This window comes from Vanessa cardui, chromosome 20 (genome assembly GCF_905220365.1).
Source record: "Vanessa cardui chromosome 20, ilVanCard2.1, whole genome shotgun sequence".
NCBI lineage: Eukaryota > Metazoa > Arthropoda > Insecta > Lepidoptera > Nymphalidae > Vanessa > Vanessa cardui.
In genome coordinates this window covers 8,730,987-8,803,075 of record NC_061142.1, presented here as the reverse complement: position 1 = coordinate 8,803,075, position 72,089 = coordinate 8,730,987, and the positions used below count along the sequence as shown (strand labels likewise).

General features: G+C 33.7%; 1 protein-coding gene across 2 annotated transcripts; it reads left to right on the top strand.

Annotated features, from left to right (window-relative positions):
• Positions 1-15,484: 15,484 nt before the first annotated feature.
• LOC124538476 (homeobox protein prospero-like) lies at positions 15,485-70,775 on the top strand. Of its 2 annotated transcripts, XM_047115553.1 has the most exons (6): positions 15,485-15,550; positions 47,975-49,761; positions 49,933-50,510; positions 51,208-51,362; positions 65,665-65,809; positions 65,931-70,775. In XM_047115553.1, exons 2-6 carry the CDS (start codon positions 48,051-48,053, stop codon positions 66,108-66,110), a joined length of 2,769 nt encoding a protein of 922 aa, XP_046971509.1. In that variant the 5' UTR covers positions 15,485-15,550; positions 47,975-48,050; the 3' UTR covers positions 66,111-70,775. The 2 variants fall into 2 exon arrangements, with proteins under 2 accessions (XP_046971509.1, XP_046971508.1); XM_047115552.1 differs by having other exon boundaries at positions 47,975-50,510.
• Positions 70,776-72,089: the final 1,314 nt, after the last annotated feature.

Genomic DNA, 72,089 nt, shown 5'->3' with positions numbered 1-72,089 from the left:
TTACCACTTTCATCAATACCTACCACCTCAAATCTCCCGTGATCTTATCAGATCCGCCCGTCTTACATAATCTCATCTTAAGTTTATATAATATATAATCTGTTGCCAACAAAAAATAAATACGCTGCCAAAGTCATTCCGAATACACATTTCAATACAGCAGAAATTATCTAGTCATAGATAATAGAACCGCCTACAGTCCACATCCGCAAAGGGTAGTCATTACGAGAGCAAAAAAATAAACAGAAGCTAAAATATCCATGACGTCACATCTATATCAAGATCGCCGTAAAAAAGGCAAAGCGGAGCACAAAAAGGCATATAATAATAGAAACAAAAACGCCGCGAAAGTTTCACATAGCGGCACATTTTACGCATTATCTAGCATGTACAAGCGAGTGAACAATCGTAGACTATCGCATCGGGAAGACACGCTTTTAATATCCGAGGAAGGCTGGAGACAATCCTCTTAATCACGGAACAGACAATGGAAACCGGGCCACGCACATACGGGAATGATTAGCCGCTTTGTTGGCGAGTGTACCGCACTTTTGTTACCAACTGTACCCGCCCGGAACTTGCTCATACGGATTGTGACGCTGCGGCCCGTAATTGCTCGGCTTTATTAAAAAACGTTATGTATTAAGATCATAAGTTTATTGTTGTATAAATTGTTATGAGCTTTTATATGCCGTTGTACAAAAATGCTTCGATATAATATGTTGTGTGAGGTTATTGTTTCTGACTGTTAGCGATGATGAATATTGCGTTTCGGGTACGATTAATAACTAACTAATCGAGAGAGATCTTATTCTGGGATCTGAGATCTTATTCTGATCACAAATCCTTAGTTTTGTAACGAATTTTATGTACTTGTATTTTTACATATTTCAATTGTAAATAGTTTCTCAGAAATGAGGCGAGTAGGATCGTATTTCTGAATTGTGTTTTTCATCTCAACAAGAGAAACAAAGACGTGTGTCAGTGTAACGCGGGCAGATCCTTTATAAATTAAAAAGAAAAAAAAAAGAAAAACTTTAAAAATCTTCGCACATCGCACACGTCAAAACACACACGACGACCGGAGGATCGTCTAATTAAAAATAAATCGCGTAAAAGACAAAGAGTCGTCAGACGCGAGATTTCGTTTTATTGCGGGGAAAAAAATCATTTCGTTACCATAGGAAAGGAGGAGGCGGGTAAAAAACACAATAAAGAAACAATGTAAACAAGTTAGGGTGTACTTGAGTAGCTCATTACGAGCAGATGCGGCGGCATTAGCCGGCTCGCTCGTTTGTGAGCCACGGATCGCTTGCCGCCGCCCGAGCCCGCGACAAGAGACGCTGCTGCAGTCTTTGTTTAACCTATTTCGGTTTAGATTACGCTTTCATGTGATGATGCTGCCTTAATTAATTAAAAATAATGACTATTCCACTTTTTTTAAATGTTTCGCGTATTTTTCGAGGCGGAAATAGTATCGAATGGTAGCGGCGTTCCAACAAAGACGCGTCAACGGGCCTTTCTTGTGTCAATTGCGATGAATTACATTGTAGACTCTGGCGCCGATTTTCAACATCATTTTACTTATATATTAATAAAAATTAATTTGTGACGTAATTTTTAAATATTTATATTTCTTATGCTTATAATATATGTATACTAATATTCTAAATGTTCTTATATTTAAATGCACTAATCTCAGAATTTAGCTCCGAAAGAAAAATTTCTTAGTGCTGCAATAGCCCGTTGATTGAGAAAGATAAGAGGCTACACCTCACTGGGGAACGTTAAACGCTAATATTTTGGGCTATAATTATAACACTTGTTGTGACGTCACTCACCTACATTTCGGTATATTTTGAACAGCATCAAACCCTACATCATGAATTATAATTGGCCGATAAAAAACCTAATTAATGTTATTCGAATTGTATCGTCACCCGTTTTGCGTGACCAAACCAAAGCGTATAAAATTTTTATTTGCACAGTTTAAGCAAACAGCATTACACGGAGGGGTAGGCAATCATTTGCTAAAGTTGTTTTGTTACTGCTGTATTAGCGACGAATACTCGAATTTAGACCAATCGATGCACTTTCGAGTCTTGTTTCGGGATTGTTCATTCCATCCCATTTTTCTTTTGTTTTCAATTTGATACGTTACCTGAACGAGCGGTTTTGTTCTGTCTGAGTGCTATTACAATTGTATTTATTGTGTACGTATTGCTCTCCAAATGCATAATTAAAAATCCTTTTTGAAAGAATTAGTGCCGTATATCTAATTGATATTCTTGATGTTCCTGTTCTTCATATATATAACAGTGTGCGTGTAATTACAGCGGATCAAATCAATTTCTATCCGTAACTAAAATAAATTAATAATTTATATGTTATATTATATAAATGTTTTCATGGAATCGATTATTAGATATAAGCTTATTTATTTGACGGAAATTTTAAAATTCTTTTTTTAATTTTTTAAATTGGCAATTCAAATTGGAAAAAGGAAACCGACTATAGCTATTTGAAATAGGAAATACATGTTCTAAAATTAAAAAAAAAAAATTTAACATTAATATCTTACACAAAAACCGCTACAAGTGTAAGTTATAAGCGCAAGCGGTAGCGGACACATGATTGCGGACATGATCGCCTTCCGGTCTTCCAAGTCACGCATCGTGCATTACCGGTGATGTAGTAATTTGTTTTATTCACCCTTTTTACTTGTAATTAATTAAAAAAAGACCAACGCTTAAAATAGAAATAAAGTAATTTAATAATAACATATAATGAAATGACACCTAAAATATTCCCCTTTAGAATCGTAAATAAGCCGAAGTATAGAGAATAACATATATTGATATAAAGAAAAGAAATGAATCGTTTGAAATCTTTGACGAAATATTCTCAGTCCACTTAAGAAGTTGGCAGCATTACACTCTCGTCTCTTGGAAAGCGCGAAAAGGACGATACTGTCTCCGATTGTGTAGGCACGCCGTTGTATCGACTAATATAAATATAAATCACAGTGTAACATTATTCTGTTCTCTATTCCTGTTGTACTAATTAATGAATAGTTCATAAGCATACTTTAAATGTCAGTGGAAGTAAGCAGATATCGCACGGTCCGTGAGCTTGATGACGTGGTAAGTTCCGGTTCCTTCCAGTCACGCATCGAGAAATTCGGTACCGTCGCCATAAAAAGTTAAAACAACTGTTGATTCGTCGAATATAAAAACACCGATGTAATTGCATATTACGCGTTTAAATAAGCTTAAACTACGAGCAATCGTGATCGCGAATAAAGTGTTAAATAGATTTTAAAACGCATTATTTATTATAGTTTTCATTGTTAATAGTAGTACAAAAAACATTGTTTCAACTGTAGATACTACCTTTCGAATAGTAGTAAATAACTTTAAAGGAGCTGTTTACCGACCGCGATAATTATTAAATAAAAGAAAGGCCCCTCCCTTAATTGTAAGTCACGGCTATTATTAATAAAAGGTATATTTCTAAATAAAACTGATTCATCATACGTTATTCTATCGCTGTTGCTAACAGGTGTTATAAATTTATTGGTCATAACCACCCCCACGTAACATACCACTTTACATAACATCCATAACTTCCTTGTCATTATCGAGTTCATTTACATTACAAATTTGCTTTAAATCAAATTAAATCGACAAATAAATGAAAGTCTTTTTAATGTACATCTTAAACATGAGATAAAATTCTTACATTATAAGTATTTACAAATATTTTCTATATAAAACAAAATATTATTATTGAAAATATTGTTTTATACTAAATCGTAAATCTACGCGTTGTAAAAATGGCGCATTTTTTATTGTAATTATTACCTGATTTAAAAATAAGAGAAACTTTCAAAGAAGTCTGGTCGTCCAGAATCCGCGTACGGTGAAAAATATGTGTTAAGGGTGTAACACAAAATGTACAACCCTTAATATAAACCATCGCATATAGACAAGAAACAAAGAATTTATCTGATGTATTTATTCTGCATTTCTTATTTTATTGAAGTAAAATTACTGAATCTGAAAATTGATCGGAAAACAGCAAGGACATACATAACTAAAGAAAAAATCGCGGTTGAAACCCGCCTATAAGGTTTAGATTTCAAATAATTTGACCCATCACAATAATCAAATGATATAATGAATAAAATATCCAACAAAAGCCGACTGGTTATGCAAAGTGCGACACAAAACACCATAGCACTTGATCAACTTGTAATCTGTAAAGGAAATAGCAAGTGAGTCACGTGCTCCTTGTATCATATCTGCGCCTTTCCGCTGTGATAGCGTAATTATATGTTTTCCGTTCATCTTTTGTTGAGCTCGTGTAGCCACCGCTTCCTGTCTTGTGTGAGATAGTGTATGGTTCAAGTTGTATATTTTACATTGAATTTATTTTATCATTAACATTACTATTATAAAACAAAGTCACTCACCGCTGTCTGTCCATTTGTACGATTAGATCTTTAAAATTACGCAACGGATTTTAATGCAGTTTTTTTTTATAGATATAGTGATTTGAGAGGAATGTCTCTGTATATAATACACGGAAAATATAGTAATGAAACACTGATAATTTTAGGAGTTTCTAATGTGATGTCGTAAATAAACAAATTCTGTAGAATATTTAGTATCAGTATTGCACCCGTACAAAGCCGAGCCGGTCGCTAGTATTGAATATAAGTATATATTTGCCAGGTCTTGAAAATATTTAAAAAGTTAGATATCTAATGTTTTTTTAATAAAATGCATTCAAAATTTACCATGATCTGTTCGTGTAATTTTTGATACAGAACAATATATTATTAATAATTGTATATTAAGTTAACAATTATTTATAAACGAATATTATCCTTATGTAGGTATGTATGGGTCTATAACCATACGTTACAAAATCTAATACTTTATCACAACTAAGGTATATTCTTATACAATATTTAACTTCTCTTTTTTACTTACTTTAATTATTTTAAAATAGCAAATAATTCAAGTCGGTACCTACTGTGTAGCGACTATTCCGCTGTCAGCGTGTTACTTAAGCCAATGTCCATGAAAATTATGCTGTTTAATTCGAAAGGGCGGTGTGATTTATCATTATATTAGTTGATATGGCTCATTACAAGGCTATTTAACACTTTTCAATTTATTATAAACATTTTTTTAATAAACTACTAAACGATCCTAATTTATTCATAAAATGATTTGTAATTTAATTGAATAGAAAAGATTTTAAATACTTAAGCCATTTTTTATAAGATAATGATATACACATGGATTGAAAATGATATAGCTTTTTATTTGAATGCTCTAGAATACCAGGCTTTTTAAAAAATAATAGCCCAATTCTTGATCATCCTATCGGCTATTGAATATCACGATATAGCCTACACCAGTAAACCAGTAGCAGATAATATTAATATACAAGTATAAGTTAACAGATTATCTATTAAAATTATTTATTAAAGATATGTTAAGTCAATATGTAATTTGTTTAATGATAAACGATTATGAATATAAAATGATGTGTATTGTTTGTATTTCACGCGAAATGTACAATTAATAAGCCTTCATCAAACGTTTATGGGTATCACCAAATGCCACACTTCTAACCCTAAGACTAGGCCAACAGATGGCTATGGGAACAACATAATACCAGTTTACCTAGACCTCTCCAGAAGCCTTATTATCAAAACAAGAAAGTTCAAATCCGAAAGATTAATTGTATAGTGGATTGAATCTGTACTAATATCAAATTGCAAATGAAATTAGGTTATAAAATAAAGGTATAAAGCTTAGATTTCTATAGCAAATTTAAGAGGAAGGGTCGCGTGTGGTTTAATAGTTATCGATTATAGCATGCAGATTCTGACACACTGACATAAATTAGGACTGTTCTTGATATAGTTATAAATCATTTAAAAAAACCTCTTTGGTATTACCTGTAGCCACAAAAAGATTCGCGTAAATCTTTACAATTTACTATATAATACAATTTGATTTAAAAAAAAAAATTGTACATATAATTTGTAATATTAAGAAAATGTTAGTGTAAGTCTTGATTATTATTATTATTGAAAAATCATAAATCAATATGTTCTCATATAATACTTAATAATAATACCAAAAGTATGTACCTTCATAAAATAAAACACAATTTTAAGAAGTTAATTTCATATTAATTTGTCAGGCAACTTTTTAAATCTTTAAGAATAGCCAAAAAAAACCCAATCCTCGCATCCAAGGCAGGTATGCTCTCAATAAAAATTATACCACATGACATATGTAATACAAAAAAATATATATCAAGATGACCTACTTCAAAATTTGCACCTTTCCTTGAAGAAAGAGTTCTTTTGTGAGAGGATCACCTTGCACCGCATATGGCATCCTTGAATTGAATTGCCGCGATCCGTACCGACCGTTTTAATTTTTTGCATCCCTTGATTATATTTATATAACATAATAAATGACAAGGAGGATGATTTTATACCTTTAGATAGAACGGAGAAATATTTAAAAAAAAAAACTATACAAAAGTAATATTTGCACTTATAAGTAATTGTTTATGATTAATGTAAGTTTCGTATATGATGAACTATTATTTTCATCGAGCTTTATATATTCAACTAGCGACCTGCACCGGCTGCATGATTGTAATACTAGGACATCACATTAGTAACTTCATAATCCATGTATTGCATACAAAAAGGGTCGTCGTATTGCACCTTTAGTATCGTAAATGTCGCGTGCCCAAACACCAAGTGTTTACATATTGATAAGTTTTTATATAGCTTGTACTCATTGCGAGCATTGCCCTCATATTAGAATGATTATAGATTATAAAAGCTAATATATAGGACTAGCATTTAGATTGATATTTTCAAGACTATAAGTGTGTAATTGACATTCAAACAATGACAGCAAATAAAGTCTTTGATTAGTGTACTTAAGCTTTTTATAATAACTACAAGACAAAAATTTCATATTCCATATTCCTCTTACATAATTTACGAATAGTCAGAACAGAGTAAGAATATAGATATATAAAAATATGGTTAACTTTTAACGATGTCCGTTCATATGTTATTTTTTAAAAATGATTAATAAATCTTACTAACATTACAAACGCGTTTTGATGGTATCTTTGTTACTTAATTTCTTCAGAACGTCTGAACTGAATTGAACGCAATTTATTAAAGAAATAGATTATATTCTGAAATAGCACATCGGTTAAAATCCCTGTTAAACATACCTATCCTCCCGGCAAAAGCGAGATCGCAAACTAGTATTAAATAAGATTAAATTCTTTACTGTTGCAATAAACTATAAGATCATAAGCGCCATTACGCTATAAAGTATAATCATTAAGACAATTATGGCCCTTAAAACCGACAGATGTCGAATCAATATCTCAATGTATTTGCATTAACATACAAATACCTCATTCAGCTTAACATTACGATTCAGAGGACATAATAGGACGGGTGAAGATTCACCATATATTATTTCTGCAAACGATTTAAATTTTAACGCATCTGTTCTGCGCGTGCGCATCGACGAAAGATGTTTCGCGAATGATGAATGGTCCGCTTCAAAATATATATTATCCGTCCGCATATATATTATCAGTCCGCTTCAAATTATATATTTCGGTATCTATAGAATAATTTTAATGAAAGATTCGTCATGATAAACATTTAAGAAATGGTTTCGATAATTCTTATTATTTGTTATTTATTAAACATCTATCAATTAATGAAATCGGTGAAATTATCAATTTTTGCTTAGGTCTTGTGTTGTAGTGGATTTATCGATCGTAGCACTCCCCTGCGGTAGCCATCTTATGTGCAGCTGCGCCGGCGCAGGGTCAAAGGTGGCGAGGGGCGCAAGTAAGCTGCGTAAGTGTAGTGGGCGCTGAGTGCGCTGTCTATAGGATTAGACGCCATATTGGATCGATATACGATTTTTACTTTGCAAAGTTTGAAATGAGTTCCGGTTATTTAACGTTTAAAAATATCTTCTAATACATAATGATTAAAAAATCTATTTACAATTATTTTTGATGTAAATGAAACATTAAACAGTAATACGGAAATCGCTTTTTACCAAGTGACCGACAAGCCGACACCTGGCTAAGTATTGTCTTAGGCGCCATTCCCGAAAGCTAAAGACATTTGATACGCCCACAAAACACATTTATAGCCGGATCAAACAACATGTGCACTTTGATATTATCTTGAAACACGTGCCTTACGAACTTATTCAATCAATAATATACTTTAGGTCCAACTTCATACAGCTCAAATTGCAAAAACTCTCCAGAAAATCCTTTAAGAAGGTGATCTACCTTACGAATTGTGTATAGCTTTGTAAAAATAACCTTAAGTAAGTTGAAATTAGATCGAATATTGCTCGTAAGAAATCTAACATAGTAAGGTGCGTAAAATCAGCTGTTCTTATCGTATGAATAGAAATAAACCTTAGAACGATTTGCTACCATTACAACTTCGAACAAGTGGCTTAAGAACATACAATAGTAGTAAGAGTTACGATAAAAGCCACATTGGTCACAGGAATTTGATTCTTAATATTTTGAAATAAAGTATATTTTGGTGAAATTCAGAATGTAGTATGCTTTTCTTAAGACCTTTAAACAATTAACACCGGTACTGTACATGTCTTACAAATAATAAACCTTGTATATTTGACAGTACAGTGTAGGCTGGTATCAAAATGAATATTAAAAAAAGTCATAAGCGTAACAATATTAATAATTATGGAGTTGTAAGAACCACTAAAGTAACCTTCAATAATCCAATAACAATAGAGGAAAGTAAATACAAAACGCGTAAGAGCATTACATTACGCTCGCCCTGTAGGGTCGCACTTAGGGGCATGTGCGCACGCGCCAGTCGACAATCACAGTAATAATATCTAAAAAATAATAATAAATCCGGCTGAAGAATAAAGAAAATCACCCCCTGGCTCCCTTTGCCTTTATCTTGCAAACAGACTTCAAAATGTTAAAGATAATAGGGGTGGTCCCCTGCGTACGCGCACACCTTTCGCGGGGGTTGCATCTATGTGGGGAGAAGTGACGCCGCGTCCGATATGGCGGTTTATTTCAAATTTCGAATACGCATCTTGGAAACCTTGTTGACGTTTTACTTTCATTCCTTAATCTACTTGAATTCCATTTAGAACGATTACTTGTATTATAAATTCTAATCAAATAAGTAATCTTCTCAAATTGCTTATAATTTTAAGTTAAATCAATTAAAATATGCTAAGATTAACAATGATCGAAGACATAAACTGAAATAAAGGGTAAAATAAATCGAAAGCCAATTACTGAGATATGAAACATGGCAAGCAAAGGATTCAAAAAGCCAGGAATGGGCTTTGTCGTGCACCTTTGATTACCTGCCTCATGGCTGGACAGGACAGAGACCGACCAAAGACAATATGCGGATAAAAATGAATAAAGGAATAGTTTTGTTTTCATTTCGCTTTTATAAACGCGAATGGGAATTTTCTTTTATATAAATGTTTAACAACAAGCAGACGTAACGTTGGACGTGGAAAGATTACGTTTTGTTCTTGACATTATCTATACGTATAATGGAACGCTTACCGGTTACGGAAACGCGTATATGGAAATTCGAAGATTAATCCGTCTGTATGTTAATTGTTTATCTTATACGTTTTAATGAAATCCCGCCGCGTAAGGGAAGACCCTATAATGCATAGGGAATGCAGATTTTTCGTAATGAACACGAAACGTAGAGTACGCAATTCAGTTATTATTAACGAAATACAATATATAGTACAGTTCTTGAGCGACTCGTAAAAGTTTTAATGATCTCAGTGCTTTACTGTGCCTTACCGTATTCAAATTTACAGAACTAAAAACAATGCATCAAATACTTGAAAAGTTGGAAGTCTGGAGCGTTCATCTCGCAACTATTAATTAGTAGTCCCCCGATCGCTCCGTAATCAAGCATAAAATTAAAGCTTGGCACACGCCAAGCGCCAAACAAAGGTAAGGGTGTGTCCACACCGTAGGTACCTTATGGCACGGCAATTTGTTCAAGACATCTGGCTTCACACCTGCCCGCACCCCTCTTACACGCACTCCATACCGATAGTTACTTTTCATAAATTCCAGACGTACAGCTATCATTAAACGCGCTCTTAATTGTACCGTGCATAGAGTTCGAAATACAACTGAGACGTCTGTGAAAACGCGAGCAAGTTACCGGTGTATTATGGTTTTGGCACAAGGTCCAATGCCCCTGTCATTCATCGTAACGTGTTCGCTCATTAAAATTCGGAAATGACGAACAGTTTTTCAAGTCCAATTGTTCTAGGCGCGGTCAAGCGAGACTTTATGACGGTAAATGATTCGTATGTTTGCTCATTAGAAGTCGCTAGTTCCGACCACCACTAAAACTTTTAATTTGCTTCCCGTCCGTAAATGTAACTGACATCGTTCAATTAGCCTCATGTCGCATCTATCAAGCTATGTTTGTCCACTAGACGCTCGCACGTCAATCTCAATAGGAGTGTTTCACAACACAATCACGGCGTAAACGCGCAACGTACGTTCATTCACACACAGCCACACGTAAGACGCCGTGACGACGCTGCGTCAAGGCTGTGTGCGTGTCCCATTCAAGACGCAGGGAGACGCTTTCCTTACGTCACATCCTGTGACGTCACCCGTCTTAAGTGGGCGTGTGAACTGCGCTTTACACGCGGGGCTTTTTTATATTTTGACAGGTCGCGGTCTGCAAACAACCGACGACGAGATAAGTAAAGGGTTGTCTGAGGATACGATAACATGTAATTTTGTATTCGTATTCAAAGGAAGTGTCTGTGTTATGTTATAAAGAACCATAATAAATATTTATCGTTGGTATTTAGGTTTAAAAGGGCTTATTACAGCGATTCAATTTAAAAGTCGAAAAATTTAAATGATATACAATATTTTTAAAGGGTTAATTCGTTGCGTCTAATATTTAAAGTCACTTTTTTTTAAACACGAATGACATGAGGTCATATTTATACATGTAAATAACATTTATTTAAAATAAGAAGTTCTTTTTGGATTGACCTGTGGTCAATTTACATTGTAATGATGATGATAAATGCACTCACATTTATAATATTAGCTAGGATATATCCTTTATTCAAATAAGCTACAAGCATTTCGGAATGTAAATTCAACCGAGAATCAGCAAGTAAATATAAAATACTTGGTTAAATCAAATACACTCAGTAATACTTAGTAACTAATTAGTAAAAAAATTCAAACATAAGATTTTGTATTGTAACAAATGCCTCCAACTCGCTAATAATAGGCGAGAGGCGTACCGAGATTTACAATGAAAGAAACATCCGCTAGTTCTGCGAAAAAAAGATTTAACTTACACGCCCGGGGCGAGGGACGATGATGCGGGACCATGGCGTTAATTTAGGCCAAGTAGATCAATCTATTGTGCAAGCCAAGAATGGTTCCGTCTTAGCAGCCCGCATGCAAATAAATATTAATACAAACCATTGTCAGGCTACGATTTCAAGTGAGCGTTACTAATTAAGATCTAGGGTTTTTGTGAATATCCATATATATTTGAGACTTTGTAGATAGACTCATTAGTTCACGGGGAATCACCGATAAGTTTTCCTGGGCTGATTTTTTTTTTGTTAGATCGGGTCCAAGGCGTTGAAAGTAAATCTCGTGAAACCTTCATGTGTTGAAAATGAAATGATATCGTTGAGTTATTTATTCGAACAGATTAAAAATTATACGTATTTGCTCTTGACCTTAACAAATTCCTACGTATTTGCTTTCGACTTTACCGACGGAATATTATTTTAAGTGTCTTTAAAATTAATTAAATAATTATATTTATAAACTAAAAATATTTAAGCTCAAAATTCCCGCGTCAGGACCCACAAAATATTGCAAAAATCAAAAGAAATCCCTAGTAATATGCACTAGGATTTTAAAGCTGATTTAAGTACCACCTTTGCCTAATAAAAATCGATCTGTCTTAGACAAATAAAAAAACTATCCAGAGACGATAAATTAAATAGTATATCGCGATCGGCTGATCTTTAAAAGCAATTCTTGTAATCCGATTCGCTTAAAGTCAAACCGATATAGTTCAATTAACACATCTGCGCGAAATATAAAAGATTTTTTTTTTGCAGACTTGCGCAAGCAAATCCTGTACGTTACAAGTGAAGCACGTTTTTTGTTGTCACACAGTCCTCACTTCTTAGACTTTCTTTTACATAAATTCCTTTGATATTTTAGATACCGGCAACACTAGTTTTTTTTTTATAATGTAATACGTTCGTAATAAAAATGTAAGAGGCCAGCACATGTTCTGTATTTAAATGTTTTTAAATTGTAGTTACATTAAATACTTAAAACCATTTCTTATTATTAAATCAGGGTTGCCAGCAATCCTGTTTTCAATACATGACTTGCCGGTTTTCATTGTCTAGATAAGTTTTAAATATGAATATTCAAGACTAAACTTTAATGAAAATACTCATGTTTTTATTTATTGTAACACTCCTTACTCATTAGTCTCTTTTGCTCATAAACAGTCAATTCAGTTACTCTATCGGTGCACTGGAAAACTCTAAACCTAAGTTGTTAAGTCACTCGTAATTGTAATTGCACTGGATCACTCTCTATTTAAAAAAACGGGACTATTGCTTATGCTGTTTAGTCGTTTAGCTGGTGAATAGGTGGTCCCATCCGAACTGTAATGATATTAAAAGAAGGAATATTTACCTACCGTTTCTATTAATTACAGATTGCTATTCCGTAAGAATTCACTTCAATTCATATTAATCAGTGGTGAAAATTTGTCAATAGACTAACAGTGATATGACTGTCTAATAATACTTATTCTATTAAATTTCGCAAATCACATTCTCACAATTCACGTTCGTATTCTACGTTTAGTTTTGAGTTTATTCTTACATAATTCAAAGTCAAAATAAACTTTATTCAAGTAGGCTTTTACAAGCATTTTTGAATCGTCATTTAACAATTAAGTGAAGCTACCACCGGTTCGGAAAGTAGATTCTACCGAGAAGAACCGGCAAGAAAATCAGTAGTTACTCTTTTTCAACATTTAATAAAATACAGTCATGTTAGTTAATACAATTATTAAAATTAATATTAATATATCCAATAATACTTATTCTATTAAATTTCGCAAATCACGTTCGTATTCGACGTTAAAGTTGTGTTTTGAAGTTTTGAGTTTATCCTTACATAATACAACTTGAATACCTTGATTATTATATTAACTAAACTCCTATGTAACGCATTATAGTGATAAAGCGAAGGACTTAAAACGAAGAAATGAAATAAATCACGAAGAAACAGATGCGCGTCGAATTGTCTACTTAAAACATATGTAGTTGTTTCCTAATAAATCGGTACACAAACCATCCACTTCCGGCGTTTGAGTACCACTAGGCTCAAATGAATACAGTATCAATGCACGCCCATAGCACCTGGTATCGGCGATCTTCATATTGAAAGCAATTATTAATATGTTTACAAAAAACTATTTGTTAATTTTATGTGACCATTAACACACAAGACTTGAGGATATGTTTAAAAAAAACTACAGGTCGGCTGGCACAGTCAAACTTAAGAACTATTATTGATATTTTTTCTAAATCATAGAAGAAACGAAATATCCTGAATATTACAGTATTAAAATTATTCATAGTTATTGTCGTTATTATACTAATATAATATATTATTATATTTATTTATACTAATACAAAATACCTACTAATATTTATTATACATCAATAATTATGTCACACCTATTTGCAAGCAGTCGTTCGTCTGATTTACTAAGCATTAAGCACTTAACGCTTAGTAGATATAGATTAAAATTATAAATGTGAAAGTAGCTCTGTCTGCCTGTCTGTCCATCTTTCACGACCGAACCGCTGAACCGAATTTGATCAAATTTTGGTATAAAGCAAACTTGAAATCCAAGGAAGGCTACTTTTTTGCCTGACACATGATAACCAACATCCTGAAACGCGATCGAATCTGCGGGAAAATATTAGTAGTGTTATAGAAAACGTTAGTGTACGTTAACTCTTTTATTTATTTATTTTATAATGTCAAAATATAATAGGAATAACTTAAATTAAAATCTAAATTCTGCACTGACACATAATGTTGCAGATTAAAAAAAAATATGAATCGAATAATATAAGGAGATCCCGTTCTATCTTTACCAATCAGTAGCCCATACGGGTTGAAAAAGATTGGCTATATAAAAACATCGGCTGCGCACGCGCTCCCGCCGGGTGGTCCCGCACGTGGAGGCCCGTATAGATCCTATCGATATCTAGTGACGTCTTATCGATAAGTGAGGAAGACTTTGCACTCTCGAAGTTTTGTCTATTTCTAAAAAAAATCCATTGTTTGTTTATAGATAAAGATACATAAACAGTGTTTTATTTACAAACAGCGATCACATTTCTAAATACCAATTAGGAGATATTGGGTCTGATTTTTATGCGTTAGTTTGATGGTTTTGTATATCAATTGGTTTCGTATATTTCGAATGTCTATGTGTGCGTGTATTATACGTGGTAAATACATATGTACGTTGGTTAATTTTACAGCAAATGTTGATATCAACTGCAAACCAATTTCATTCGACACGTAATAGTATATGAACACCTGATTAAGTTTTTATTGAATTGGATTCAGCGATTTATGATGAACACTACACAAAAGAGTCATTTAAATACTACAAATACCCCAGTACGGAGTAACCGTAAATAAAATCACGGAATATGTCTTTTTAACACTTTTTGACAGCTCTGTCAAATTACTACTACTACTTTTTATGTCCTCTAAATCCTTCTATACTTCTTCTATTTTTAAAAGAAATCAGCATTTGTTTCCCCAAAAAAGGTCTTATCAAGATTTATTAATTAATGATGCATAAAAGCCAGATCTCGATATCGTTATTTGATATGCAAGACGAACGGTTACAACGAATATACATGCTCATACGTTCATACACAAAGACGCTACAGATCTTCAAACGTTTAGATATGTCAAAAATTTCTATTTTTAATTTATATATAAATAGAACCCAAAATCGTCGATCGAAACTGACATGACCAGGGCCTATGTTTAACGGCTTTTTGTTTAATATTGTTGACAAAGACTATTTATTCTGGACTTCAGACTTAGGTTTCTATGTTGTCTTGGGTCTGAGTATTTGTGGTACCGTCGTTACTTCTGATTTCCATAACACAAGTGCTGTAGCTACTTACATTGGGATCAGAGTAATATATGACGTGATGTTGTCTCATATTATTATTCATAAACTTGCTATTTATATCGACCTCATATTAATGTTTGATATTCTTTGTTTCAGATCCATCCGAAGGCCACGGGCACATTTCACGTTGGATAGGTGTTTAAAATCATATTAATGGTAAGAATAACTATAAGTTTAAATGCTTAACATGTTTTCGTAGCAACTTTCCAAAATCAAAAACAGTTTTGTACAAAAAATACACACGTCGAATTGAATCGAAACGTTTTAAACAAGCGTTAACGTACAAGAATATTTATTAAACAAGCAATATTTACTTAATAAAATCTATTTCACCACTTGACTAGTTTCGAACAGCGACGCGTCTGTTTCTATCTACACCGGTTGTATCCAGTATATACCAGTATAGAGCGCTATGAACTAGTATGCGTCGGTTCAGCGCCGGAATAAAACCGGCCGAATTTCGTACACACGTATTTTGTCTGCAGGCTGACAGGGGTGGACATCGCATGAATTTTCAAATAATCAGACGTACGCTGCATCTATGTAATAAAAGAGGGCCGGTACTCTGACAATTCAATTTTATAACGATATTTGCGCACGGAAAAAAAAGGATCATCGCATTTTTCGCGATATACTTACGAGTACACTTTTTTCATTTGCAACTTTTTGAAAATGTTTTCAATAGAGGAGTGTTTTTTAAACTACAATATAATCTTTATTTTATTTCACTAGTATGCTCTCTGAATACATTAATATTTTGTTTCATAAAATTATAAGCTATTTTTATTTAAATCTAAATTAATTATTGCATCAAAAATATTAACAATATATTAAAATATTATTCATACTACATAAAATATTCAATAATTTATCCCACCATTGTCAATATTATAATAGTAAAATATCTAAGGTTGTTGTCATAAAATTAAAAAAAAAATTACGTAAGCACAATAGAATAGCAAATTTTTGACTGCTCCAATCGATAATTTTCAAACACGTTGTTCGAAATACGAACGTAAAGCTATAAAGCGGAACATTAATCAAGAACAACGCAGTTTTGAATATCGAACGCCAAAAGCGATGTTATCTCGTATCAATGCATAGCCGTTACGTGAATTCAAACCGATGTTTCACAAAAGGAAATGTGTATTTTCTTCGTCTACAAATGAAATTTATCAATTTTACGTTCGTGTTCGATTTTTGTAAAAAAAAATAATCGGATAAATTAATAATAAATGAACAAACATGTTAGGAAAAAGTAAATGAAATAAATAAAAAGCGATCGGATTTTTTTTTTTCGCTCTCTATTAGTGAAATTAAAATTTGCCCTGACGAAACTAAATGCAGGAAAACTCGCACACTCTACGTCCAACTTTTTCCCGATAAGAGTGACGTGTCCGTTATGAGTTGGACAATCTACGTGTAGGTCGAAAATGCTTTCCACTGTCTTTGTCTGTACGTACGTCGAGTAAACCGTATTGAAGTATGATTGAAAATGAACTTTAATTTTTATTTCATATAACTATATATTTAAAAAAAGAACTAGTATAAAAAATTCGCTTTTGTAAAAACCGGTTTTAACCGGATATATTTCGAATATAACGAACGATATTAGTTCGTATTAATGACTTTAAATTCTATTAGAAAGCGTATCTTATAACAGATACAAACGTACATAGAAAACTGACTCCCTTTGATTTCCTGTAGAGGTTGAATGGCTTCCAATGCTTTTCCATTTGAATGTATTTATCTGCATAAATCATTGGTATTACTGGAGTCGATGAAACTGCAGTCTATAATAGATAAATTAAGTCGTATAAGCCGTATTGTTAATTTTAGTATAATTTAAAACCTAAAGCAGTGTAAATTAAACTCACAAAAAAATTATTTACCAAAATCTCATTCTGAACTTGCCTGATTGCACTAATCAATATAAGTATATAAGCACTCATTCAGACGCTATAATTCCTTTAATAAAAATACAGAGAGGCAGCTCGAAGGGGGGAAGGGGGACGGCGCAATGGGCTTCGGAAAATTCACCCGGTGAATGGGAAAACGCGGCAATAGACAAACAGCCGCTGACCCCGCGGCCCCCGTCCCACCTAACGTGCATTTTGAAATAATGCCCCCAATGCGGGAGGCATTTTTAACCGATGCTTAAGAGAGATATTATTGACCCTTTTGTGTGCGTGCGTTGATGTTTTCGTATTCAAGTTTTATCTGGCGTGAACCTCTTTTGACTTTTTTTTGATTAAATGTTATCATAGAGCGATATTCATGTATTATTTCAAAAAAAGAACGAATATCTTTATAACATATCTATAAAAAAAAGTTGGTAACTTTTATCAGTTCTATTTTCGACATAACCGGCCAGTGACATGGGCATCAATTAGCAGTGTCACATCCACACGCGTCCGAAGCAGTACTGCGCAATTTGTATAATTTACACAAATACAGTCCGTATTAATTAAATTCAGGGACCACAATAGCGTGCACAGATTTGACAGACTTATCCAATCTTAGCGTTAGCGGGTACGCACGAGGTTGTAAATCTAGTCGACGCGAAATGGCTGACCAACTCCATCCCCCCACAGATCTATGCTATGGCTGCAAAAGTGTGCGCCATAAATTTTATACAAGCTCCGATGTACGGTAAAACTGGCGCGCGTTTGTGTGTGTGCGAAAATTCGTGTTGCCGTAAGAGGAGTGGACATCGCCCGTTTTGCTTTTGTATTTCTGCCCTAGGAAATGGTATTATGCCGGCGGGCTAATCTAAATAAATCGGTAACATTGACGTGAGGTTAGCGAGCCGATAATTAAAGAGTGCTGACCGCATCATGCACTAATGAATTTACTGGTTTGTCAATCTAAGAGTAGCAATTAGGTAGGCTTTGATATCGCCAGTAATTCTCGTTAGATTCAAATGTGCGATTGATTGCTGAATCTGTTTACATATTTAGTTCGAGTTATGGCTCCTAATTACATTGATGTAACTGTATGAAGACAGGATTACTTCCTAGGACCAGAAATTAAATTTTCAATGTTTTAAGATTCAGGTATTTTTTATGTAAGAATGTTTGAATATCATGTTCTTAGCCGAAACTGTCATTACATGTCGTCTCGACCCGAATAATTCCGAAAGCGACCGACTCGAACAAATTCCATTTCGTCGTTTTTCTTAGTTACGAAGTAAAAGGCTTCCTTTCATGTAAGTTTCCATTCGGTCGGTTCAGGACGCTGAAAGAAGTGTGAACCCGGCCGTGATCGGCGCCAGTCAGGTGTGCCTAACTCGGAGACCGATGGACTTGACTACTTAGTCTGCTCCTGTCACTAATAATACGCTCTTTTTATTTCACCAACCCGTAGGCTCTACGGCGCTCCCGGCCAATCAACGTGTACCTATACTAACATTTGTTCCACCCAAAAATATACACATACATACCTATAGACAGGTATTTTGTATGCGAGCAAAAAAAGGAAAATATTCTGTATTTTTGGTCGAACAAGGACTATTAAAAAACAGGATTCGGGGGCTAGATGTCGCGCGACGTGAAACACGACGCACACAGACGCGCCTTATTAAGGACGTATTGGTTACGCACTTATATTTTACCCGTAAATGTAGCTAAAGCGGAGAGTTGTGCACAAAAACGCATCTTCCCCCTTTCCCACCCCAGCGGCCGGCGGGCGAACGAATACATTCGACTAGCCCATTTGCAATATCGCATTGTGTGAGTGTCTGTCTATACGAATCGGCGCGCGTGTGGGTGAGCTCCACACAGCCGTGAGTTTGCTTAGCCTGTGCGTAGTTTTACGTACCTACGTGTACTATGTACGCGGTATTGGTTTTCTGTACTGGGCTTTAACAAATTTCAAATTCACAAAATCGTGATTGGTCAGTATTTTGTTTGAACAAGCGGACGCACCGGGAACGGCGCGACCCAAAATTTGCTAGATAATTCGTTTAGTCGTAAAATGATGAGTTTTATCTGATTTTGTTTACGCGACGGCGTGATTGCGACGCATTGGCGTGTTTATTTGTCTCGCTTTGAGGTAAACAATTTGTAATTACTAATTCACTCAATAATGAGCGGAACGATTACTAAAATTCTTCCTATCACTCGTCCAAATTATCGGTTCAAATGAAGCAATTTGGGAGGACACACGCGCCACTAACTATCAATAACCGGAAGACAGACGTTCTAATGGCCACCTAAGAGCCCAAATATCAATTTCTAGAAAGTCGTTCGTGCGTACGACGTCACTCGGAACCCGGAAGTGCGCTACAAAAACTCAAAACCAATCAACTCAAGAAATTGAAACTTGTCCGCTCACTGTTACTTCACGATGACGGGGTCTAATTCCGAATTCCGAATTGGACTTCCTCAAGACATTGTTTAATTAGAAAAGGCATTGAAAACTGATCGACTGTACACCTTTCAGTTCACTTGTAACCTTAACATATTAAGCGGAAGAACTATTTTTCTTTTTCTTGAACAGATGAAATTGACAATAGGTTTTATGTGAGAAAATAGCAAAGTCATTTCACACATGGCCACGTAGTGAGCATATGGTGTTAAGTTAGTGATGATTGTAAATTTAATTAATCGAATTTTATTGTTCGAAATTCAAACCTTAAAGTTCTATTGAGATGTTTAATTTTGTTATAGGGTTAAGCTTGTGAACGGGTTAACCTTACTTTAGCTATGGTGAACAAACCCGAATCTTAATAAAAACACTCTTTAATCTTCTATAAAATTTAATAGGTAAATAGTAGTTACCAACGTAAGTTAGACTAGGAAACAAATTTACAAAAAAACTACGCATGTTAAAAAAGTTATCAGGCATATTTTAGGCAAAGATCTCATCATATTGAGGCGGAGGTTTCTCGCCAAATAAGCCAGATACACATGGCATATTAATCTTAAAAAAGCAAACCACATCGTAAATCTAAGACAGCTTAACAAAAACCGTTATTAAAAGAAAAAAAAAGCATATTCATATTTAATTAATAAGAACAGTGGTCACGCGACAGATGCGTAGCGACCGGTACGCCACGCGACAGCTTGTTAAACCGTTGATTTCATTCCGCTAAAACTAAAGGCAGATCGGTGTTTATAACGAATTATAGAGAACCCGACTCAATCAAGAAGTACCTTTAATTAGTAACATCCTATACAAATTCAAATAAAAGATTCTCTATTCAATATACAAGCATTATACTTACTTAAGATTATCGGATTATAATCAATCACTGTTATGATTTTTTTTCATACCCGTTTATACTTAGAGAAATATTAACCATTTCTTACATTACCAATGCGCTACCAACCTTGGGAACTAAGATGTAATGTCCCTTGTGCCTGTAGTTACTCTGGCTCACACACCCTTTAAACCGGAACACAACAATACTGAGTACTGTTGTTTAGCGGTAAAAAGACCTAAGATTTCTTGGCGAAATAACTCCCTGTTTTTTTTACCAGGGTGGTCAGGGTGTTGTAATTTGTATGATTAATCGTAAATTGTAAGGACCTTTTTGGACATTTTCGGAAGATTATATTCGCCGTATTAGTAACACCCTTTTTTATATAACAGGTCAATTTTGAGTTGGAACACTTTAGGAGAACATATGATACTTTATCAAGGTTTTTCCAGTTTACAATCTGTGCAGATTTATTATAATCTATATACGACATAAATTTACGTTGACATATGCAAATTTAATAAAATTTTGCTTTGAAATAACGAATATATTTGACTATTATTTTTATTCGGAATCCGACGCTCTAAGATACAAGAGTTATTTAGATAAAGAAAATATTGATTGACATTAATACTCTCATACAAATTTATATTCATATTCATAATTTAACTACTATACAGTAGGTATATCTACGCGTTGCAATATACGCGTGTCCATACGCTCGCAATCCGCTTAACCGATGTTATCTCTCTATTAAAATTGTACTAAACCCTTGGTAGAAATTACTCGTATCATTGAATAGCCGTTACAAACATGCTTCCCTAATCATTACACAGAATAAAACAAAGTCGCTTACCGCTGTCTGTACCTATGTATAAATCTTTAAAATTACGCTACGGATTTTGGTGCAGTTTGTTTTAGGATATCATGATTCGATAGTATATATACAATATATGATACATGGACAATATAGTAAAGAAACAATAACAAATCTAGAGTATATTTACTATCAGCATAGCACCCGTGCGAAGCCGGATCAGGTCGCTAGTCACAAATATAACAAATGACATTACTAGCTAGTTTATTACTAGATATCATTTGCCTACAACATACACGGCTTTTTACATATTACATTAAAATTCTGCCAGACATGTCCAAGAGGTACATACTCCTATACAATGATTCTTAAGCCATTACTTTAACAGTGTAAATTTAATTGTTCCGTGAATCTTGTATTATATATGACAGTCCTTATGTACACACACAAATTGAAATATATTTCAATGTTAAAATATCCAATAACTAATATAATTATATACTTTTTAGTAATTTAGTAAGTACACAAGATATTATATTTACAATTAAAGGTATACGTCGAAACGCGTTATTTATGTTGTGTCGTGTATTTCTGTTCAGCGGTAGAATGTATGATGATTTGTATCTACCCAGATGGGCTTGCACAAAACACTTTCACCCAATTAGTATTGAGTACTGAGTTTCATACTGATTGATTAATTAAATGATGATCCAAAGTACTTGTAAGAGAAGGAAAATAATGTCTAAGGCATTCCTTACATCGGGATACGATCACATCTGACAACGTCTCCCGCGCGTAACTTACCCCACACGTGTGCAAATTACTCATTATTGTTACAAGGATTCTTACAATAAAATAACAATTGTCGTAGATGAGGCGGTCTCATGGGAATATTGGCCTAGTGAAACAATGGCATTGAGACAAAGCATGACCTGTTTGCTCTCAAGACTCGCCCGTGAGGCTTAAACAATGGTTCTTACCAAGCCACAAAGGGTACAATGCGGAAGAAATCGCGCAAGACAAAACGGAACCTATCCAGATATAATATTCATGCTCAAACGCTTTGCTAGGGTTAATTGATACTTGGGCTATTTTACATTTCTTTTCATTGTTTTATTTTTCTTTTTTTTTTCGAATTGACGCATGTGTTTTATTTCTGAAAGGAGGTGGGATAGGTATTATAATTGTAGTTAATAAGGAACTGCCCGAAACAAATTTATTAGTTTATTCTGACCCTGGCCGTTTCATATTTATTACTTAATAAGACTCGTAATCCTTCTCGATTAAAAATATATATTATATTAATTTGTACTTACACAGAATAACTAATATTTCTATTTGATCCATATATTTGGCATTTGAAAATTATATTCATCTTTTAAATTTGTTTTAACGTCCCATTTATTTATATTACCAAAATTATTCGTAGCAAAATCTTCTATATATACAGGATCATTAATGTGAATGTATACGAGAATAAAAACAACACTCTTGACATAGTTAAAAAGTTTCCTTCCGAAAACGCTTTTCCCTTAACCCATCAATAGCTTAACATCCTGGCCATAGTTCTCACAATCAAAAAAAGATTTGTCACTTAAGCAGCCAAGTCCGGAAGGAGCAGTTCCCAGGCGGTGGGCCGGCAAACGATTATAATCCTTGGTGTCACTTACAACCGCTGGATGACCCTCGAGGGTGAAGCGATCGGATACGCGACGCTTTTTATATAAAAACAAATTTACTTTTTTATATATTCATGTATAGCAATACAGTTTTTTTCTCATATGACAAATAGCATAGAACAAGTACGAACTTTCTTGCATTGAAATAAAAACTTTTCAAACACGCTAACTTATACTTTCTTTAATTAAAAATGAACATACGTAATTGACACATATGGTCTGAATTTTTTTTATTATATTATTTTAAGTGATAGCATATTATTATAAAACAAGTTGCTACCTCACGTATCCGAACGCTCTTGCGCAGACGCACCGATGCCGGGCAAGCAGGAAGGAAGTGTAAGGCGAGCGCGTGAGAAGGACGCATGCGCCGTGAGAACTGACTAGCCCACTTGAGGTGTGCTTTACTTAACAAGTAAATCGATACTTTTACTTGGACAATAGTTACTCGCGGTTAGACAAACCACAATTACTTCGATACCTATTGTTTATAAAATCTTGCCTTGTGAGAAAGTTTTGTTTGCGAAGATTATTGTTCTATGTAACTTTACAATCAAACGTACAGTGCAATAGAATAGTAATATGGGTATTTTTTGTAAACATAATCATACCCAATCTATTTAGACGAAAATTAAACGTCAAGGTGACAGTTAATATCACGTTGGCACAACTTAAAATATGAATCATTCTTTAATTCCATTTCCGCAATGTTGGCAGTACGTCAATTTCACGCGACCAATAAAAAACGTTGTTCATTGAAATTTTACAAGATATCATCTCATTTGCCGGCGATAAATCAATGTGATATGAGTCAGACAGCGACAGTCGGGTTCAATAAAAAAAAAGATCACTGCCAATCGTTCCGTGCTAAAGATCAGGGTGCGTCGACCTACAAGTTTGGTACAAGCGAAGGGCGATATGTTTGTCTTAAAAACCCATTTTGTATAGTATTCTTTTAAATATTATTGAGTAAACAAACACATCTGAATTACAGATATTTTCTGTATAAAGAGGTGTTATATTTTTCATTATGAAAAACAAATAACTAAACCAGTAATTCATTAAGTTTTGATACTGGAATACTATGATTAAAAAATGACAATGATTTCTTCACTGCAACACGTGAGCTGTTTTTTCTTAGCAAGAAATAGAAAAAAAAAATATATAGAAAGAATAGGATCTTACCTCTTTTGATTCCTTACCGCGACCTCTCAAAACTCAAGCCGGCTTCACACAGCGCGACCATCAGAGTCACCGGAAGGAATCAGGGGCTCGGGACAATCTCGACGTCCGGTGCCGGAGCCGGCTTCCGGTAAGGCGTGACGTTCCGCTTCGACCTGCGCACGCGCCATTGTTAATTAGGAGATATGTGCTTTATGGGTTACACCTGTGGTTTTATAAAATTTGAATCATAAAAGATCACAGTGAAAGCAAATTCCCTATTTTTTTCCATACACTTACCAACACTGCCTCGCATTATTTTATTTCTTCTCAATAATCCAGCCATCTATGATTCTAATGGTAACTTTTAAAACGATATGCACTGTTAAGGTTTGATTTACAAATGAGGCAATTGCAGTCAACATCTCCTTTATAAACATCAGGTGGATATTTCTGCGCTTGCGCGATCACCCCCGCTAAGTTTCGTTTAAGAAGACGCGGGAGTTAATACCAAAAATAATACCTGTAGTACAATAACAAATACACTGCTTTCTCATACATCGTAAATATATATATTAGCTATAATAATATTATTAATATAAGACTCTAAAAAAACAATTGAAAAAGTTTATTCTTGATATAATAAGTTTACGTCGTAATAGTACTGTTAAATTAGAAACGCAAGAGAATACTAAAGTAATGAATTAATGAAAGAATTTTTCGCTTAGGTTGTACTTTAATATTCATTTGTAACAAATCCTTGTTCATTTTCACAAACAGAACATAATGTAATATACAAATATAAATACACTAAGTAATTTAGTTTCTTCACTTTAACACTCGGAGTTACAACTTGATTATACATTCAACGTATTGTTCTTTTAAATACCTCCTACACTCGGTCTTATATTATTACAAATGGTTTCCGTTACGCGAGAAAAGAAAAAGAATTCCAGAAAACTGGAAAAATAGAGTATAATAAGTACAAAATAGGTATATTATATAAGGATATATATAGCAATCCGAACTCTAAATAATGGATTTTTTTTAATCAAATTCTTTTTAAAGTAATTCACAGATACCATTTACAAAGTGTGTATGTGTGCGTTCAATAAAAGAAAAAAATAAATGGAGTAAAAATTTAAATACAGATAAAAAAAATACCAATTTATTTGCCTACTATTTTTTTTTTAATTAAATAAAAGTATGACTAAGGTATGGGATATGGTGATTACTTCGATAGAATCTCAGATTTAGTTTCGGTCACATCATTAATTATTCTAACATTAATGAATCAAATCATTAAGTTCTAAGCATAGTGGATGCAAATTTTCACTTATGCGACGCCTAGTCAGGGCTCATAATTGCTTTCCTTACATAATTATAATTGGCGCGAAAAGTGTGCGCATTAATTATTCATTAATCAACTCACCCCTCATTTGGCGTGGCTTGAGATACGCCGGTTAAACAAATAAGTACGCCACTATTTTTGTCTTAGCTTATTTTTATTGATTTTTCATTATTAAAAAAAAAAATCATCTTTAATTAGAATAAAATTAACTACACTCAATCAATCTTAAAAGTAACTATAATTAGAGGATAAGTCTTGACAATTACGAATCAATACATTTGAATATTTCTTTCGGTCGATCATAGAAATATTTTTCAACGTTTCTTTACGAGTCCTATTCTAATTAAAAAAACAAAAACTTTATAAAAATATCGATCGATACATCATAAATGAATTATTATTAATCGGTTCAAAGGCATATATTAAATTTAAAAGTAGTTTAAGTCATGTTTACATTTTCATCGTCACGTGTGTTGCCAGTGTAAGATTCGTCACATTGAGTGGAGGAAGGTGTGAAAATAATTTAATTATAACTCAACAGCCTAACCATGAATAAAGATAGGTTTTACTAAGCTATGTTAACATTCAAGCTTGAGGACGGAAACACTTGACCACCCCAGCTCTTGGGAGCTGGCCCCATAAAAAATGTTTTGTTTCAGACGCTCAAAAAGAAAAGAAATTCACACCGAAGCATTTACGCTTTTAAGGAAAGTCTTGTGTTAATATTTTTCCATTCAAAACGCCGTATGTTTACGAGAGCTTTCTAAGAAAATAAATGAAAGAGTAAATTATGTTGTTCAAACAACGAGCACGAGCGTATTCCTTTGCGATGCGATCGAATTACTTTTTTAATTATTTTTTTTTTTAAGATTCAAATGGAACTTTTCAATTATTGATACTTGCAATAATTAATTGAAATGATAGCTACGAATAGTGACGTATACTTATTATATAAAGGACACGTTAGACGTTCTGTTAGTATCTGTTATAAGACTAGAATGAGAAAACATGTTTTATATTGTAGTCTGTAGACCTGACTTGATACAGAACTGTCCTTGTGTGTGTCATCTTAGCCGTTAGTCTGGTGTCAATAAACGTTACATTTACTCACTCACCATACATTTGAATTGTGATAGAGTTTTGTTACTTATACAGAATTAACATCTTAGTTTCTCTCTGACTGTATCGAGTGACGTCACTTATCATCAGTTGATCAAGATTAAATAAGAACGTTTTCGAATATTTGTATTAAATTTTCTATCATATTAAACATTTTCTTTGTACGTTTCGAAGCGTAAAAACACATAGCCCATAAGTGGCAGGCAGCGTGACTATAGCGAAGAAAGTTGCCTTCAACTAGTGCAGTCTCACAAAGGAGTCAGCGAGGTGCGTGAAAGGGCAGACAATGTCATGTATCAAGTTCATGCGGAGGTTAACCAACCGTTCTCGTACACTCGCCGCCGGAACAGGAGACGTTTTATGTTATCCTGTGTTAAATATTCGTGTGGGACTTTTGTAAGATGAATCTTTAGAGTTGTTATCTTATAAAAAAAAAATATTTTTTCGATTTGAAAATGGAATTACGAAACGTAACGTATGGACGATTTTTTTAAGTTCTCGTAATTAAGAAGGCATTCATTTTAATAATATACTCTAACTAAGCTATAATTGTATTGTATGATCAAGTAACGAGAATGAATGAATGATTAGAACAGAGATAAAATGAGAATTGAATGATAAGACCAAATAAAAGACAAAGAAGAACAATCTATAATGAAACTGACCGTTTAACTATTTTCATTCTATAACAGATTTTTTTTTAGAATTCATGTTCTATTTTTAAACGTAGGTGCCGAGATAATTAAAATATATTTTTAGGACTTAATATTATTTCCTTCGCCGACTGTACTAAAACGATTACTTTACACTGAGGTAAGATTCAGAAAACATTCATTCAGACCGGGGCTACTAGTGCAATACGATATTCGCTGGGAATAATTAGAGCGCCTCAGGAGTTGCTTGGACTGCTTGAGACAATGCGTGTTCTGTTACCTTTATAAAAATATACCGCGTTTTTTGGGGATTTACGCGACGCAACTAAACACGTTTGTCTAGTACACGTTACGCAAGTGTTGTTTGAATGTTTCTAGCGTAATATTTCTGTTTCCTAATTTGAGTCCAGTTTTGTAAAGTCTCACTGATAAAATACATTTTGTATTTTTTTAAGATATAATTTGTACATCTTGAAATGAGTGCGCTTCACGATTTGACGCAATAAAAATAGTTGTAATGGAGATTGTAAAAATATATATGTAAATCATATTAATACTAGTATTATTTAATTTCCTATTCAATTGAAAAGCACAAAGAGGTTTCATAGAAAAACACAAAACTAAACTTTTCCAAACCCAATCTCTAATTTACGAACGAAAATCCAAAGATATATTCAATAAAACAATGTTATTTTAAGCGGTCGATAGTCACGTGCTAATATGAATCTTATTGATACAAAAGAAAAAAGCTTTTATAACATTAGCACGAAGAATGATTTAAGGATGATGTTTTAATCTCTTAAGACCTATAACATCTAAGGTATCAAACATACAACATATGAATAGTGAACTAATTACGGGCCGGCGATAAAGTCGAAGTATTAAGACCTAGAATTAAACGGCGCGTAACGGAGGGAACTTAACCACAGACAGATCGGTATATCGGTATTCGCTGTCCCTTTCACCCATTATTTTTTCTTCCACTAAAGTCTAGGCAGACTTGAGGGGGTCTGTCTTACCCCTTTTGGGGGGTACTTGAGGCCCTTATCTGTTGTAAGTTTGTACAGCGTAGTGGATCGTAGGGGATCCCTTTGGTGCATCTTGAGTCGCATGTCACTGTCGAAATGAAAGGTGCACCCGGACGTTTTGGAGTTTTACTTGTTTTTTGGACAGTTGTAGTTTTAACCGAATGATATTAATTCATTTTTCGTTTTAATTATCTACATAACTGAGGGGATTATAAAAAAATACAAATTAATTCAGATCAAGTAATATCGACTTCTATTTGTGTTGTTCCAATTAATCATTTAACAATATTCAGCTTAGGGTAATAAAAAAACATAGATTACATATTACAAAAAAATTTACTTTTCAAGCTAAAAGTACTATAATTAAACTCTTGTAATCATTGCGAAATAAAACTTTTTTGTATCAAAAACATTACAAAGAAAGAAACACGAACCTCAGATTCAAACTTAAAATAGTACCCCGCCCAAAGAAGCTGCACTTCAAAAAACTAGCGTCGAGATTTCCCATTAAGAATATGCACATGGGCCGTATCGCCCAATTTTCCACGCATCCGTTCGCACATTGACTGCAACCCGCTACTTATGCGTGTATGCGAGTTGAGGTTATTTTTTTTACTCTCCCCCTGGCCTGTCTGGTCTTCCCATTTCCACCGCCTTCAAAGCCGCCACAATGCCGTGATTAACGTGCCGTTGGACGTAATGGCTTTCTTCGATTTTTTTTTCCAGACGTTTCTATGATTACCTTAAATGTTTGTCTTTGAAACGAGTCAGTTACTGATTATCTTTGAATTAAGAACTTTTGTCTTGAACAACGGCTTAGACGAGAAATATTAAAACGAAAATATTCGTATTTTGATGATTTCCATCAAGTTCTTTATATTATATATTTTTTATTTAAAATGTCACACTGACATTAATTATTAAACCTTTCTTTTGATAGTGTGGGACAGATTCGTAAGTTCAATATCGTAATTTTTACTTACGTATGTAAATGAAAGTTATTTTTATGATTACTCAAATTGACGCAATCTTTCATTTGATTTGGAAACAAGTCTTATATTGTCTTCATTATCCAATAAAATCCAATATTAATTTCAAAATTTTAGACGACGAAAAATATGACTGATTACAAAATTCAATTTAAACCCAAATATATTCATACTTTTTACATAGTTAAAACAAAATCAATGAAAGTCCATATTCTATATTCAAAAACAACAAATGATAAAAATCGAATCCTCCAATCAACATCGATTTAACAATCAAGTTAAACTTATCCCTACATCTGATCAAACAAAAATTGCACTTAATAATTGAACATAACGCACAGAACAGTTGAAACTATGACGTTCACTTTGAATCATCGATTCTCGGTAATGCTGGCTGGAGTCCTATTAAAACGAAAAATAAAAAAAAAATGTGGGCCCACTACTGAACCCTGTAGCATTCCCGCCTTGTAGTTAAGATTGACAGACGGAAGGGTTGAGGAGGTGGGGACGATAGGGAGAGTGAATTGAAAAAGAGTGGAAAAATTATACGTGGCAACCAACGCATCTTAACTTCCGAGGCTGCCTTCCGTGCCTCGTTCGAAAGGGAGAGTAAACTTGAAAGATGTTATCGGCTGCTGACGACGTTAATCCTTAAATTGTGATTTTAGCTGATACGGATGTTTTTATTGCTTTATTATTTCATTGCCTACAGTAAAGGTAAGCATATTTGGAGTATCGTGTGTTAGTGATATAATGGAACGAAGATTTCGATCTATATGAGACACAAGTTCACAACCCTGAATTAATAATAATAAATATTCCAAAATTAAATTTTGACAACTTTTATAAAGAAACTGACACCCCGCCCGTTACTAAATATTTTACAGCATTTGTTTATTTACGACATCCCATTAGAAACATCTAAAATTAAATCTAAAAAAACCTTTCTCTCGAATCACTATATGTAATAAAAACTCCGAATCAAATCAGATACGTAATTTTAAAGATCTAAGCATGTTTAGAGCAGACAGCGGTAAGCACTTTGTTTTATACTATGTAATGTTTTAAATAAATCGTTAGTTAAATTCCATGAACAGTAAAGTAGTGTTGTCAACATCAAAGCACTCATCGAATGCCCAGCACTATCGCTACGTCTTATAGCACAGTGCTTACTAACTCGACTATGTCACAATTGTTTGTTACTATAACTTCTTTCATTCCATTCTACGTTATTAATTATTGTTTCTGAATGATATGGAGACGCTGATCGGTTGTTTTTTTTTTTTATTTCTAATTTACTAATTAATTAATCGATACTCATTTATCGATTTTGAACTTATATCGATATTTACTTTAAGCAAAGTGTTACTTATGTTAAAACATTTATTGTTTATTGAATTCATGTTTTATGATAACACGCGAATATGTTTACGGAGTATCGTTTGAAGTTACAACCAATAATGAATGTAACTTGACACAACTTTGAGTCTCATAGCGATATATTGATGCAATTAAAAAAAATAACAAGGTTTACGTCAACTCCTTGCATTTTTCTAAGTATGAATTATGCCGCTCGGTGTATTCGTTAAGGGGCGGATCCATTCATTCTTTTTGTCCGCTCGGAGCAGTTAAGGAGGTCCAGAGGAAGGGTGCCCTCCCACCCCCCTGAACTTGCGACTCGAGAATATTTTTTTTCTCGAGGACGTTGAAAATCGACACACTTGGCGGTAGTTTGTTCCGCTCGGCGATGATAGTTCGAGTGACTTGGATTGCGAACGTTGAATATTTTTTTTTTGTGTAATTATTTTTTTCTTCCCTTCATTTTAATTTTCTTTGTTCGTAATTTAAATGGAATCTTCTAAGTATTTTAATGGAATACGTTGAAGACGACTTAAACTAAAGTACGGGTTTTATTTATATTTTTTTTATAAAATCTTTTTTTTTTTAATTTCATTTTCATATAAAACTCTAAACCATGTCAAGTGTAATTATATATAATTCTTTCGTTTATAATCGTTACAGTTGAATTGTAATTTTTTTGATTCAACGAATTTGTTCTAAAAATCAATTTCTGGAAAAACATACACAGGGAAACTTTAATGATGCATATCCCGTGCTTATTTCAAGTTTAATCCAAAATAATACAATAGCTTTTAAATCATTACGTGTATAACAATTAACGCAATTGAAAATAAATGTAAAGCAAAAATATGAAATTATAAAAAATTGAAATATCGATAAAACTACACAAACTATTAGGGCGCATCACTAATAGGCAAGGAGGTTGTAAGACGGTAATGAACTGAACTCTTTTGAGTCCGCCTCGCGCCTCGCCCACTCGACTTCTTAACGCTGTCTTGAGATGCGCATTTTTATTAGATCGCATAATTATACAGCAAAAATAACGTTATGATTACAAGCCAGTGAGTGTGAAAAGACCTGAAGCAGTGTCGTGCTATGAATTCTTTTAATTTATGCAAGTTCATTTATTTCAAATCTATCCATTCATATGGACTAGGGTTAAGTATAATGGGTACATACCGGTATCTATGACGACAAAATATTTCAGTACATATTTCTCCTCTATTTTGCATATTTTTTGACCAATCTATGTACTGCAAAAAATGATCGTTACATGCAAAATCATATCACTAGGTGTTGCTTACATTTTCAACAATAATTATAGTTGCATTTCGATCAATGATCTAACTGTATTTATTAAAACAGACAACATTTTTAATTCGTAAAATAGTAATTACTTATTTTATAAACTTTATGCTCAAAGTTAGTCAGAGTAAGAAAACCTAAACTCTTAGTACGTTTTGAATCTAAACATCAAATCATTGCGACATATTCAATCGGTAATACAGCTTATCGCTCATACGAAAATAGATCTTAAAGTGACAAACCTTTTCTTACCCTGACTGTACATATCTAGTAAAACAAATTAATATCCTAAGCTTCATAAATAAATCCGAAATATAACAAAAGTTGATGCAATAGTGAAACTCAAAACACAATTACACCCTAAATCACCTTTATAAGGATGTTATCTTGCAACTTTGCAAGTACTGGCCGATCGGAGATAATTGCTGTCGAACTTCTGACTGTACTTGCTTAACGGGTAACTTTGTCTTAATTACCCTCACTAAGCAATTACGTTGCTATAATACTTGTACCGAAATACCAACATGCAAAACACAGACATAACAATATCACTAACTAAGTTGTCTTCAGTTACAAATTAAGGTATCCAATTAAACTTGTCTATGAAGCCTTCGATGTACAATCAAAAATAAGGTTTAAAAGATCTAGAAGATTTTACAAAAAAAAAAATTCAAGATGTTATTTCTTTTTCTTACCCCAGAGTCAAAAATTTACACGGAAGTTCAATTCAAACGACAATTTTTAATGAGCTAGTACGACCTGATTCGTCACTTAGGATTGGCGCCAAGCGAATGTTTAAATTTTTTCTAATTATTATTATAATCTTTATTTAAAACATACGTTATCTTTTAGTACGGTCTATCAAAACGAAGTCTAAGCCGAGGCTTATCTCTTCCAAACTTATCCAATACACTTAAAAGACCCCTAAAACGATTCAGACAAGTTTGTTGTCTTGCAAGTTTTCCAGCTTATGGCGCTAGACAAATTCTGTTTAGGAATTTCCTCATTGTATTAACCGTGATTGCACGTTTTAAATTGTCAATTAGTGAAAGATAAAAATGTAATGAATATCCCATACAAGCCTTTTGCTTTATGATATATTTTGTTTTCATCCGGTTCAAACCAGTTCGTATTCTGTTTGCTTTAAATCGATGTTCATTGGAGCTTATGAAAATATGCAATATGTCATAAAAAAATCCAACAAATTAACAACAATTTTTATCAAACATGAATACACGTGTATGCAAACTTAATTTAGGTCATTTATCAAATCATCATGTTTCTCTAAGTGTGTTGTCATTATCTAATAACGCTTTGATTGTAGTTATTATTAGTAAAACGGAATCAATTTCATTGCTTTATCTTTTAATACGGTCTCTAAAATAAATCGCTTAAAAGTATCGAAAAGTAATCAATAAACGTCTAGTAATAAGATATATGAGATCGGTCAGTTTGCTTCTTAATTACATAAGTTTTTTATAGTCAGATTTACTACCTTATAAAATATTATAAAACACGCCTAATTGTCTATTATCACCTCATAATTATAAGTTATTTAATATATCTTTGGAATCGTTTTAGAAATTATAGAAAACTCAAACTATCGCTCTAAAAATATAATCAAAAAAATTACGATTTAAAAAATTCAATCGCAATTATTTGATAATTAAAATAAAATACGAGAATCCAAGGGCACTATGCATCTGCACCAACAATTGCATTTAGGTCAAATAGATGAGTCAATGTCCCAATTGCGCCATGGCGTCAAACTAAGACGATGTAGGATGTGCCAAAGGTTAAATCTATCTGGTCACATCCTCGCACGCTTCCTGCTTAATTGCGCTAATTGTTCGCGTGTGTTCATACATGGTGTCTCTAATTACGAATGCGTAAACATTAGAACATGACGCTTACGCTTATAGAATTGAATTATTTATTTTTAAATCCTATTCAATAATAACTTGTCAAAGGATTAACACATTATTCTTTATTTTAAAAAAGTATGTTATCAATTCTATTATTTTTTTTTTGTTTTATATTTTTTGATATTATCACAGATTTTAAAACAATTTTAACATCAATTTTTTTAAGTAGATAACCGTCACTTAAATTTAAAGAAAAATGAAAAGATTACTCACTTAATGTTATAAAATAATTTGATAAGTATTGCTTAACAAAATTAAAGTTATCAAGATAAATAAAAGTAACACATGTAGAAAAATATTTCGAAGAATCGCCTCGCTACATGTGTGTACCAACACACCGCAAAACTAACACGCTGAGTGTAAAATGAGTGCGCAAACTAATTGGTAAAGAGGAAATATCCTCAATGAATGATTAAGAGACAGAAAGATGTAACGACTTGTTTATTTTATTGTGTCTGTCCTTTGTTTTGATATCTTCAAAGAAAACAACGCCAACAGAAATAAAGATGAACAATAATTGAGTTTATATCATTATTTCATGCTTGAATCGAAGTCAAAAGTTGTATTCAAAATCGACGCGATATATTTGCTTATTTATTGACAAGAATATATCACAGATTCCGAAGTTCTACGACCAGTTTTTTTTTTTAATTGTATGTCCTGGCGACTGAGTTGACTCCATACAAGTAAGTTATTTGAAAGAAAAAAAAAATACATAGGTATTAAATTTTTCTATGATCAGATAATAACAAAACAATAAGCATATTGTAGTCTAATGCTATTGTTAGGCAACAAACAGGTTGAGTTAATTATGCCGAGGTCACATACATTAAGATTATACCTATAATTGCTTGAGCGACTCGACTGGTCAGACGATTTGTCTGCCAATTTGTCGGGCAATTCGTCAACTTGCGGTCACTTCCGGCCAAACTATAAATAAAACGGTTGACTAGGTGCGGCACGTAAATTAATTAGAGCACTTTTTTTTTCAGTTTCAGCAAGAAACACTTCATTCGACGCATTACGTCTAATTTTGAACGTAGAATATTATTAATATATATTTTTTATTTACAAACAATCACAATACCAAACTAATAAAACAATTATAATTATCTATTTCACGACATTAAAAAAGGTTGTAAGATTGGATCCATTACAATAACGAAAAAAGATACAACAAGCTGGTACTTTAAAATAATGACTTACAAATTTTCCAATAGTAAGAAAACTATAGTTCTGTATACATTTGGATAACTACTATTCAAGGTGAGACATATAAATAATATGTATGCTTAAAATAGCGTCGAACTATCTTATATAACGTAGTACTAAGCTAAACAGACGATAGGGATGTTTAACTTTTCTTAGCAAGTTGTAATTACCGGCCGTAAAGCTACCGAAGGCACGAGCGGGCGAAGCTCCAGCTCGGCATTATTACCAGATATTACACTTATGAACAACCATTAAAACTGCAAGGAACTTATCCCGTTACATATGCATGCAGTTTCGAGCCGAGTTTGAACCGGGTCATTCATAACCCCAAAGTCTCTACGACACACAACCGATTAGAACAAAGCGAATAATTTAGTTGAATTTCAAACATAATTTAACGTAAACGTTACAAATAGTTCAACTAAAATAGGTACATAAATTGTTATAAAGATAGAGTTTAGTTTCCTTTGAAAAAATATAACAGATGTGACATATTATAAGTGAAACGAGACTCACCGTGGAAACCGATCACGAAATGACATAAAGTGACATTGACATTCATAATTACAACATTTAATTTTCGTGACATTGGCGAAATAATCTGTGCCGTGTGAAAAATTAAAAAAAAAAAAACGTTGAATTTTGATAAGTAAACGCGTATTTATTGAGTAAGCTTCGAAGTGGCTTTTTCAGATTCGTTGATTATTATTATTGACGGAACGTTATCATGAAAAATGAATATAATATTTTCTGTAAAAGAAGATTCTCAATATTAATACTGTCAATTGATAAAAGCGCTTATTAAAAAATCATTGTTTAAAGCTATATCAATCTTACAAAACAAGCCAGCACATTAACGTTATATTTTATTTCTAAGTTAATATTAGCATATAAAAGTTTAAAAAAAAACGATTCAGAATAGAAAGAATATTATTCTTGCTGTATTCAAAATATTGCTTTTTCTTGGTTATAATACCTCACTTGATACTCATATATGGTGTTAAAAATATTATCCATAAAGACGATTAAGACAGTGTGTCTCCGATCCCTAGGATGCCGGGCAGACTTTCGTATACTTTGGACGTTAGCCAGGAGTCTTTTTGGCCTCAAGATATCATTTGCAACTTCTGTAATACTAGCGAATTCCTGTGTACTGAACCATTGCGTAATCGTCTCGATTCTCAGAGAGATAGCACTGCAACGTTGTTTCGTAAACATTTGGTGACGACCGCAGTTTTAGACGTTCAATTCCATAAAGTTTTTAGTTCTGTTATGTTTAAATCATAACTTAAAAACAACTTGAAGATGATAAATTTATTATTGACAAAACATATTACACTTACAGAATAGACGGTTATGACTCCATTATAATTATACTTCCAACTTATATGTATTTATTGCTGAGGCAAATGTCTTATTAAACTGTCTGGTTTTGTCGAAGTGTCGTCAATGACAAGGGGTGTGATTTACTCGCTGTTAACGTGTTAGCGACACCACTTGCTTAGCGCAATTATTTATTTATAACAGGTTTTCCTTGCAGACTTAACAACCTTTTACGTCTTCAATATTTTAGTTTACTATTCATTTATTATAAATCAGTGTTTAATATTCCTTATATAGATTTATTAAAACGATCCTTAAACGTGGATGCAACGGGCACACGTTGAACGCACTTGAGTGAACAATTTAACTATTAGGGCCGGGTTCCGCTCCTTGCGGAACTCCTACTCAATTGGTCGGCTAACGAGGAAACAATCTTGTACGAGTTGTACGCACACCGCTTGCGCAGCTAGGCAATCTCGAATGGGACTCGTGCATACAGATAAACTGATTTATTTTACTGTGTCGAAACAAAAAGTTTGAAATATTTCTCTAGAATATAAACAGCCGAAGACTTATAAAGGTATACACCTCCCATATCGTAAAATATTTTTCTGAATAATTTATTAATTGTGTCTTTAACATTAATTATATAAAACTAGTTTTTCCTAGCGGCTTCGCTCCCGTTTTAGGGCTTGATTGTCATGTGTTAGACAAAAAAGTAGCCTCTGTCCTTCCTTGAAGTCAAAGTTTGCTTCACAACAAATTTCATCTAAATCGGTTCATTGGTTTGGTAGTGAAAGAGCGACAAACAGACAAAGCTACTTTCACATTTATAATATTAATATAGATAAACGTCTAATAATATTTTTAGAATAATGAAATTCTATTGTTAGAAAATATATTTAGCAAGTTTTGTTTATAATATAAGATGCAGTTTTGTAGCGAACGCTTTGAAAGAATCGGTATCTAAAATAAACAACCAAGTCATTAACGGCTTAGCAGGCAATAAAATGAGTAAATATTTTTGTTTACCCTTGTTTTTATTTGCTTAAGAAAGGGACACTTGTGGAAGATTAGATTTTGCGACGACAAAAACAAAAAAAAGGGCAGCATGCACAAATCACATTATTAAACTTGAATGGGAATGTTTTTAAATGTTTGCCACATAACAGGCTCGAAGACTTCATAATAATAAAACCCATAAATGAGTATTAATATTTATATCGCAGACAGTAAAAAGTGTTGCTGGATGTTATCGATAATTACAAACAATCTGTGTAAAATTTCGTGGAAAAATACAACACAAATTTTATCACAAGTCGAAAAATAAAAGTAATATGATATTTCATTTTCGTTTGTTAATTCAATACACACTTTATATCGGGGGAAGTGATGACATACACGCAGATAAGAATGGATTATTAACAAGCATTTGCTATATGAAGGGAAACGCTAACAAATTGAATACAATCACATATTTATTTATAACTAGCTACGCCCGCGATCTTGTACGCGTTTGAATTTAACAAAAAACATATTATTGTAGCCTAAGTTACTCCCTGTTATATAAGTTATCCAGCCAGAGTCAGAATCGCTTCAGCCGTTCCAGAGATTAGCCGGAACAAACAGACAGACAGAACGACAAAAATTGGAAAAGATGTTATTTTGGTGTATGTACCGTGTATGTGCATTGAGTTAAAAAGGGCTATTTTAACATTACAAACAGACAAATTTTATTATATGTATAGATTGGAATATCTAAACCTAAATACGATAGCTAATAAAACTTTTTCTTGTTTTTTTTTTTTTTATATGTGACCAGTCCCTTACTTAATGTTTGGGAGGAAGAGATAATTTGATGATAGTCTGTGGAAGGAACTAAGTACAGTGCATCGGGCCAATGAGATGTTTTGACGGTGCGTCTCCGTAGCGAGGATGTCTCTATTCAACCAATTGAGCCGGCCCGTTTATCATTTTCTATTATATTTTTAGACTAGGATGTTATAAACTGTTTCTAATTGTTTCTAAAAGTGCAATGCGATACTAATCGACACGTACATCTCTATATATTTAAATGATAATTATGAATATTGAATTAAATCATAAATAAATAATCAACATAATTCTTTAATTATTTTTGATCAACACGTTGCGTAAAGTATAGATTATAAAAGAATCAAATCAAAATAAACTTAACATATCTAGAAGAAAAGTTAAGTGAACTACATACAAATTTCTCATTGTCCCACTATAGAGGAAATTTCTCGCCTCTAATATAAAGCCAAGCAATACCTACTGTAGAACGTAAACTTTTAAAATATAATGTATTAAATTTTAATACCCATTTTAATTGATATCGTTTTAAACGTGCTAATGAGCAATTTAGAAAACAAACTGTCGTTATCGTTAGACGATAAGGTCACCCCATAAATGTGTCGAAAATCATCAATGACTCCCCCGAATAATTATCAAGAAATAAGCGAACAGACCGCACGCCGCCATCACAAAAAAAAGCAACATTAGTTATAGTATCTGCAGGAAACAAAAAATCTTTAAGTTCAACTATAAAAGCACGCTCTAATGAACATAAAAACTTAAGGACGGAAATACATATAACATTATTGAGATAAAGCAATATTTTCCTTCAAAACATAACTGTTGTTTCTGTTTTTGATAAGAAACCAACCAGATGTGAGCCCAGTTATGGAGCCATTGTCCATACCACAGGCGGCTATCCGCGACTAACCGCAAATTCTTAAAAGGCTATAGAAATATTAATTAAGACGCTAATTAATACATATGTAACTTGTACTTTTGCCGTTTGGAAATCCCTTATTAGAATTTTCATATTTATGAAGTTAACAGAATCAACAGTTATTAAAAAACGTCAGCTGAATAGTATTTGATATTATTTTGTTTAGATACGAAATTATTCTGAATATTTAATTTATATTATTTAGTTTATTTTTAGGACTATTTGCATACCAATACTCCAATGAGAAAACTTGGTTTAATTTTTTTTCATTTATAAGTATATTTTTACTGGCAATATTATTAATAAATGTCTTTAAAGGGTAGAATAGAAAAATACAGTTGTCTTCTTTCAAATGGTAAATTAATCATGAAAAAAGAGATGCAGTTTTTAAATAAACTGAAAAAAAATCGTTCTTAACTCATAACTTAGACGGTATCAAATTGTAACGTGATACAATTATCAGTTTTCTGTTCGGTACAGGCCGGCGCGAGCGATAAAGACCAACGTTTTGCAACATTGTCCACATTACTCATACCTATTGTGTGTAATTAATACTAACTTTATATTTTATATACAAGCATTTTCTATAACACTTGATTGTATACAAAAGATTTTGCAGCAGCCTTTGACGCTTCCTAACTTCAATTAAACCTAAGAATATAGATACGTACATACTTATACTTCAAATTGTTGTATCTATTTGAAAGCTAACAATAATATTTTATTAAATCGCATTTTCAATTCCATATGTCATATATTGTACCAACAAAGAGCAATAGTTAGTACTGGTATGTTACGGATTGAAGGGTGAGTGAGCCGGTGTAACTACAGGCTCGAAAGATGTCTGTATATCAGACATAATATCTTAGTTTTCAAGGTTGGTAGAGCATTGATATGAGGAAATTTAAATATTTCTTATAGTACTATGTAATACAATATAAAAAAAATATTCTATTTTAAAATTTGATTTAATAATAATATGTCTTTTTATAGTATGATAATTTATAAAGCTAGTACAAAGTCCGCAAATTATTTGATAAAGTATTAATCATAGCACTGCGTGTATAAAGTATGTGACATATGTAGGTATACGAAAGATATGTAATTTACTAAGTAACCTACTTCGTTTTATTTCTAAAACAAAACGAAGAATTTTCCTTAATTAATCTACGATACACGTGCCCGCGAAATCTATTCTATAATGAAATTATATTTATTAACAACTATTAATTAAAAAGAGGTTACAAAATTAATTCAAGGTATACCTACTTATGTATATAACAAATAAAAAAATGTTGATATTGAGATTGATTATGAAAACGGTTTCGCCATATAGTAATTATATATTTATACTTTTGAATATGTATATCACGCCAAAAAAAATATTTTAAAATTTCAAATCTAATTTAAAAAAATCCATATTCAAGTAGATTGAAAACACTTTTGAACCGTCATGTATCGTATTGAAAAAGTAAAAGTAAAGTTACCATAAGTGATCTTCAATCCAGTTTTATTATCTCAGAAATATTTATCAAGCATACATTTCAATTAAATCGTGTATTCGATGTAATAAAATTATCAACGTAAATACAACGTAATCGTAGAAAAACCACAAACACATCCAACGATTCCGACACAAGTATTCGTTTTTTATCTCAGTAATTATTTCATAGCTCTTTAACTCTTTGTTACAAACAAAAATAATTTTCACCAAAGAACCTCTTGTGAAACGCAAACAATATCCAAAAAGATGCTTAAATATTCTTTCTCTTATACTAAATAATATGAGGCCATAATTATCTGCTTTTGTACATTCTTAGTTCGACTCTTTGCTTTCGGAAGAGCAGACTTCCAAAATGAACGAACTAAATAATATTATCGCTTTCATATTGGACAAAAACTATACTATATAAAACTTATAAAACCTCTTTTATTAAAATAAAAAATAAACGTTTCTAATAAGAATATTTTAAAAAATAAATTATTTTTTCAGTGTATAGGATATCTCTTCCTGAATAAATCTTCCTTCCCTTTTATTCAAAAAATATTTTCTATCTTTATGGCAAGTTGATATTGGTTTTATATATTTAAAGTAGTATCACGGTTCTCGTATGCGTCACAGCGATTTAAACGAATGATTATTCAAACTGAAAAGAGACAAAAAATGTTGTCATTATTTACACGTTTCTTAATTCAAAAAAATTTTAGTGTACATTTATAGTAAGTAATAGTTTCAAGATAAATTTATACGAAAAGAAAAGTCCCTGGCGTATAATAAAATTTAGTATTTTTACATGTTTTTTTTAAAATGTTGCATGTTTAACAAACAAAGACTAATTAAGGTTTTTCTAGGTGGCGTGGTACTCGCATGACAGCGCAGATATGCTCGACCAATATTGGCCATATGTCACAGCGATACTGGTGTAGATAATGACGACTAATAAGTGCCTGTCTTCCCATCCACCACGCGAGGGTGGGCGAATGTCGATAGATTAAAAATGCCCGTTATATCGACTACAGCTTTGCCGCCAAAAACTGAAATGTCAATGTTGACTAATCTTGGTCAATTTAAAACTTCGATAGACTTGTCATAATTTGTTTTATTGGAAATAATAAATATATTTTAGCGCTATTTCACTATTAATTATACACCTAATTATAATTATCTGTTTCATCAAAACTAATATTATCTAATAAGATAAAACGTAAAATAAATAATGTAGAATTTATTCATACAAAGCTAATATGAAAAACATATGACCATCGTCAAAGTTTAAATATGCATAAATTATCATAGAAACGAAAACGAAGCACAATTATCGATAAAGAAACATTGTGACACTAGACAATTGCATTTATCGATATCGATTAAAGTCGCCGCACGCTTCGATCTTATCGCAGTTTTTATTCTCGTGATACCCGCCGATAAGGGAAATGTCCTTTTTCATAGAAGGCCGTAATGGCGTAGACACGCCATCCGAATCATAACTTATGCATACTGATTGCCGCTTCACCCTTTACTGGACACTATAGAATATTCTTTTTAATAATATCTAAATATTTACAGAAACAATGAGCAATTTTATAAATTGTTACGATTACCTTACAACACGTTTTCGTATAAATGCTTTTCTTTTGGTTTGATTACAAAAATCTCTAAATATAAATAAAAAAGGAAAGGAGGTACAAAGGAATTAAAAGAGTGATAACTTATAACCATCTACGAAAAATTCCGCAGAAATTGACCATATAGGATACGTGATAAAAAATGTATATACACTGCACGTACAGAAATTCAGGAAGAGAATACCACTTATAGTTTAACTAGCTATCTTTTAGCTAGGAATTTAGCTTAACTTAGCTTTACTATTCGAAATTTAAACAAAATTGGAATATTAAATACTGTTACATCATCAGTATCATCATTATATAAATTATTATCATAACGGTTTTATAATTCTTGTTATGTAATTCAGTCTTAAAATAGAAAGGATCAGCTATTCCTCAAGAAGTTTCAGAAGACGTATTTCTGTATATTGAGTGAAAAGTTATTGATAAATTTCTGTTTTGACTTACCCAAGTATTTCTATTGTAGTAAAACAAATGAATCATAAAGGATACGTTTTTAAAAAAAACGTTAAAATATTTTAGAATCGCCTTAAAATAACCGTCATCACGCGACGAAGCAGCCATTACACGACACACATGCATATACCTTATCTGTCTATCTAGAACCTTTAATGACCAAAAGCTATTTCAATTCCGCGGAGTTTTTCCTTGCTCATAATAAACGCTTCGTACATAGACATTACATAAAATATAATGGAGTCCTGTCTGTATTTATATTTCTTGTAACTCTACATAAAATTCGCTTACGTGATAGTACTTTTGCAAGCCTTCTGGGTAGGTACAACCCTCTCATCATTTATGCTACCGCTAATGAACAATATGTTTTGAGTTCCGGTTTGAAGGAAGGTGACAAGCATCTTAGTTCCCAAGGTTGATAGCGCGATGGCGATATAAGGAATGGTTCATATTTCTGTTGCCCAATGTCTAAATGGTGCTTACCATCAGGTGCCCTATTGGCCCTATATCATACTTATTTCATAAATAATATATGAATATTACAATGCTTAAATCAATATACATCAGTTCATCCACCTGTCGAAATTCGATCATAATCGTCATTAAACATTAATAGAGAATAAACATAATATACTATTTGCATTTTTATTTAGTGCTAGCATTATAATTCTTCAATAGCTAATGAATGAATTAAAAACAAACAACATTAGACAAACAGGGATGTCAGAGGTCTTAACTGTTTTATCATGGATTTTTATATTTATAGTTTAACTTATATAGCATTTAGCCATAAAGTTACTTGTAACAGATAGGGTATATTAAGAAGTCATGGGACTATATTATGAAGTAGTTTGGTTAATCTTGAACATTTATCTCGTTATTCGTACTATTTATCAATAATTTATGTATGGAGGAAACGTCACACTGAAAATCACTTTACGGTTTTAACATTTCACATACAATGGAAATACCTGCTTAGGTTTTTGTATATGTCTATCTAAAATTAATTATATTAATAGAAAGTATTTACTAAGTTATAAATTAACGTTAGATATTGTAACCCCTTACACGCACATATTAAAACTGCAAATAAATATCAAACACCTGCGATCATTGTCTTATGAACCCCTACACCATATGGTCCAACTGACCATAAGTCACCAGTAAAGAACAATAAACAAATGCAAAGGTAATTGCGAGGGTGGAAAGCATTCCCACGCATTCCTGGACACTTCCACGAGGGTACATATCGCCATATGCCACACGATAGTATCGCAGTCTTATTATTTTAATAGCTCGATTGGGACGTAACGAGTTCAATGACATGACGCTGGACATCATTATTTTTTTTTCATCTGTGAAAGAAATTTGGAACTGTAATATTTAAAAGTTTGAAATTATTCAGACTTTACCGAGTACTTTTTTAAAATCATAAGCAAAGGCACACAGACATTATTCCCAAAACATTTTGTTTTCATAAAAAAAATTATAATTATAGTCTTAATTAATACGTATTAAGATCATATTATTAGCTACCATATTAAGTTTCAGACGATGTTTGATAAGACGTTATTAAACGAATATGCCAACGATCTCATTACATAACGATAATTGATGTACTTTAAGAATTATTTGAAGTTTATATTGGATAAAAAATTAAAAGTATGTAGTTAAATAAATGTAATAGTGAGTTGTTAGTTACAACTAAATTTATGTACTATCTAATCTGTTTATAGTATTAAGAAAATTTTGGTCTTTCGTGTCAGGTTATTTAAAAAAAATCGAAACTCGATATTACCTCTGCTCAAGATCATTTTACTAATTGTTTTTTAAATATTCTATTGTACATTATATTTTAATGATAAATTTTGATATGTTTTTTTTTTGAATGCCTATTAAACCCATAAATGTAGGTATATTAATACAAAATATTGTATTTAAAAAATAAGTATTAGCTAAAATAAAGGATAGCAAATCTTCAAGTTTTTAATACTCCTGTATTATACGAGTTAAATTCCTCCGTTAGGCTTTGAACAACAAGAAATTAATCGTTTACACAATCTGTCAAAATGACAATATCATTACGTTTACAAAAGTTACTTGGATAGATAAATCAGCCCTTAAAGGGAAAAACAGCAACAATAACTACGAATTAAGTTAGTCGGCGCATTTTTTATTTTATCATATTTCAATCCATGGGAATCGTGTGTTAGCGGAAAAGCAACGTTTCCGTAAAAATTAGACGTCGTCGGGTCACGGCAAATTAAACAGGGGTAGAAATAAGGGATGAAATTTCTTCAATATAAATTATATATGAAGATATATTTAGTTTAAAATAAATAAACTGTCTATAGTTTCTACAATTATGACGATTATTACAAGGCATTTATTTTCTATAATTATTATAAAACCTTATTCGTTTGTTTGGTTTTTTTTTTTTTAATTTAGAATAAATATAAAATTATCTTTTCATTTATTTGATATTTTTTTTACGATTAGTGTTAAATGCTGTTATTTTTTTAACCTTTGATAGAATTGTACACCCCTACACGTGCGATATGGAAAATCAACAGGTCGTGTCGGGAGCACATGCCTACACAGCTTATGGGGGTCCGTTTATATCTGACGGTTAATGTTATTAAATAAATAAATTGCTACTCGTACATGAAAAATAAAATAACTATTCATATCATCTGAGAAATACACGTGAAACATCGTCCAACATTTTGTCAAAATAAAATAAAGTCTTAATAAAAAATCGATTACAAACAAATGTTTAATATGACTACTAATTAAATTTTCCTAAAGACAATAATATATTTGACTTCTTACCTATTTTTAAACGTTCGTACTTACGATCGCCGCAATACTTCGTAATATAGGATCAAAGAAATCATTTTAAATTTCAAATAAATGCAATAGTCGGTCAGTATAAAAGGCACTGGATACCTGGTCATAGTTTGACAGTGCATTGCTTATTCATGACGCGGTAATTATCGGAATTGTTTCGAGCAACACGATGGAATTACGATACATGACTTTTTTTAATAATAAACGAGGGTTGGACCTTGACTATAGTGTAATGTCCCTGTTTTATTTATGAGTAACATATATTATATAGGAATGCAGAGAAAAAAATCATGTATAAAAATAAAATCGTAAAATAAAATGAAATGAATATGACAATACGTTGCCTGTCATATTTAAAAAAAAAAGAAATATTTTTTATCTGTTTAATAGTGACAGAATACATATGTCACGTGTGGTTCTATTTTTAAATATAAATTAACATGTTTCTTGTGCGCAGTTTATCATGAAACATGTATATAAACTTATGTGTGAAGTCAACGCTGTCCAATAACGTCCGCATGTACCGTGACCGTCGCAAGCTGGTGGTCACAGCATCGGAAGTCATCCGCTATTGATAGCATCTCATTGTGCGCAATAGCCGGATGTTGCTAGAGACGCGAGATGTGACTGTCTCCAATATATCGTCAAACGAGATTCGTTCCAAAAAGTATATATATGTTTAAAATATACACAAAACGATAAATTAATATGGACTTAAAACCTTAACTCTTTTTTGAATTTTGTCATTATTTAATCACTGCTAATGGATTTTTCTATCATAGTCCGTTTCAAGACATAAACTTTGTTATATATTGAATATTATCCAATGCAATCTAAAGAAAAAAATCGTTCTAAATTCAGACACCATCAGACACTCAGGTTCATGGACTCTATTACAAATAAAAAAACCTTACTGTTTACTTTACAATGAGCAATACATATAATTTGTATTAAAAGTTGATTTCGGTGATAGAATTTGAATAATTATGTTACCCAATGTGTAATTTATTTCATAGATATCCAACCTTATATGTCTATAATGTATATATTATATAAAAAAAAATGTGAACAGTAATTTCATTCTTCAGCTCTATTAACCAATATAGTTTATATATTAGTTTGAATTACATAGTATACTTTTTATTTCACGAAAAAATTCGTACATAACTATTTTATAATAGCATCTGTAGGTATAAAAAAAAAAACCATAACTAAATGAGTCTAAATAGTTCTTATACGATTCTGTAAGCTTTGACGGAATAAGGTAAATATAATCACAAAAATAATATAGAATATGAAACACGATTTAGGCAATAGCGATCTGTAGGTATATTGTAGAAGTAGGTACGTTGGTCCACCAATAAGAATTTCATAATATTTATTCTTATTGGAATCGACCGACTGTCCTGTATACAGTAATTAATATATAATATACATATATTTGCCCTAATTCACTTGTAATGATATCGTGTCGTGTTTTAATGGAGTCGTGCGATAACACCGCATGTCTCACAGAATTATTTCTGACATTTTTAGATTCATTGTCCTCCATGAATACGAAGTCACGCTCCAAAAGAAATTAATGCGGTTGATACATACGCTCGGCCTTTTGTTATGTTCGCAGCACGTATTTTCACATGCTGTTACCGTAACTACCTTTCAAATACCTATTCTGCGCTGACATACTTACATAAAGACTATTAAATACAAGCTATGTATGAACATACAAACGCAAATAAAACAATAGAGCGCCTGAGAGATGTCTTTTTGGAGTTTTATTCCAGTATGATGTCAAAGACGTGTGTTTCTAGAGAGTCGTAAGGCATCATTTCGACCTACTCTCTTTAATTTGTACGCGTATCGGTTACTGCCGGTAACACCTAGGTAATTTGCTATCGATTTCTTGATAACTATCTCTATTCAAACACGGAAATAGGCAAATTATCTTCATATCCTACACATCTACCTACTAATTTCGTATAATGTTTGTGTGTTTAGTGGACAAGTAATTACGACGGCTGATATTTAGGTATGCAAAATATTGACTTCTTGAAAAAGTTTTGTTTACAAATTTTGGAAAGTAGCTACTCATTTTTTTAAATTATTTTCAATAAATTTTAAATTGTTTAACATACGATACTTATGAATAGGAAAAACATTAAATCGAGCTTAGGGCTCTAAGACATTGCAAGGCAGCGCGATAGGACGCGCGCCGCACGTCGCACGAGCAGGTGTGCTGATCGCGCTCCCCTCCCTGTTGCAGAGCGGGCGATGCGGCTCGAGTAGCGCGGTGGGGCCCAGCCCGCCGCCCGTCCGGCCAATTGGGGCCCGCCTCGCCTATGATGTCATCGGAGGAGGAGGCCGACTCACACGCGCCCTACTCGGATAAACTACTGAAGAAACAGAAACGCGTCAGACAGCGCGTGGACGCCGGTGAGCCGCGCAATTCTTATTCAACTCTCGCGACGAACGGACTCGCGCCCGCGCGCGCCGCACACATGAGTGGCGGACTTTACGGCGCCATCTTTGAGGGTCGCCAGCACTTCGGCCTTTTCGGTCCCTGCTACGCGCCGGCCGAAATGTTAAATGAATTGTTAGGCCGTGCGCCTAGGCAAGAGGATGCCGGCGATGAAGCTACGAGTGGAGACATGCTTCGCGACCGTGTTCTTCGCGACATTCTCCAAAGCCGAAAAAAAGAGCTGATGCGACTCTCCCCGGATAATAACAACGTACTTGCAAATAATAATAACGACGAACCAAAACAAGAGAAACGGTCTCCAGAACGGCCCATTTCGAGGGATTCTCGACCGGACCTTGACGATGCCTTGTTGACGTTAGACAGTGCGGGTGACTCGAGAACTTCACCACCACCGACTCAACAGTCATCAGAACCACTACTCGCTCCCAAATCGGAACCCGAGGATCGTGATAGTGATGCTCAGCGCTCTTCACCACGACCCCTTGATGTGAAACGTGCTCGTGTAGAAAATATTGTGTCGACAATGCGTGCTAGCCCTGCGCCACAACAACCACAAGTGAACGGCTGTAAAAAACGAAAATTATATCATCCGCAGCAACACGACGGTGCAGCAGAGCGCTATGGTACCAGCCATGGCAGTAGTGCACAGACAGTGTCGGACGATTCAGAGGACGATGGTGAGCGACCACCCATTCATCAAAAGATTGTAGAAAAGAATGCGTTAAAAACACAGTTAAGAACTATGCAAGAGCAGTTAGCAGAGATGCAAGAAAAATATTTGCAGCTGTGCAATAGAATGGGTCAAGAATCTGAGACGATTGATAACGATGGTGCTTCTAGTGATGTAGAACAAAACGATGATCCTATGCCTAAATCGGAACCTCCTTCACCTGTCAAAGAAGTGCCCCCACCGATACCCAATAGTGCAGCGCCGAATATGCTCTCACAAGTTATGACCAAAATGATGACTGCAAAGATTCAAGCTCACTCTGTAGCCCATGGTCACCTTCCACCTGGATTCAATGGGACCTTACCTCTAATGCCACATCTGCCTCCTGGAGACCATATGCATCCACCACATACTCATCAACATCTTAACAACGCAGCTGCAATGTATCTTAACGTTAGTCAAAAATTGTTTTTAGAACAAGAAGCGCGAATGAAAGAGGCTAGTGAACAACAACAAAATAATCAGCAACAAAGACCACAGTCAAATCAACACTCACCTCAGCATAGACAAATGGGTCAGACTCCTAAGCCTCCTTTATCATCCGAATTAGCAGAACGCTTGGATGCATTACGCAGCAACTCAGGTTCGGTTGGACCAGTATCTGGTGCAGATCTAGAGGGCTTGGCTGAAGTTCTTAAAAGTGAAATCACAGCTTCGTTAACGAGCCTCATAGATTCCATAGTGACACGTTTTGTACATCAACGGCGAATAATGGGTAAGCAGTCCGAAGCAGCAGCGGCCGCAGCCGAACAACTGAACAAGGACTTAATAAGAGCTACTCGATTGATTGACAAGTCGCCGACGCCGAAGATGCCTGAGAGACCGTCTGGACAAATGTCAGGTAACCCACCCGTCCATCACCCTGGCGCGCCAAACGGCGTTCCTTTTATAACAAATAACCCGATGTTTATGAACCATATGAATGGCCCCCGTGCTCCAGGCGGCGTAGCGTTTCCGCTGCACGCCGAGGCGGGTGGACCTGGTCACGGTGCTCACATGCGGATTCCTACAGGCATTTTCCAGGCACCGCAGAAACCTCTCCAGCCTCACTTCGTCCCGATGAATGGACAATTCGATCGGGAGCAGAACCCTGACCCATCAGAGCCTTTGAGCCTCGTGGTCACACCAAAGAAAAAGAGACATAAGGTGACTGACACGCGCATCACCCCACGAACCGTAAGCAGGATCCTGGGTGAAGGAGTCGGACAGTCGCCGGAGAGCAAGTTCCCGGAATCACCGTCACCGCGACCATTCCTAACGGGAAATTTGCCGACATCAGTTGCGATACCGAATCCATCGCTACATGAAAGTCAAGTATTTTCGCCGTACTCGCCGTTCTTCGGGGCGGGCGGTGGCTTGGCACGATCACCTCCAGCGCCAGAGAGGGATTCGCCGCCACTGCCAAACTCGATGGTACACTCTGTACACCATCGCGTCCTGGCAACGCTGTCGCCGGACTACCTGCGCCCTCACCACCCGCACGTACCGCACCATGCTGCCGCGCCGCACCATCCGCATCACATGGATGCACAGGACCCGCATTCGGACTGCAACTCGACCGACTTGCCTTACGACGGAGTTCAGCCTACTATATCCTTTTCAAATAGAATATTAAAAAAAAAAAAAAAAAACGAAATAATTCTAAGTTCAAATTCGCTTAAAAATTCCAGCTATTAAGTTCTCGTCGCGACAGTCGTAATCGCCCACAGATATCTTATTTCTGTTACTGTATTGTTTAACCTTACGACTGCCACCTACTTCCTCCCAGTAGTAGACATTATACGATTCTTGAAGCCTCACAAGTGTTGTGGTTTCTACGCTTTACTGTATTTTTCTATCGTTCAGCTATACATGAAGGAAATAACCGTAAACTTAATTAAACATCGACTTGCAGAGTACGCTAACTCGTTATCATAGACAGATCTGCGAGATTGAACTCTATGTCTGTTGTAAAAGGGTACATTAGCAGCAAAAAATAATAAGGTTATATATACATATGTATATGGTGTGCGTATTCCAATATAATATACAGACGCCACTATAGATATCTGCTAAGGTTTGTTATAAGATTAGATGCAAATGGATTAAGAACTTGTGGTGCTTCAATCGGTCTACGTAACACTGGGATATAATCAGATTTACGCAACCTTTTTTCTCAATCCTGATTCCTTGGATCGAAAATTATTAATGAAAAATTATAAAAAAAATCTTTCCCAAATTATTGTTACTTGTTACATTATATTTGTTGTGTCACATTTTGCCAATTTGATCCTTAACTCCGGTGTACTCTTCAACTTTGACGCCGATGCATCTCCGCAAAGCCAAGCTGATGTTCTTCTGGGTGCGCTACCCCAGCTCCGCGGTCCTCAAGATGTACTTCCCAGATATCAAGTTTAACAAGAACAACACGGCGCAGCTCGTGAAATGGTTCTCAAACTTCAGGTATGTGATTAACTATATATTTTTATAAAAAGCTTTAATTCTAAGGCCTCAATACTAAGCGAAAAGTCAATAAGTAGTACTTTAAGTAATGGTATAAATATCTTAAGCCACTTATAAATTATCCACTTACTTTAATCTTATTTTGGATTTAAGGTTTTATATCGTTTTCTGGGATTTAACGGATTAGATTTAAAAAACGACAAACACCTTCAATAAATAACTATATCAATTGATGTAGATATATCCTTTATAATTATAAAACGAAATTTGGAAAATGTACAAACTAATCTTGAAATATTGTGTTCTTAAACTATTTTCTATTCGATTACCGTTCAAATTACTCTAGAAGGGCTTTTGATTTCACTATTTCCTAATTAAGAAATGTTTAGATAGGGTCACTCCCTGTTCTATTGGTTACGAAAAGGATAATTATATTAAACGCTGAGATTGAGATTCCAACATAAAAAAAAAAACAAATTAATATACCATTCATCAGTTTTTTTACTTCAATAGTTATTAATAAAAAGAAATTATTCGAATCAAAGTTTAAGTAAAATAAAAATAGTCTTGAAAAAATATAAACAATTATTTGTTAAAAATCACCTACAACGCGGTTTAAAGGAATACACAATGATGAAATTGTATATAATTTCTCTCCCTTCCAGTGCTAGACATTTGTTAGCCTTTAATTTAATACGGAGGTGACATTACGCAAACATAGCTTTCGTAATATCACGTGCTTACTATTTAGAAAATCGGAAAAAAATATAAAAATCTTAGAAACAAAACAAATGAAATAAAATTGTCATCGTAACGTAAAAGTGGTATTGATTTATACTCGACTAATTTTCGCGTTATCAACCCATTGATAAGGGACACCTGCCATGGCCCGTGCTTACGTGATAGCACATACTTCCCCTTCTTTGCATATCTCTAACCCTATGCCGAAACACTCGATGTTATCTGAACTATCTAGAGAGAAACAAAGTCTACGGCCACAATCAATAAAAAAACGTTATACAATAAAACACTATAATTAATAATTTGAAACGTATAACTTATGTCTTTAAAGTCTATATTTTAACAATGATTTTTTAATTCTTACGATTTTTTAGATATTATTTGCAATAGAACTAGAACTTGCACCTTATATAAAATTGACGTATCCTCTCTATATTAAATATAAAAATATATTGTTAACATTATTTTTGTTTGTATTTACTATATAATCACTTTATACGCAATATCTGTTAATACTTGATTGACTTCGGTTATATTTAAAATTATTTATAGGAAAGTAGCTTGGAAGTATTTATATTATAAAAAATATATGTAATCAAAGAAATAAGGTCGCACGCGTCAATAAATGTCCCTCAATCGAGTTTGATATATTGTTCATATAACAGCTTTTATATCTCAAGCTAGTATTATCATTATCTAAGTAGATAATACCAGAACTTCGTAAAAGCCTTGATAAGATTATTCACACTTACATACATAATATCGTTGTGTGTATTTCACGGAATTATTGATTATAGCGGACGTTAGTTTTCCTGGTATTCTAAGATAAAGCATATGTAGAATATTTTATAGTAACCGCGAGAAAACTTAGCGTTAATTAATTTTATCTAAGACGTTTGAAAACATGTTTGTGTTCTATTATTTCTAACTTGTTATTTCATTGACACACATACGTAATAAATAATTCCATTTTTAAAATATTAATCAGAAATGCTGATGGTATTTATTTAACGATGTTTTCGTCATCAGTTTTTTTTTATTTGAGCACAATGAAATATCTTATACAGCTTAAACCATGTTTGCTTAATCCTTAGCCAAACTAAAGATAAAAAATAAAGTGAGTCTTTTAAAATACTGAAAGAAATATTAAAACATTTGAAACACAACTAGCCCCATTTGTATTGTCCCTTAATGGTTGCATTGTGGACGGAAAACGGCCATTTCCTTGCGATAAACATCTGAAAGGAAAACTGAAAGGGTGAGGGGTCAGTACACGGAAGGCAATTACAAACCAAGGTGTCCAAAGACAGCGAATTGATGGCGTTTTAAATTTATAGTCTTCGATTGTACACACTGCCCTTATTGTCACTCTAATACATGTTTATTTACTGTAAAGCTTTAATCAAATCGTTACGAGGATTACTCACTTTACTTTACTAGGATTGTTCGATAACTAATCCTTTGAAATTTATAACTAACTAAATTCAACATCATTGCGTACACTAATTAATTTGTTTTTATCTTAGGTAAACATTACTCAAACATGTCGTAGACGATTGTTGAAAATAATTGTGAATCGTTATCGCTGTTAATTATTAAAAACAAATAACAAATGTTTCACTTGCTTATTAATAATACTAATTAAAAATACAAGTCAATACAAATCAGAAATAATTAAAGTAGTTGAAACAATTAAAAAATATATATATTTATCAAGTTGAGAATTAATTTGTTGTTATATTTTTATAGCTAGCTGATTGAGTAACGATATCTTAGATCGCGCTAATGAGCGTACATAATAAAATTATAATTTTAATTATTTTTGGTGCAACGATAACTAAGAAAACTGATCAATCATTATATAAAAAATAAGTTAAACTGTAGGTATTTCAATGAAATACTAGTAACCGTACACTAACATTGCTTTTAAAGCTTAAAAAAAAAGAAAAGATTCGAAGTTGTGCTGGATAAATGTTGTGGTATTCTCGCAAAAATCTTAAAAACGCCGTAAGGGCATACACTGATATTCAAGGAGGAAAGGAGGCTGCACAACTGGCCACTTGTTGACGTACTTGCTTGGAGAGCTCTACCGGCGAGAGCTCCTTGTCTTTTAGTCGCTTTGTCGCGCGTGTAAGCGCCTTAAGCCGATTTCTCTAGTCTTTTAAGTGGCAAACAAACTACGAGTAAGAATTGTAAACGAAACTTCTAAACATCTCTTTTAATATTTTTAAATCACAGAATTACGTCTGATACAAAATATAAGTAAGTTTTTAAGGACGTGGTACATTTTGTGGACAGTTTACGCAATCAAAAAACCACCGCAGCAAGTTTTTTGTCGTCAAAGTTTGCGTATTTCTCAAAATTAGCTCTAGAATCTTTACAGACTCGGGGCAAAACAAACATCCTTCAGTCAAAGTCGATGCAAAGACAAATTCTTTGGCGCGCAACTCAAAGAAACGCAGGCTTGCAAACAAAGAGTCACTCGTAGAATTAGCCGACGACGATAGCTCTAATTAGCAACGGTGACTCGTTTAAGTTATTTCGCTTAATTAAGTTGCGCAGAAGTGGTCTGCGGCCGGCCCGTCAGAGAAGGCGTAAATTGTTAGAATAGGCAACACTCCAATTAATCTTTACACACATCCAACTAGTACCACGAGGGTCTGCACTTAGACTAACCGAGCCTCAAACCTTTTAACGCGTCACACACAAGCGACCTGACGCGACTCGTAACACCTCTCACTGATGTCCTGCATTAAAGCGAAATCTCCCATTATGCGACTTAATTACATTTTTAGACCCCGCATTTCATTTAAAGCACAATAATAACGTCGCAATCAGACCTAGCTTAAATCGCGATTCATTCAACCGAACACGAAATCGCACAAAGTAATAAGTTCACCACTAATTAGAATTACTTATATCAAATGTGAATATTTTAATTAATTCAACTGAGAATAAAATCTCTCATATGCAAGGACTCTCACGGTCGGAAACGGAAATGTTGCCAACCTTACGTCGCAATTTTGATATGCCTTTTTAACTTACCGTGCTAACTCGCTTCGTACATATTTAGTTCAATATTTAATTTTTTTGTAATTAAAAACTTAAGTGCGCAATTTAATATTGAAGCACTCAAAACGTTATCCAAGTGTAAAGAAAATATTGCGGATCTAAGCTGGGGTTCGCGACTTCTGTTATGCCTCGAACGTAGACGTGAAGTCACCTCGCATTGTATGCGCTGCTTCTAAAATTTAATTGGTTGGCTAATACGCTGCAACCGTGGAGTCTAATTTACGTGTTAACATTTTAATAAGGCCTGCGGAGGCTAGGGCGCCAAGTGGCCGGCCATTTATATCGCGCCACGCTCATACGAGCACCTCCAGTAATTAATACGACCCTTTCGAGGAAGCTTATGAGTAGTTTTTCTTCTAAAAAGCTGCTAATTACTCGTCACTCGAGCTCTCACGTCTTATAAAAGAACGACTTCGTAAATAAAAAACATTGGACGTACGGCCGCGATGAAGGATTCCATTCGGAACGTAACCAGCTAAAGAATATCACGCGTCGGTTTTTAATTCTGCGTAACGTGTCTCTTCAAGTCCGAAAGTTAAGGTTAGCACACACGCAACGGAGCTCCTAATTGTAACGGGGCGAGGCTGAATATTTACATATCATTGCATACTCCAGCCATTATAAAATATTAGCCTTTCGCCGGCCATGTCGTTAATAATATAATTAAAACACGCAAGGCGGGGTACTTATCGCGGTAATCAAGAAATGCGCGATGTGAGGGGCCTGATGCGCCGGTTATCTAGTGGCCTACTTTATTTTTTTATACAAAAAATATGAAAATGCACAGTCTATTTTGAGGAACAAAAAATATTTTCACTTATCTCACACGGTACGAAACGCTTGCGGGTTCAATGTTCATTGCCTGCTTTGGCAGAGATACGTTAAAATTACAAGTACAACAGAATATGGAGGAATCTTAAATTTAGGTAGGAGCGTCTATTTTTTATATATTTTGGAAAAAAAAATAAATTCGAGGTCAATTTGAACACACAATGCCAAAAGCAAGGCGTGAACTGACAACATAGAGGCATAAGCAAAGCATGAGTAAGGCATCCATCAGCTAATGAAACCGTAATTAGAAAAGTGGTGGTTTCTTCCGACCGACCTTATCTTGTCTTCGATGGGGCTTTCGATTTTTAATTACATCACCCCACCCGAACCCTCAATTCATCGAACTAATTTTACTATCTGTGTCATATTTAATCGTTATTAATTATTTATTTTATTTAATAACGAAATCAAACTAATTTTAATAATCATAGACATTATTTATCATAAAATTGCCTTACATAAATTCACTATCTTTGTATCGACTTTCCAGTACAAAGCTGTTTATAAAAGTGTTCGTATGTATATTAAAAACTAATTATATTTATAATTGATCAAATTTTAAAAGTATTAACATATTAAATATGTTCAATCGTAAGGCACGCCTTGACGCGGTCTCGAAGGAGCGGGTGCGGTGTTCTTTCATTAGTCTCTGCCTTAAAAACCTTAATACGCTTCTAATGACACGACACACGAGTTTTGGGCGGGAACTTGGATGTCACGCGACTTTTATTTTCTTTTTTTACCGAGATAGCCGGCCAGTGATAAAGTCGTAACGAACCTCTTTTGTTAATGACAATATTTTAAATGAAATGTTAAGCGAGCTTAATATGATACGTATATTCATATAAACGTGCCGCTTTTATACTTTTGCCTTGTCGTATTAAAGAATTTGTTACTTAATTAATTACATCTTAGGGCGGGGTCAGAAACTTGTCGTTTAGTGGCACTTGGATAATTTCCCATGTGTATAAAGCCTATGCCGCGCCTTTCACTTGTTTCTATCAGTGCGATATCTTACGACATTCGTGATGAAAAATGTGTACTAATAATGTGTGCTTACTCACTAATGGTGTATTGATAAGAGACCAATTATTTTATAAATGTGACTTATTTTCGAACATAACATATATTGATAAGAAATATAATAAACATATCCTTAGGTAGTTCAGTAACACGTTCCAATTACAACAAAGACGTAAAAACATTCAATTATAACTGTAAAACATTTATACTGCGAACTGTAGGTATATAACAAGTTGTCTTCGCGGACGTCCAGCTAAACTTGACCCGCCGATACTTGGTAGAACAAACGATTGATATAAGAATGTTCAAGTGTTAGAGATCTCAGCTGATTGGTCGCGTTGACTTCATTCCCGAGGGAGATAAGGCTGCGCCAGCGCTGCTCAACTTCCGCTGTTAACGATAGTGGTCAGCGAAGACAGAAGGATACGACAAGGACAAAACATTTTAGATAACAGCGTATAAAAACACTGTTGTTTGATTTACTTGAATATTTAAATCGAGCATGTTATAATAATATGGAACATAATTATTATATCAGAGGAGCGAATTTATGTACATATTCGCTTTGGAAACATCGCGATTTTTTTTCTGTTAATACAATCTTTTTACGAAACGAGTCATTATGTTGGAATGAAATGATCATCAGTGAATACATTAAAATACTTATTATAAGTTCAAGTGAAAACTCGTGCCACGGAAATCTTAGTAATAAATGGCAATGACAAAAACCCCAGGGAAATAACTTGAGTAAAACTGAAAATGCGATGGCAAGCAGGCGGTTTGACGTAATGACGCCTGGCAACACTAAAGTAATTATTGTTAGACACGTGATCAACACCCTTCATATTAAAACATATTCTCGGATTACTATTCGTCACGATAAAACAAATCTATATGACGTACGCGCGCATCTGGCTTCGTATTTATTGAAGTGATCAACTTTTTTTTCTGTATTTTTTATCAACGGCCAGTATTGTAGGTACATTACGGAACTCCATTACCTTTAAAATTATTAGGTTTTTTTTTATCTGTATTTATTTTCAATATTCAATTTCGATGTTTGCGTAAGCTCGTTTTTATTGAATCTGTTATATTTGTACAGGAGTGTTTCATAAATAATTCTTTAGGAATAAAGCATGGTTCTCGTATAATTTTCGATTTTAGTAGACTGCACTCAAACGAAGCATGGACGACTGAAAATAAAAGAACGTCCAGAACTGGTTTTTGAAACTGTCTCAAAACAGTAATTAGCGAACTAATCCTGAAATCAAGTAACCGCGAACGGTCAGCTTAATGCGGCCCTTAAACGCGCGTCTGCTCAACCCTTTTTTTTCGAAATTTTAATACCGAGTATAGTTGGGGTAATAAAATCTCCGCAAGCACTCAAATGAGCTGAACTTTTGAAGCGTGGGGTACAAGACAGAGGCAGGTCAGCGAGGAGGGAGTCATTAGCCAGGTCCGCACTCGCCTCTCGACGGACTTTTATATAATCTATGATTACCTAACCTAGTACGATAAAAAAACCAACAATATAATACTAAAAAAAAAGATTTTCAGTGTCTACTTAATTAAACAACGCAGTTCACAAAATCTACTATACTTTTCTAATACATATTTCAATACGATTTGCTAATAACTCTTGAATTTTCAAAGTCAATCATTTGTCTTTAACATAGTATGTTATCGCTGCTCTATTGCTTTGTTATAGCTATATATATATTTGCAATTGTTTTATATCCTCGTACTTTATTTTTAGTATTTCTAGACGTATATAATGATGACGCAATAAGCGCAGGGATTGTACGGTTATAGGATTTTCCGTTATAAGATAAGCGAGTTATTTGCGAGAAAGTTGCCGTTTCAGTATAGAGGCATAGATTATTGTCTACAGCCCGCATGCCGTATACTACTTACGAAATGCTATCGTACGCTTTTATTACGGTAACTGGAATAATAAAATATTTTTATTTTAAGCAATATTTCAAATTATAACTTCCATAGTACTTTAAAGACGTTTACATAAAAACCAATATTTAAATATCGTATTCAATGAATTAACGCATACTTTCTAATTTAGCAATTATATATTGTGATATATTTAATGCATAATATGTTTTCAACATCAAAATTTTCATAATGACAGTGAAAATTTAAGCTAACATAGCCTACCTTTTATGTGCGAGCGAATTCTTTTAATATAATGTTTCATATTACGTAATATCGCATGACTTAATAATTTTCCTTTGAACTTTGTCTGAGTGCGGCCCTGTGTCGGACGGCGCAGTCTGAAAAAAAGTTTTTTCACTAACTGAAGCATTAATCCGGCCCGGTATTAGTTTACTCGCTTTTACTGGCGCCTATGTGTGCGCCGTGTACATGTGTGCACAGCGCCGTGCGACTTTTACACAGAGAACAAAAATACAGAGGCGGCGCGTTCCTCAAAACTTTGTACAATTTTAAATGCGCCTCGATATCAACTTCTTCAATCAGATATTACTGAACTTTCGCTTAACGAATTACGATTTTTTCCCGCACGCTATTCTTCGTACTAACATTGTTTGTTGTTTTGAATATTTTTTTTAATAACGACTAATTTGACTATTGAAACATCTATCGAATCTAAACTAAATTATATTTAAAAAAAAATAAAAATTATAATTAACAAAAAAAAAGCATTTTTTTTGTCTAAAAGTTTTCTTACTCTGCCGCATCGGCTCATTCTGCCGTGCTCTAGGAAAGCTGGACGGCGTCCACTCTCACAGACACAGTACATAGCTGCGCATGTAGTACATAACGTAATACCTCCCCATATCATGAGCCGAGCATCAGGTTTTAATAACCATTGTATTTGGCAACGATCGAAATGAGTGTTTGGTGAAGTCACCGGGAAATGTCTGGAAACTATTTTTCAGTTCCGAACCAAATGTTACGCACCCCTTTAGTTTAAACTCTCATATATGTATAGTTTTTAAGCGCGTCTATTATTGAGTTTTGGAGGGTAGCATAGCGCATTGATGACATTAAGCAACGCCGCTATATCAATTAATACCTACAGACATATAATATATTTTTAAACGATTGTAATTTGTATAATGTTTTTTATAATCTGTGAATATCCTTTTTATCTTAATTAGAATATGCTTATTCAAAATAAAATTTCCTAATTAAAATTGGGAGCAGCATACTATTAATGATTACTATTTACTAGATACTACATTTTTATTTTCTAGTTAAATAAATTCAATACACATTTACATTTAGACTTTGAACATAAATCCGCTATAAAAAAAAAAACATAATTAGTACCTATCTCAGAAGTTCTTACCCCAGTTATCAAGCACGCACAGTGAGCCCGCATTGCAGACGTGAATGAAATAAGAAAACTGGCAACAATTTTGATAAATATGACATTTATATCATTCAAAAAGTTCTGATAGCTAATAATCGTTGAATAAACAGTCATATTTATGTTTGAAATTGAATAAAGAAACAGTTATTTTTTTTTATTTGAATATTTGAATTAAGAACATAAGATACAAGGTGACTACAGATATCGCGATATTAATCTCTTTAGTTGCGTATTCATTAACCACACATTATTTATTAATTTATAGTAAAACAGTCTAAGATTGGAGTACCTATTTCACTTTTTTTTATTAAAAGTATCATGTTACAATTTTGTGTTCTCATTAATGAAGTTTAGTATAGTTTTGATTTTGTTCTATTTTTACATCAAACTGTTACTACAAGTTTTTCCTTACACTAAACTATGTTCAATATATGAAATATTACTTAATTGTATTTGATATATTATCTGTCTGTTATATTTTGCATTTGAATTTCATATCAGAGAAGAAAATCTTAACATTCAATTCACCCGCATTGACTTGGACGTAAAATAAGAAATAACTGAAACGACAATTCATCAATATGACCCATAATCGACAAAACGTTTAGTTATGGTGGTACTCGAATCAAATACATTTACTACATAATACCTGCTCAAGTTTTATTGATATTTAAAAACAAATGCAAAGCAGATATAGCCCAATGGATGGACGATCATCGTAATGTAACGTAAATAGTTAAATCCAGGCAACGATTAATTTTCATATGCTTAATTTGTGTTTATAATTATTTTTGAAGGATTATATAATGTCGAATACAGTGTTGCCAGACTTATTATCATTAAAAAATACATGAGTCTCTACTCAATAATTCTTTAAGGGATATCAGTAAGATTTTTACTTTTCTTATAATTTAGTATATATAAATAAATAGTTGTGGAAGATTTCTATGACTATTCCGCAAATGTATTATTATTCGCAACAATATTACCGGCATAATGAATAGGGTCGCAAGCGCACATCTGCCGATATTTTTCGTGATTGCCGATCTATGTTGTCTCATTGAAATATCGATATTATTTTAACAAGAGATATAAAAACCAACAAAATACAATAGTAGTAGTAATATGACAAAGATATACTTTGATTATAATATATTTTCTTGTTGTAATCTTTGTGATTACAATTTAATGTTTGTTTGTGTATGAACAACGGGTAAAATATATAATGTACACGATAATATGTGTAATATGTTAACAAGGTACACAGCAAGTGATCACTTATGAAGCTAATACGTCATGATTATTATTATAATTCTAAATTAAGTTAAGCAAAAACATATTAAAAATGCTTAGTCAGTTTTCCCATCAAAATAACAGATATATTCCATCGTTCATCTCGCTTGGTAGCTGAGTATTGTTATAACAAGTTAGTTTGTAATATCTAAACGTCAAAAATCCGTTATAGCTGAACTAAGAAATCGAGTTTAGTATAAAGAGCTCCAACATTCGCACTGAGCGAGTCAACAATGAAAGGATGGAAAAAAAATGAACAATAAGACAGACCCCTCGGAGAAACGTCTTGGGCTTACTTAGGGATACATAGACTTATGACGATTTTAGAGCGGACGTAAGGTGCGATATTCCTACTTAAAACCATTGCATTTCGTAATAAAACCATAAAGTGTTTGTAAAAGTAAAGAATCGAAAGTTTATTGTTTGCGTAAATTTATTTTTAAGGTAAACAGATAAATTCAAAGCTTTACCCATTTTACATTTAAGCAATATGAAATGGAGATTTTATTTTAAAATCGTCTCTTTATATAAAAGCGTTCGCAAATTAAATAAAGTCGATAAGTTAATAATAATATTTTCGAAAGCAGCTTCTGTATGAAAAAAAATAATGGAAATAAATCCCGCATGTTTCTTTTTCTTCTCAAGTCTATGGTAAGTGTTTGGTTCACACGGGAATCGAATGTTTCTTGAGGGGAGAATAAGACAAGAGTTGAGATTTCCTTTCTTTCGACCCTATACTGCGGTCGCCAATTTACGAGTTAAAATTCTTACATTAATTTGAATTATTATGCTACCATGAAAAAAAAATACTTTTATATTCGTTGCTAATATTATACTAATTACTTTTATATTTGCTAGTTTTACATGGATGAATTTTTTTTATTAATTTAATAGATACTGGTTCTACTAAGAAGTTTTAAATGGCTTATAACCTATTTAGTAGGACCAATTAGATATTCAGCCCATTTCGGAATATTTTAAAATAAAATGGTTCTTTATTTATAGATAAAAATATCCTAATTTATTTTAAATATATATCGACGTATAAAGAACTTAACTTTGAAATAAAATTTTTCGTCCCTTTAAACAATGAAGGTTAATTTCCTCCCAGACCGAATAAAGTAACTTCCTTCGAACCCCTATTCCGTTTTTCAACAAAATATAAGAAACTTTCGCACAAAAAAAAATCACCAACTGGCTTCAGCAAACAATGACATTCAAGACGTTGGCCCCAGGTAGGCGCAAGATGCGATATCTTAAGAATTAGTAGACAATAGACAACAGATACATTCACAGAAATTTCAATTTTATTAACCAAAATTTAATGTCGAAAATCACTTGGTGTTGACGATAACCCGCTTGGAATGTTTCTATTGTCTGAAAAATCCGCGAATCTTACGCGGTTATAATTAAGCGAATTTACGCCTTATTTCGTTCGGAGAAGGTAGAGATTCATTCAACCTTTACATTACCAAAATTCGTTAAGCCGAATGCGTGCACAATAGCAACAGCTGATTCACACAGTAACGGTTTTAATTCACATTTTTATTCCAAATGGATGTCAACACGTTCAAGTTGAAAATTGCGATAATATTGTTTTAAGTTTTACAAAATTTTATTTCATATTGATGCGATTGATATTTTATTTAAAGTATCGTTATTTAAGCCGGAATGGTTCAGTGTTTGTAATACGTGGATTGTAAATTAAGATTACGGGGTTCGTATGTATATTAACAAGAACACTTATTTATATCCTTAACAAGCGACCCGCCTGGCTTCGCACGGGTGCAATGCTGATACTAAATATATTACAGACTTTTTCTTGTTTCTTAACTATATTGTCCATGTATTGCATACGAAAACCTTCCTCTCGAATCACTCTATCTATTAAAAAAATCGCATCAAAATCCGTTGCGTAATTAGAAAGATCTAAACAGACATAGGGACAGACAGCGGTAAGCGACTTTGTTTTATACTATTTAATGATCGTCTTTAACATTCCTAAGGTGTTTGGTAGTATTAGTACCACGTATTGTCACCAATCGTATTGTAAGAAATTACCTCTAAACCGTCTGAAAAGAAGAGTCCATTGCCCAATAGTGGGACATCTATGGGTTGTCAGTGTACATGTCGCTATTCGATGATCATTTGTTTCAGCAAGTCCCGTTCGAATACGGTTCGATGATTTCGCGTCACCTACTTAAAGCACCCGCATATCACAGGTCGATAATCGATACGCACGTCAACAGCTTACAAATTACCTTAGATTTAAACGTCATTACTTTTATTCTTTTTCTTTAAAATGTATTCTATTAAAAACTCTTTGCTGAGACCTTCATGGTTTATAAGATATATAGAATTAAAAAAGTTCCATCAATTGGAAGGCGTTCGATATTTTAAAATATCACATTGAATTAAAAATAAAAATATTCAATCAACGTTACTAGGTCATTGAACTATCTCTTCAAGACACTTAGCGTCTAATTAAAAGGACACAACCTCTTACATATCTAATAGTCAAGCAGAACACGAACCATCTGTTAATCCTATCACCGTAATGACAATATTAATGACATTTAATAATTAAAACATATGAATGTACTTATACGATAAGTTGTTCAATCGCAGTTATATTTTAATCATAATTACAGTTTGTAAGTGTTTTCTTTATATCTCAATATATATTTAACGAAGTTCCAGATAACAAGCATCAAATTATTATAATGCTTAAGCACCTATATAAAATTGAAACAAAAACTTATATACATATATTTTGATTTGAATTAATTGTGAATATTTTTTTGAGTATTATATATTATACTTTCATCTAAGCGTTCAGTTTAAATTTCCACAGTAAATGCCGTTACGTTTTGTTTTAACAAACTGTTCAAGCGTTCCACGAAATCATTTTATCAGTCCTACCCTATCCTAATTAAGGAAAACACGACTAGGCGTAGACACGAGTACCTAAACATCACAGCTCCTCTCACTAGCTAAAAAAGACATCTAATTATTAAGACACTTCATTTACTTACTCAATTAGTAAGGCTGCAATCTCTCGCAGAGTGCCAATTAAAAAATAATAGATACCCCGATGTGCGAGCGAGAGGTTGGAGTGCGCTCGCTCGCGCAAGTGGCTTAGAGATGATCCGCGTCGATTGATAGCTCACTATTGAGTGATTTGGGTTTTTACGATTCTCTGCTATCTTTCCTTTTTTATACCACATTTGTTTTTGCAAACCGTTCATATCAAACCTTTAGATCTAAACCGGCTAAATCTCGATTCTTTAAATGAAATTTCGACTTAAATTTAAATTCGTAGCGTCGATGTATGTATGTTAAGTAAATTATAACTTTTTTCGGTTGGAATTTTCGTCATCTACTTATAAACATGTACTAAGTGAATTTGAAAGAGAACGATTCGAAACGTAATTGAAATACGCAAGCCGAAATAAAAAGCCGACTTAAAACCCTTCATAAAGCAGCAACAATTTTTCCAAAAGTAACGCGTCACTCGACGAGACGCGAAAAACTGAATTAGCCCGTCTGAATGCAAACTCGTAAGTAATTAGCCTCGCGAGACTCTCGATTCGCTCTCGTAAGCGAAGCGAAGCGAAGATAGCGAAGCGATGCAACGCGACAAGCGGACTGAGCGAAAATGACTAATCAAATCCTCTCCGCCCTCGACGGCTTTCGAGAGCTTTTTATATTTTCATTGTGCCGTCAAGTGTCACACGGCAGGTGAATTTGCCTACACGTAACGCGCTTCCATTACGGGGAAACAGCATAGGTGCATTGCCTACCCCATAACTAATACCTATCGACTGCAACGAACAGCCGAGATCGTTTTCAATTTATATTTATTTCGACCAAAATGATACGTACTTATTACTGAACGCTTAGAGTTGAGGCCTTTGAACAAATTATCATAATTTCTATAATATTTTAAGTGTATTTTCAAATAAATTAATATTTTATTTTCTCTTGATTCAGGGAGTTCTATTATATACAAATGGAGAAATACGCGCGGCAAGCCATCAGCGAAGGATTAAAGACAGCGGATGACCTGCACGTAGCCGGTGACTCCGAACTATACAGAGTGCTCAACCTGCATTACAACAGAAATAATCATATCGAAGTGAGTATCAATTGAAATTGCAAAACTTTCATACGATTTTCTATATCTTCGAAAGGGTATCGAAACCATTTCGACTGACGAGTCGTGGTCAATAGCTAAACAGCAATAATTTTCTTTCAAGGTTCCTCCAAACTTCCGATACGTGGTTGAGCAGACGCTCCGAGAGTTCTTCCGCGCCATCCAGGGCGGGAAGGACGCCGAGCAGAGCTGGAAGAAGTCCATCTACAAGGTGATCTCGCGGCTGGACGATCCCGTGCCCGAGTACTTCAAGTCGCCGAACTTCCTCGAACAGCTTGAGTGAACGCCACATCGACTCGACGCACACGAAAACTTTCGGCTAACTAAATTTTAAAAGTTGAAAAAAAAATCCATTGGACGATCGTTTCGCACACCAAAATTTTACGACACTCGCATTTAGGCCTTCAGAATCAAAATTATTAATAAAAGAAGTTTAATTAAATTATTAAAAATTGAATTTGTACGTTGGACGTCGAGCGGCGTGGTGCGGCGCGCGGCTCGCCCGCCACAGCGCGCGCTCTCCTAGAAAATTCATTAGGTTATACGAGTAAGAGAAAATTTAAGTCACCTAGAATTTTATTTCTGCACATAATATATTTCGCTATATATAATTATTATTATATTATTAAGTATTATCGTAAATGGTTTTTATAGTTATGTATATCTTAAAATCATTTATTGATTTATTCTTTAAGGAAAAAAACGATTAATATATTAACTGCTTAAGTTTTGAACTTTTCGTTGTTTTTATTTTGTTTGAATTTTTCCCCCTTCCCATTCCCTCACCTTTGGAGATTGTTTTTTGTTGATTATTTCCCGTGATATTTTTGTTTTGGCGCATCGCGTCGCCGAAAATTGTCAACCTTTACCTCGTCATCATTATTTTAGGAATAATTAACGTTAACCATAGTGATTAGTACAATAGAGCAGGGTTATTTTTCGATCCACAAACAAAGAATTTAAACATTATTTTTATACTGATAGCCGGTTATATGTTCGTGCAGGTTTTTCAATAGAATAAAGATAAACTGACACCAAATTCGAAAATTCGTAAGCATCTTGAGTTCCGATTACTGTAAACATCCTGAGTTGTATTTACCACATTTCGGCATCGTTCGGCAAGAGGATATCAGTTCGTCCGGACCAGCGCGGCTCGCCGCACCGGACCTAGGGTTAAGTTTATTTGTTAGATAAAATATTATATTCCGAAACATGCGTGGGCCCATAATATAGCATCGCTCATGTGCAAGTGCGGAGCGGTCGATGTCGTCACGATACATGTTTCATTTTCTAAAGTATACATACAATATTCACGACTCTAGCGACCGTAAAAACTACTTTTAAACATTATATCTATAATCCTATATAACCACACCGCGTATTCTACTGGCATTCCTTTTCTATTTACTGATGAAATATTTTAAGAAGATCGTGACGCGATCGCTCCGCAGGCGGACGCCCCGCGACGGCTCTCCTCTCTAATAGACATCTTCCCACACCCAAGCAGGCGCAATAGTCGAAGGCAGCAGAGACAATAGACCGAAATCTACCAAAAACATAACGATGACTAAATTACAGACAAGACTATTTGGCAACAATCGAAACACAAATGCACTGGGCCACCTCGTCCGATCAGAAGTGCCTTCAGAAATGTTGATTTTTTACAAAAAGAATAAATAAGAAATGAATACAAAAGGGCCCTCAATAGAACCTTCTGCCCAACCGAAGGCGTCTCGCGGCGTCCGCGCACCGCCATGCACACGCATTACAGTTCGCCGTATCGAACGTACAGTATACATACACATTACTATTATACTATAGAAGAATACTTAGTTTGATTCGTAGATATATGTAGCGCGGCGCATGCGACGCTCGCCCCCGGACCGCGGGTGTAAGGATGTCACGTTTGAGATGAAGGGAAGCACGATTCGTAAGCAAGGTTTGGTAGCCAGCTCGGGTGCGCCGCATATCTTGATGTATTTGTTATAACGTGTAGAAGCCGGCCGCCGTCACCGCCACGCGGAGACAGTTTCAGTTCACATCCTCAGTTCAACAGGAATACAAACAATAAATTATCATTTATCGCTTCTTTATATAGATATTACACAATAAGATAGATAGTTGTACAGAGATGTATAGCGACATGTATATAATACAATAATTTTAATACAGAAGAGATGATAATCGAATAAAACTATCTTAGTGCTAATGATATTTACTTAAGGCTCAATAGACAAACGGCAATTGCGAATTGATTTGCGGAATTGTACAGAATCTTAAACCATCTTCAGTTTCGAGTGTGGCGCCGCGCGGAGCCGGCGGCCGGCCTTAGCTAAGCAAGTGTAAGCATTTTTCATTTGGTATTACACTTTGTTAACGTTTCATTTGTAACCATTTGAACTATTACAATAATATAAGAGTACCTCAGTTTAGGATGGACCAGGCGTCGACTGGTGTGCTTAGAGTAGTGTTCAGGTTAGGAGTGAGTGATGAGACATGAATCCTTTGAGACATCGACACATAGAAATAAACACACAGCCTCCCCCCTCTTTCGACGCACCGGTTTTAAGTTCGAAATTTCTTTCCCCGGACACTTCGACGGAAGTGTCACACGAATCCAATCCTTCACAGCAATAGCCCGGGTTAATTTTCCTGATTCACGTTGGTTCGTTGGTTCGTAAACGCAGTCGCCGCAGGGCTTATTCGTGAACGAGAATCGTTCCATGTTACGTTAAAATTGTATTTTGTTAATGTTATCTGTTTTGTTCTTACCATAAACATTGGCATTTCAGAGCTAACGGTTCCGATGTGCGGGAAACTTCTAGCAGACCTTGAACTAGATTGAAGAATTGAATTAATCATCTCGATAAAGTAAAGCCCCGTGATAAAGTAAAGCGCTACTTCTACAAAGTAGCGACCGCTTTTGTTAGCTCTGAAAAGCCAGAAATTTTCGGTATACCTATGTAATTCCTTGTATAGTAAGTAATGAATCCGTTATTCCAATCTCTCCATAGAATTTTTCATAATAATCTATCTTAAACCAGTGCAGGCTACAAACACATATTACAATAGAAATGTATTGATTTCACATCAACAGTATTCAACCGACATGCCGTTATTTGCAGATACTTGGAGCCGTTTTTTTATATATATTTTCTGGCAAGGTAAGACTAAACACGATGTAATTTAAGTGATTATTTTGTCCGGATTTTATACTTGAGTGATTCACTGTGCAGCCGCAATAAGACCACAATGGATATACATTCGATCGAGCTGATGATCTATCGAAAATACGTATCATTTTTAATTTATCGGTTGACAATTTTATTTCTAAATTAATATAAAGACTCAAGTTGAAACATCGAAATATTAAGTCCACAGTGATCATGGGGTAAACCCGCAGTAAAAGTACAAAATTCGGTGTGACTTTTAACTCAAGTTTGTAACTATATGTATTGTAGAATTATAAAATAATATTGTCCTTTTGGCGATTGTCAACTGTAATCGTTTCGACACTTTGTATCTAGATAATAGTTTATTTATGTTTCATAAAGTATGTATCTAATGTTCTTCCTTTACACTTTTAGTATTTTTGAATCCGTCTACGAAATGTTTGGAATAATGATGTAAAAAAAATGATATTTAATTATTTTCAAAATTAATTATAAACGAAAAAAAAAACAATATATATGTATAATATATTCGGTTTCACGTTTGGGTATTATGGTTCCTAAATTTTGGAAATTGTAGTTGACTCTATTGTGTAGCATTTCATTTTTGGAGTTAGAACACATTTAGATGTACCAAATAGCTGTATCAACTTTTCTATATGAAAAAAAATCAATAAGAAAAATGCTGAAAAGTTAGGTAGTTATAAAATAAGTATCGTTCGTTTATAATATCGTATTAAAATGTCAAAATTGAGCACGGGTACTATTAGGATCTGAAAACGAATACTGCCGATGCTAATCAGTAAGTATTTTGTAAGATATAATAAACGCTGAATAAATTGAAATCTGTCAAAACATAACACAGAGTCTCCGAGATCTAGAAGCGTTCGTAATTTTGTATATGAGAGTATATATGTATATCTAGTGATAAAATAAACGATAATTTCGATATCCTTGTGGTCTTCATTCGTAACAGCGATACACGTTCATTTCGTATTCTCGTGCGTTTGTATGTAACTGTGTGTTATGTTGTTATAATTATATGTTTTGTAAGTCGCATTCCGTGCGACGCGGTTTCGTATGATATATTTGTAAATTACCTCGAGCGGACGCGGTCGCCGGTGATAAAATTAGATACAAAATTAATGACAAAATTAATTAAATAATTAATGATGACGCAGCATCTTCCAGTCGCAGGAGCCACTATTGCGAGGCGAATGGACGATGCCGCGCCAATAAGGAGAATTAAAATTCGACTAGGGTTTAGGCATTATTTTCGATATCCTCGCATTTCGGCTAAGTAACAAGGGCCCGCGTCCGCTCGTTTTCGATATATTTAGTACAAATTTCAAGATGTTAAGGTTACGAGGCTCAAAGCTTTTCTTTCGAGGCAGCCATGCCGCCGCCCTGCTCTCGCGCCGACGATATAAATGAGTCGTGTATAAAATTTTATTCAAAAGAGTATTTTTGTATTGAATATTTCTAAAGTTGGTGTAAAAATCAAAATTTCATAAATTATAGCGATGACAAAAATGGACATTAGGTAAATTTATAATGTCATGCGTTTTTTGTATTTAATTTTAAGAATAGTATTGGATATTAAACGTTTAGGAACATTAACCATTTGTAAATAAAAAGTTGAACGTCGCGTGCGCGGGGAAGCAGTGTGGCCGACCTGTTATATAGATAAAAAAAATATATAAATGACTAAAAAAGATGTTTATATGGTTCTGGATGTAAAAAGATAACTTTAAAGGCAATTTTTAAGGTGAAAAGTGGAAAAAAAAAATAATGTAAACGATTCCTTGGTATTTGTCTTAGAATGGCTGCTAGCGGGTCACTATTGTAATCTGTGGGCCTCAGACAATACATACCTACTGTCACAAAACTAACCTAACCTACATTAAATATAACGGTTCTTAATAATACATATTGTAATGTATCACATTGTCATAATGCTTATTATTTACGAGCGTGTGTCTTTGTCCGTAAATGTTTAGGATCCACTGTTTGGTGTTTTAGACATAAAGTGGAATATCGTGAAAGATAAAACTATGTATCAAAATTGTGTCCGACAGTCGCACGACTGTCGGATCGTTGCAAATTGCGTTCACATATTGGTATAAAAATTGGCGGTTCTAAAATCTGTTAAAAATTAAATGAAAATTGATGGAATTTATGATGAATAAGTATTAGACATACAATCATGTCAGCAAGATCTGTTGATACCACTGAGGGATGTTTCTTCGTGAATATAACGAGTAATAAAGCTAAGCTTTTATTTGATTAATGTTTTTTATTTTAACGCCCCATAACCCTTTATATACTACTTATTTCTTAGAAATATGAAATTAATTCATTAGTGAAAAATTATTAGTATTTTTTTCAACAACTTATTGCACTAAGAATAGCCAGAGGCCAGTATGGGTATTTTTTATATGTAATTTCATTGCAGGTCCAATGTAATCATTTATTAATTACGATATATATAAGTTTGCATTGGAGTTAACCGCCTTGGCGCTTAGACAGCGATGTTATTTTGACAAATGAACAATTTTTTTTTTTAATATATTAAAGATTAAGACAAGCAAATATAAATTATATGTGTAATATGAAAAATCACACCCACAAGGTATATACTTATCAATGTTATGATAGAGAAGACAAGATTGAGTGATTTGTTTTTTTTATATTTACAGACATCACAATTGAGTCTCTACTTTTACAGCGACATTCAAATGTTTTCGTAGCAACATCGTAGGCTTTACATTCGACGTTAAAATCTATTAGGTATTAATAAAAAAATTGCTCGAAAAAGTTCGTGTAATAAAACATAAGTTCTTGACATGAATTTGGCAACAACTTTAAAATTTGCGTGCGTCCAAAGATTTTCAAAGACCTCAGTTAATATAATAACAGTTTTATAATATATGTAACGTACGTATGTATTCTAAACTCAAATAATAAAATCTATTTTGACCTCCGTGGTCGAGTGGCGTGTACACCGGTTTTCATGGGTACCCCACTCCGAGGTCCCGGGTTCGATTCCCGGCCGAGTCGATGTCATTAATTTTCTATGTTGTCTTGGGTCT

Coding starts and splice junctions, on each gene's coding strand:
- LOC124538476 (XM_047115552.1), top strand. CDS start 48,051: ATGATGTCATCGGAGGAGGAGGCCGACTCACACGCGCCCTACTCGGAT. Junction 51,363..65,664: donor AAATGGTTCTCAAACTTCAG/GTATGTGATTAA, acceptor CTCTTGATTCAG/GGAGTTCTATTATATACAAA. Junction 65,810..65,930: donor ACAGAAATAATCATATCGAA/GTGAGTATCAAT, acceptor TTTTCTTTCAAG/GTTCCTCCAAACTTCCGATA.